This window comes from Vitis riparia, chromosome 1, assembly GCF_004353265.1.
Source record: "Vitis riparia cultivar Riparia Gloire de Montpellier isolate 1030 chromosome 1, EGFV_Vit.rip_1.0, whole genome shotgun sequence".
Taxonomy (NCBI): domain Eukaryota; kingdom Viridiplantae; phylum Streptophyta; class Magnoliopsida; order Vitales; family Vitaceae; genus Vitis; species Vitis riparia.
Window position 1 is genome coordinate 11143279 of NC_048431.1, and position 72089 is coordinate 11215367.

General features: G+C 32.6%; 4 protein-coding genes across 9 annotated transcripts; 2 read left to right on the forward strand and 2 right to left on the reverse strand.

Moving 5' to 3' along the window:
- The first annotated feature begins 3631 nt into the window (after positions 1-3631).
- On the forward strand, positions 3632-10848 carry LOC117911402 (hyaluronan mediated motility receptor). Of its 5 annotated transcripts, XM_034825792.1 has the most exons (15): positions 3632-3924; positions 4014-4058; positions 4149-4247; positions 4564-4674; positions 6043-6217; positions 6345-6401; positions 6721-6857; positions 6966-7025; positions 7115-7192; positions 7739-7812; positions 8489-8559; positions 9826-9905; positions 10032-10094; positions 10415-10490; positions 10592-10848. In XM_034825792.1, the coding sequence occupies exons 1-14, from the start codon at positions 3853-3855 to the stop codon at positions 10478-10480; spliced, it is 1188 nt and encodes a 395-aa protein (XP_034681683.1). In that variant the 5' UTR covers positions 3632-3852; the 3' UTR covers positions 10481-10490; positions 10592-10848. The 5 variants fall into 5 exon arrangements, 4 of the variants coding, with proteins under 4 accessions (XP_034681683.1, XP_034681675.1, XP_034681658.1 ...); XM_034825784.1 differs by having other exon boundaries at positions 4014-4247; positions 10571-10848; XM_034825767.1 differs by having other exon boundaries at positions 4014-4247.
- Positions 10849-18446: 7598 nt separating this feature from the next.
- LOC117917620 lies at positions 18447-26667 on the forward strand. 2 transcript variants are annotated; one of them, XM_034833947.1, is made up of 10 exons: positions 18447-19090; positions 20895-20978; positions 21089-21199; positions 21299-21583; positions 23379-23514; positions 23693-23855; positions 24044-24172; positions 24510-24704; positions 26226-26348; positions 26487-26667. In XM_034833947.1, exons 1-10 carry the CDS (start codon positions 18892-18894, stop codon positions 26592-26594), a joined length of 1533 nt encoding a protein of 510 aa, XP_034689838.1. In that variant the 5' UTR covers positions 18447-18891; the 3' UTR covers positions 26595-26667. The 2 variants fall into 2 exon arrangements, with proteins under 2 accessions (XP_034689838.1, XP_034689848.1); XM_034833957.1 differs by lacking the exon at positions 18447-19090 and adding an exon at positions 19105-19356.
- A 481-nt stretch (positions 26668-27148) lies between these two features.
- On the reverse strand, positions 27149-29394 carry LOC117917609 (probable leucine-rich repeat receptor-like protein kinase At1g35710). The gene has a single exon (XM_034833939.1). The coding sequence runs from the start codon at positions 29209-29211 to the stop codon at positions 27256-27258; it is 1956 nt and encodes a 651-aa protein (XP_034689830.1). The 5' UTR covers positions 29212-29394; the 3' UTR covers positions 27149-27255.
- A 15641-nt stretch (positions 29395-45035) lies between these two features.
- Positions 45036-46959, reverse strand: LOC117904554 (glycerol-3-phosphate acyltransferase RAM2-like). Its single transcript, XM_034817264.1, has 2 exons — positions 46348-46959; positions 45036-45935 (listed from the first exon to the last, which is right to left on the reverse strand). The coding sequence occupies exons 1-2, from the start codon at positions 46957-46959 to the stop codon at positions 45036-45038; spliced, it is 1512 nt and encodes a 503-aa protein (XP_034673155.1).
- Between the last annotated feature and the right edge of the window lie 25130 nt (positions 46960-72089).

Here is a 72089-nt window from a genome sequence, read left to right on the forward strand (position 1 = left end):
GGTATATATATTTGTTTTAAGTTTTTCGTTCATGTTTATACTTGTTTATGAATTTTGGTTGCTCTATTATTTATGTTGATTATGCTGTAATATTTTAAATTCTATTTTTAATAAAAATAAATTGTTCATTCTTTTTTTTAAATTGTCCAGAAAACTTATTATCAACAAAACTACCTAGAATTATTTTTTTCTTTTAATAACAAAAATAGAAAGAGTCCAAAAAAACAGTTTCATTAAATAAGAAAAAATGATCCAATTTTTTTTTCTTTTAATAAAAATAAGTTTAATAAATTTTCCTTTTAAATACAAAAACTCCAAAATTTTTATTCTAATAAAATGGTCCAAAACTTTTTTTTTATTTTTTTAATAAAAAAATCTAGAAAACTCCTTTTAAAGGTTCTAGAAAATTTGTTTTAAAAAAATCGAGAAAATCTATTTTAAAAAGTTACAGAAAATTTTTGTAACAAAGAAAAGGATTCCAAAAATTTTCTTTTAAAAAAAACCCATTAAAATTTGTTTTAATTTAAATGGTCCAAAAAATTGTTTTTAATAAAATAGTCTAGAAAATCAGTTTTTTTTTTAAAATAAATAAAAAATAAATGTCCAGAAAATTATTTCTGAAAAGTACAAAAAACTTTTTTTTTTTTGGAAAAGTCTAGAATTATTATTATTATTTTTTTAAGAAAAGAGGCTCAGAAAATAGTTTTACTTTTTTTTTCTGAAAAAATAATAAATAAATTAAAATCTCTTTTAACACGTTTGATTTTCTTTATAAATTATTGGATAAAGTTTGGAACTCTTTTTAATTAAATTGAAGTATATATAAATATTTTTAACATCATTTTCTTAATAAATTGGTTTTGAAATAATTTTGTATATAGAATTTGTTTAAAAAAAAATTGTAACTTGTAAAGTTACATTCCTTCAATAAGACTTTATATTGAACTTTTTCTTTAATAAATAAGTGAAATCCCTTTCTTTGTAAAATCACTTTTCATTTAATATATTTTTGTAAAATTATAAAAAATCTGAAGTTTACTTCTTTTGTAAATAAATTGAAAAATCTTTTTGTGAATAAATTTGTATTTTTTTTTATTTGTAAAAAACCATACAAATTTGAATTGAAATATTTTCTTGGAAATAAAATGGTAAAAATTCTTTTCTTTTTTTCTTCTAGAAAAGGTAAATCAAAATAGGTTATAAATTGAAATATTTTTTTAATAAACTCTTTTAAGTCTTCTCTCTCTCTTTTATCAAAATTTTATTATGACATTTGAAATAATAAACATTTTTTCTAATAAATCATTTTGTGCATTTATCTTATGTCATTTTTGTAATTTATTTTTTCACCTCATGACCTGTTATATGTTTACTTGTATCGTACTTTCTTGGTATTTATGATTGATTAATTAATTGTCATAATTCCATTAATTTATTTGATAAAGATCGTAGATATACAGACTTAGAGGAGTATTATGATTTATTACCATACCTTTCTAATTGACTCACAAATTTATTTTTGGTTTACAGACTTGATTCTTTTTTCAAATAAAGAGTCACATATGATTTCTTTTTTATTTTCTTTTCTTTTTAAAAATAAACAAAAATAAGTAACAATCCCAACTTTTTCAAAAATCAGTTTTTTATAATAAAAAAATCAAATTATACCATTGAGTGGGAATATACATGAAAAATGCAAGTCCAGGTTTTGTTACACAATTGACTAATGCTAAGCAATATACTTTAAACCACCAACTAAAAACATCTTTTCAATTGATAAAGAATTTTCATTCCCAATATTTTCCTCAGTGAACAATTATTTCCTTTTTATTGTCTCCAAAAGTGATAAATCCTCCTTTTTATTAAGAGTGACAAAGTTAGATTCGTTTTTAGTCACGTGCCTTGAGCATCCGTCATCCAAAAACCACTTTTCTTTTCTTAGAACCTAGACAAGTCAAGCCTACTTATCCTCCACAACCTAAACAATTTTTAGTTTAAGAGTAATAAAAGATGACTTTCTCAAAAGGCAAGTACTATTTGTGTAATCTTTTCTCCCACAAAATTGTAAATAGTAGATGAGCTTATGCTAGAAGCTTCTTTCATATAGTAACTTTTATTCTTAAAAAGCTTATAGCCTAGCTCCTTTTTGTCAAATATAAATTTTTGCATGCAAAAATCATCTCAAAGGTTTCTTGCCCACGAGAGAATTTTGAGTGGGAAGAGATCAACCACTTATTCTTCTTTTTCAAAATGTCATTTTCCTTTTTCAAAAGATATTTTTGTCTTATGATGATTTTCAATTTTTTTTAAGCTTATTGAGCTCATGTTCCAAACATAAAATCTTTTTGTTTAGACATACAATTTTCAAAGTTGTCTTCAAATACATATTGAAGATCATCATCATTATCATCACTAGTGGTAGAATTTCTCTCATCTTCATGATTCTCAATTGTCATGAAGCACATGCTTACTACTTCATTCTTCAATCAACTCCATCATGGGAAGTTTGGTAAGGTCAGTTGCCTCGTGTATTCTTGTGATTTTGACTTGCCATTTTTTAGAAAGGGACCTTAAGATTTTTATCACTCTCTTTGATTCCATATATATCTTTCCATGACTTGGAGTTCATTAATGATGTTAGTGAGTAAACACACAATAATTTCATCATCTTTCATTGAAAGTAACTCATAGTTATGCACAAAAATATTAATCTTAGATTTTTTTTAACTTGATTAATTCCCTCGTGATTGATTATCTAAAAGTCTCTCAATATCCTTAGTCGACTCACATGTAATTGACATATTTTATTATGTTTATTTCTATCTAAAAACCAATGAAGATAATAGATTGCCCTTGCATTTGGTTGAACATTTTTCTTGTCATGCCGATCCCATTGATCATTGGTTTTGGAAATGGATTGTAGGAGAACATGAGGACCATTTTGGATGAGATATCACAAATCATAATTAATAGATTTTAAAAACCATATCATTCTATTTTTCTAATAATTATCATCGGTTCTCCTAAAAAAGTTTCTTATATCACTACAAATGGATTTTTTAAATATATATATATATATATATATTATAATTAAAAAGTAAATATAAAAATATGATATTTTTTATTTTTATTTTTGCATTGAAATTGTCTTTTTAAAAAATGAATTCACTTTTTATGTTGAACTTATTTTTTCAAAAGACAAGTTTAATATAAAAAGTGATTTGTCTTTTGAAGATATGATTTGAGTAAAAAAATAAAACAAATGATGAAAAGTCGTATTTTTATATTTATTATTTAAATAACTATTTTTTTAATAACTTTTTATTTTTCTAAAATACTGTTTTTCCTTAGAAAAAAAAAATCCCTACAAGCATACCACTAACCTATTTTTTTTCACTCTAACTCATACGAATAACCACCATTTTATGGATTTCCTTTTTCAGAAAAGAAAAAAAACACATAATCCGAAAAAAAAAAAAAAAAAAAAGGAAAAAAAAAAAAAAAACCCGGTTCATGCTCTAGCTTGGATTATTCTTGAAGGGAAAAGTGCCCTAAGGTAATGAAGCCTTCTGCATTCAAATGATTTCAAAGAATAAAAACCTGCCAATATATTGGCGGGAACTTCCCATTCTGACGTGTAAGCGAATTAAAGGAGTGAAACTGATTCAATTTGAATTGAGAAAAAAGGAGTGGATCTAAATCAATTTCGAATTAGTCCTCAGAATGGATGTTTGAGACCGTACAGTTGTTTGGATTAATATGGTATCATTTTCCAATTCAAGATCATAGTTTCTAACATCATAGAATTGGAGATTCATTGGAATAGAAAATGTTGGCTTGATTTGGGGGAAAATGGAGTTGCTTAAATTTTCTAAATTCAAGATCCAGCTTCAAGCCCTAATAGCCGAAGTCCGACAACTCCGTGTAAAATTCTTGCCATCATTTGTCTCTCGATAAGCGTCATGTTTTTTTTTTTTGTATTCATCTGAAATCCTTGGTTTCTGGAATTTCAGGAGAGGGAACGCTCAACCAGAGAAGAGCTCCGTCTGTTAATACAGGTCTCACTTAATATGGTTTCGCATGTGCGGTGTTTTCTTTCATATTTTTTTCCCCTGGAAAATTGTTTGTTCGGTGGTGTTTTGATTCAGAAACAAAAGCAAAGCGAGGAGGAATTGGTTAGAAGGGTGCAGGATTTGCAGGCGGAGTTGGTTTCATCCAATGAACTGAGAGAAAAACTCGAAAGGAAGGTTCGTGAGTTTCTATGAATTGTGAACTGTAGAGTCATGTGTTTCGAGATTCACATTAGGGACTGCTGAAGCGTTTTTGCATATTTGTGGCATTTGTTTGGCTGCCGAGGAAATGTATGAGAAGAAACTTCCACTTAACTAATTTTTGTACTACTCTTGGGCTTAATTAAGCTGAGGTTCTCTCTTTCTGGATATCAAATGATGTAGAAGATATGGTTCAAAGTTTTAGCTTCTTTGATTTTCCTTGGGTTTCCCAGCAACTGAATTGGAAGTGGGTGGTGGTTAATTTGTTGCTTATGTAAGCTTGGTTTTACAGATGAGCTACCTTCAAAATGACAATGCCTTGCTTGAAAACAAGCAAAGGGAGTTAAATGGAACCATACAGAACCTACTCCAGTCGAGGGAAAATTTTGTTAGTGTTTATGAGGTCTGTATCTTTTGCTCTATATTAACAACTTTTATTATTATTATTATTATTTGTCTTCTTATTCCATTGAAACTGAATGTTACAAGTGAAAGTGTGGCATAGCCCAATCTGAAATTGGAATTGATTGGAGATTACTTCTCTCTCTCTCTCTCTCTCTCTCTTCAGAAAAGGAAATGAAAGTATATTAAAAAGAAAGAGGACAATTCACACGCTATAGTAAGTCCTTGCTTTGGCGTCATCTATTATAATACTTAAAAGATTAGAAGGTAAGTCAAAATAGGCGAAACGACGCTGTCCTGAGGGATTGCCATACATTTTAGACAATTAATCTGCAGCCAAATGACCCTCCATATCTAAAACAAAACTAAACCTTAAGAAAGAATTCTCGAAAAGAGGCAATTTCATGAGGTACCATGAACTCCAAGGCCAATGCATAATCTCATTTAAATAGCCTGTAGCAACCTGAGAATATGAACAATACTGTAACATGGTTGAAAATCTTGAGATGCCATTTTTAACTTTAATAAACCCCACCTAATAGCTCAGAGTTCTTGAACCCAAAATTAGTCAACTTCATTAGAGGTGATTTCTTATCTGAGAATAACTAATACACTGTTTGAAGATATTGACATGATGCAAGGTGGATTGTTCTCTTGGCAAAATGGTGAATAAGGAACGATCTTTAGGAGAAATCTCAATCCCATCTCTGGTAGTTTACAACAGCTTAACCATGTTAGTCTACCAAGTGCTTGTCAGACTTTCTTGATCAATTCTATATGGTTTCAAAGAGGCATTGGTCCAATGGAGTTTGATATGATTCAGACAAATTAATGAACATTTTTGTGTTCTTGGTTCCAATTGGGGATGTATGATTTGGTAATTTATGGATTCTCTATGGATCTGCTTGTCAAATTATGCAATCACTGGAAGGTATATAATATATGGCAAACAATGATAATAGAGAAGGTGTGGTGATGGATGGCTTTGATCTTCTGAACCATCCACTTCACTTCCTTGAGCTAATTCTTTAGGGTGAAATAAGTTTTTGTATTAAGAGTTGAATTCATATGTATATAATATTCATTGGAAGATTTTTGTCTCACACTGCTATTGGTGGAATTTCTTGAAGTTTGTGAAATTCATCATATCAGCAGCTACTATAAATTAGGCTAGGAATAAAGGGATTTGGTCCTTTTATATGTTACCAACTGAGAGCTAGGAAGTGTTGCCATATGTTGGTTTTCTGTTGTCATTTAGGATTTTCATGGTTCATCCAGGTTACTTATTCTTTCTCAGTATCAAAGCTGCAAATTCTGAAGATTTTATTATATCAAGAAGCGTAAATCAAAATGTCATATTGATGTGCAGGACTCCACTTGTGAAATGAAACGTTCAATTGAAACCAGAGATAGGAAGCTTGCTATCCTTTCTCAGAAGATAAATGCTCATATATTATTATTTGATTCAATAGAAAAGGAGGCTTCCAGTGTCAAGCAAGTGGTGAATAATGTGCAGCGCCTTGTGAGTGAAAAAGAAGAAGTAGGCATGTAGTTTTCTAAATGTTACCTATTCTGTTTCTATGCTCATGTGTGGCTTTGCAGCAGAAATTTCCTAGTTCCATTGTAATTACACTATGTTGATTTCTTCTTATATTTGCTTGTTATATTCAGTAGCAGGACTAAAAAGCAAAGTGGAAAAGGTTTCTGCATTTGAGAAAGTGTTTTTTGGTAATTTCAAATTCTCAATCACTTCTCTTGATTAGCTCTTCGTGATGAACCTTATGACCATAAATACATAATTCATAAATTATTTGGATTTTATATAAATGCTCATTGATCATCTTCAATGTCAGATAAAGGAGAGTTTGCAGAACATTTTCCATGTAATTTTGTGATTGGGAACACTAGAATTGCACCAAAGAAGTTCATTGTACATCAATTATTTGAACTCTTCAACACTCACTGCTGAACAACGTTATTGTTTGTTAACATAACATTTAATCCATTTATGTTTTCATACAACTAGAATTCACTTTATTCTATGCAGAAAAGATCAGTGATCTGCAAAATAAATTGAGAAACAATGAGGAGGAGCTCCAAAGAAAGGATAAAATCATTTCAGAGATCGAAGTAAAGCTGGAGGCAGCAAATGTTGGTAACAACTGGCAACAACATATAGAAGAGATATCCATATAAACATTGGGAAAATATCTGTATGCTCTAAGATCCCAAAGAACCCAACGCACTTTCAGCTAAAAGTATTTCTTATGAGTTTATCTTAACCAATCTCACCTCCAGAAGAGTCTGTCAGCCAAGGATGCAGTCATACAGAATCTGCTTTCTGAGAAACAGGTCTGAATTTAGGCGTTTAGTTTTTATTTGATTTCATATTGTCAGTTACTTTTGTCTCCAAAACTTCTCCTGAAATAATCGGTGGTCAGGCATTGCATTTTGAAGTGGGATGTTTAGGAATTGTCTTACAGAAGATTCAAGACGCTGTTACAAATATGAATGAGAAGGTGAGAAGGGGTTTGATTTTACCTCTGAATTTGTTAGTCTTGAAATACAGTCTTTCTTGAATGTTCTCCCTTGTGAAATTTTCCCACTTTTCAATGAGTGGCTATGATTGAGAAACAGCATACCTATTGTACGCAATAGGTGCCTAGGTGGGATCTAGAAATTTCTACATTTGGCATAATAATTTTGGAGCTTACCTTGGAAGAAAGAATTTACAATTTGATGACTAAAAATTTTATCTAATAGATGTTATATCATTCATGCCACTTTATTTATAACCAGGCTATACTATTTAGAAATTCCTCTCTTGACTCACTTGATTGTGTCAGTTATGATTGTTCAGGCTAGTTATATTTGGGGTATATATGTGATTTTAATGTGACCTCTTAATTCTTTTTCATTTTGAACCTTGTTATGCCTCTATCATCCTGTCTCTGTGTTCTTCCTGCGGACCTTGTTTTTGTTATCTTTATACTTGTACTAGTTTGCTTGTGCTTGTGATTGTCACTTGCTTTCTCTGTGCTAAATATTGTTGATCCTGATGGCAGGATAAAAGGGTATTCTCCTCAATACTGGAAGGACAGGAAGTATGTGCTATGGAAACAACAAAGGAATATAGCAGGTAGAATAAATAACTTCATCCTCTACATCCATATTCAGGTTGAATGCTTTTCAACTTTTAAATTAGGACTTTTTTTTTTTTTTTTCCCAAAGAAGCTTAAGGTCTAGAAGGTTTACAGTTGGAAGCCATTTTTTTACCTATTGAGCAGAGATGGCACAAGCTCTATGATTATGAGTCAACATTCTGTTCCATGCTTTTGGGTTTGCCAGAATAATACTATGCATAGCAGCCATCCATCCTGAAAAATTTTATTCCCTAGATGGTTACCATAATGTTCTATCTGAGGCACAGCCAAAGATGTGCAGCATGTGAAGGGTACTGGTAGTAATAGGTTCACAATGTCAGCCTGTCTTTATAGTCCACTCAGTGTGTGCACATACTTGTTTGCGTGAAGCATACATGCATCCCAGTCCTCACTTTCCTTGAAGATATGAATTTTAATAAAATGGAGAAATGGCTGATTTGGCTGAATGGTATTCCTTTCAAGGATCCCAAATGTTGTTAGTGCATTCCAATTCTCATTCTTCCCATCAGATTTTAATCCACTGAATGAAAAAACTTCTTTCCTGTTGGAGATCCCAAACATATGGGATAAGGGCTATAAGACTCCATAAATTCTTCTTCTTGCTTTGGTAAGTGTTTTTTATTTTTATTGTAATTGTTGCTGGCATACCAGAATTGACGAAGTGGTGCAAGGTAGTAGAGAAACCTCTCCACACAAGGCTTCAGAGGAAGATGTAAATACAGGTCTACTCTGCCTTTTTTAAAGTTTTCCCTTCTGGTGAGCTTAGTGATAGAGGAGTTGAGTATATTCACATGAATTTATGTCATTTTTTAATTAGAAGTCTGCCAAATACATGGAAACTCTGCAATCTGGAGAATTCTTAAACTAGTAAATTCAGCATGCGTATAAGATAGCCTAACCTTACTGATACTTTAATAGGAATACATGTTGCCACCAAGTCATGCCAATATACAAGCAGTTGGGACTAAGTGTAGCAATAAAAAATTGAAATAGTATGAAACAAGTTGGGTCTTGAACTGTTCAAATAGTATCCTTTTTCCTCCAATTTCTAATTTTTAATTTAAAAGAAGAAAGACTATCCAATGCTTATCTCTAGTTATTTTCAAAATCTGCAGCATATCAGAACCCAAAATAATTATTTTGGCTTTAGAAGTGGAGGAAAATATGTTTCCTATTACAAGAAGTACCAAATATAGACAAAGGTGTTCTGTAATATAAACTTGTTGAGGCAAAATCTCCCACTTGTGGCAAGGAGTGGCACTGGTTCAAAGTAGAGCTGTTGATCCAATGCATAGGTATGCTAGAGCCACATTTTAAACCGGCCAATCACCTTCCCAGATGCCATCACATAGCTGCCTTTTTTTGCCAATTCCTTGGTTGACTCTGCAAATGGCATTCCAACAAAAACATGAGAAAACTGTGAAACTAATATGTCGCCAGTGGAGAAGCCCCATCAATCAATTTTCATATCAGAAGTTTCCCATTTCTAGATCCTTGGCAAGGCAATGACTGTGCTTCAATTTGATTCTTACCAGTGCATGTTTTGTTTCTATATTGAACAAAGATGAAGTTTGCTGAATCCACTTCAGGGCATCCAAAGGGAGAGCCAGAGCCCATTTTTCTGACTACTTTTGTGGAGATGAAAAAATTTTGCTTCTTTGATTATGTCATTTTGAATGTCCCATGGTGATAGAATCTGAGGCCATTTTGTTTGGCATATTTGTTGAAGGTGAAAATTAATATATGATTGTATAAATCTGAATTTTCACTTAAAAAATCCTAGAACTGGATCCTAAACATGCAATAGAACAGTCATTCAAATGCCATGCAAAGCAAAGTAGTATAACTGTAAATGCAGTATTAAACACAAATGGATGACTAGATTCTTGTGGGACATCAGAATGTGTCCTCTTCCAGTATAATATATCAATAATTACTACAAGATTTATTAACAGATGTGAACTTTAAATTTTTTCTCCAAAATGTAGCTTCACCTGTATCTCAGAAGAATAATCCAGTAAGCAATGCCGTGCTGGAGAACAAGAATTTTGACTCCTGTGTGTCAGAGGCAAGTTGTTCTTTGTTCTCAGTTGAAAGTGTAGTAGTTTGAAATCCATTTGGTAATGCGCTGATAAAGATAAAAAAATAATTACTTCGTAATATCCTATGGTTGTCTGCTTGTTCTTCTCCACAGTCTGCTTGCTTGGAACCTCAGTTAGAAGCTAATATTCCATGCATCTCTGCAAATGGAGCAAAGGTATGTAAGCAGTTTGCAGCATTGCTACTTGGATATATTATGGCTTAAATCCATGTCACCACAAGTCTTGTAATTTTTAAGCTTGAAAACCTACAAGCTAGTAACCACACATGGCCTTGGGGTTTTTGTGCCAGAACAAAACAGTCTTTGTTCCTTTTTTGTTGTTATGATCAATGCAGTAATTAGGATTGCCAGGTATTTACTTTTTATTATAACAAATCGCTTAAAAGAAATCAAAATTTAATAAAATCATCAGTACACCTTGTTATGTCACACTTGACACCATTATATATTTTGTTGTAATGTGTATATGCATATAGGATAACAACACAGCATCAGTCTACCACTTGGATTCTGAGAGCTCAACAACCCAAGCAGAAACCTAGGAAGATCCCAGTTAAGTTGTTCTTAAAGTTTCAGCCTTTTATTCTTGAATGCTGGATCATGTGAACAATATTCTGATAGCTTACTAGAAGATATCCTTGTTCAAATTTCAGCAGGATGTCTGAAAGCCAATGCTTCTGTCTTTTCTAATAGAACAGTCGTTGTTGGACTGCTTATTGGGCCCCTATTTTTTAAGAGATTGCAGTTCAGTTGTCGGCTTTCTCAAAGATCAACGACATAGGTACAGGAAAGTTGTGTAATTGACATAGGCACGCATGCCCCACTTGTAGATGCCGTGCACGCTTTACAGATTTGAATGCCAAATGCATAATTTGAATGCAGGTTCGGGGAGGGGTTTCTGGAGCTCAAACCATTTCCTTTTCTTATTGTTTATCTTAACTTTTCCATGTTAATTTGTCATCCTACCCATCTTGAATGACTCAAACCGGGTCAAGGCTACCTTTCTCACACGGACATGGTCTAGCTTTTGCAGGCATGTTGGATAGTTGTGGGAAAGGTCAAGCAGATGATTATAAACCCGTGGTGAGTTTAGGGAGGAGAGGATCAAGTGGTTGAGATTTGATAATGGACTCAAAGTGCCGTTGAGAAACAACTAGTTAAAAGGTTTAGTAGAGGAACAAAGTGGCTTGGAAAAAGTCATCATAAGCAACAAAGTAAACCAACCAGTTGTTTTGCAGGCAAACTCATTTACTTGCATTGGATTTTTTTCGTTGCGTTCGGAGCCACAAAAACCGTCCTTTTAATGGAACCATGATAAAAAATAAAAAGCGATGTCCACAATTAGGTGGCTTAATATTGTATGGTATTAGTTGGCCATGTCTATACTCAAGACAGTTGTTTCTATCCCTTTCTGTTTTGATTTTGATTTTTAATCGTTAATCCTCACAAGTGGGCATCTTTTGGTTGCTTTGGGAGTATCCCCGGATTGCTCTTCGTACCTGCAAATTTGTCTGGACCTATTCAAAATTTAGCAAGATGTAGGAGATACCAGCTCTATGTGTATCTGGTGTTGGGGGGCAAAGAAGAAGCCAATTCCCGAACGGTTGGTGATCTACCCTAGAAATGCTGATTGTGTCCAATCTACATATGCCCAATTGTCCTATCACCTGTCTTATCAACCCAATTCAAATTCCACACTATTCTTTCTGGTACGTAGTTTCTGCCTTTTTTTTTTTTTTTTTTGGCTTACATTGATTTCATGAACATTAAGCAGATAACACATTATTTGGAAGTAATACCTAGGCTTTAGTTTGGTTGACATGATAAGATAGTATATTAATACATTATTATATCATACTCCGTTAGATTCAAAATGTATAAAAGATATAAATATGATTTTCAAGAAGATATAATATTCTTGAATATTAAATCAAGGTAGCACATCAATAAAATATATTATAATATTTTTATATTTAATTTATAAAATTAAAAAAGAAATAAATAAAATTAAACATATAATATTTTTTTAATATTTAAAATAAAAGAGTTATATTATATTTAAAATATTTAACATTTACAAATAAAAAAATTATATTATATTATTCAATATATAAAAATAATGTATATAGGTAATACATAAAATATATATTAACATTTATCCTATTTCATTCTCAATCCAACGTGGAATACGATGTATCATTCATTTTCTTATTCTATTTATGTTATATTTAGCTAATTACACATATTCTAAATTTAAAAAAATGATTGGATTCAATTCTATTAGGTTACTATTTGATTTGGTCCCAAGTACATTTAAAAATAAATAAAAAAGATAAAATACGAGTTGCAGTTTTGTTGAATTAAGTAGGAGGGAATTGTATATTGTAGGAGCAGAAACTATCATTCCAATACAAGAGACCTACCAAAACCCTTTGCGTACGGGTCACTCCAATAAATTTGGAAATAGTAAGGAGGTTGATAACCAAATCGATGAATTACATTAAACAGAGCAGGTAATTAGATGTAGTGCAGAAGAAGAAACGATGATTAATATTTTGTCCGATGGTCCCCCACGAGTCCATGGCCCATCATCCATAGAATGCTGGGGAATCCCATTATTTTTAAATATTTTGGTATGCCATAGAGTGATGGACTGCCAAAGGAATTAAAAGCAAGAAAAGAATCTCCTATAATAATAAGAATGTGTCCCCACTCCCTCTCTCCCCGTGGAACTAGGACCAAGTGGTGCCTCATTCTTATTCATTTCTAATCGCTGGCGCACATTGATTTCTGGACCCTGTTTTTATGTCCCAACTGCCCTTTTTCTCACTTTTTACTTTTTATTTTTTTTAAATAATAACAATCTTTTGTAATTTTTATAAGGTTTTAATGTAGTTTGCATCATTAATATGTCATTTTTATTCTTTTTTTTAAATAATATTAATAAATAAAATTAATTTTTTTATCTCACAACTAATATAAATGAACCTAAAATAAAATAAGATATAAAATAACTCGTATCTTATCCCATAAATAGAATCATGAGACGAGAAATATTATCTCGTCCGTTCATAACATTTGGCAAATTTTATAAATATATTTATGTTTTTATAAATTTTTGTATATTAACTAAAATATTTATAAAAATATGATTTTCCATTCTCAAAACTATTTTAAAAAAACATTAAAATCAAAATATATATTTTATATAATACCATCAACTAAAAACTACTTTATATGAATGACGGTGGAACCAGAAAATGACTCGAGGGAGGATAAATCTAATTATTAATTTTAGGGATATAAAAATGAATAAAATGTATATGCAGTTTGATGGTAACAAGAGATTTTTAACATATTCATTGAAGGCATCTTGCTGCCAACTTATAAAAAGGATAAAAAAAATTTATAAAAAAAAACACCCTCTTCTAGAAAAAATGAGAGTCAACAAAGGAATTTTCTCAAAAAATTTAATAGATATATAGCTTAATAGACAATAGACATGTGAAGATTATTTTATTTCATTGTGATTTATTGTAAAGTTAATTGCTGCAACGATTTATTGAATATAGTCCACAATAGTAGTCATGATGCATTTTATATCAATCATTATTTACAACTATACCCCTTATTATATTTGTTGAAATAATTACAATAATATCATTCATTATATCTATGATTATCTCACTTGTTATATTTATAATTATGTCACTCACTATTTTAAAAATAATATATATATATATATATATATATATATATATATATATATATATATATATATATATATATATTATTCATTTATCATTTAATAAATCTTACTAACTTTTCCTAATTCTTTAAAAAAAAATTAATAATCATCTCATAGCTTCCAAGATATTCCAATTTTAAAATACTAATTTATAATTTTAAATCAATTATTTCAATCAACTAAAATGAGAAAACATTAAAAGTCGGGATGTATTTTGTTATGACACTTTATTTGCCCTTGGTTATTGAAATATTTACAATGATGTCACTTATTATATTTATCTATACATATTATAATATTTACCATAATATCATTCATTATATTATTGGCTATGCCACTTAATATTTACAAAACAATAATATATATTATTGATTTGTTTTTAATATAAAATATTTTGTAATAAATGTCATTCAAGAATTCTCTCACAATTTTTTCCAACTCTTTAAATTTTTTACTAGTTTTAATTATCTCATAATTTTCAAGATAGTATAATTTAAAAATACTAGTTTAAAATTTTTAAAAATCAATTGCTTCAATCAATTAAAATTAGAAGATTTTTATTTTTATTTTTTAAAAAAACTTAAATGTCTTCATTAATTTACAAGTATGAATGATTAAAGTAGGTGTTATGTCGAAATTGACATCATAACTCTCAATTGTTAGTTGCAATCTTATTTAGAAAAAGAGTAGACACATTTGCATGATATGTTTTTTAAAGATTATACTTCATTGGTCGTGGTCAAACCATGATAATTATGATACTAAAAAAATAATTTTTCTCTATCACATATCTTCTTTTCAACCAACGATAAATTTCTATATATATAATTGTTATTTTCAACCAATAACATATTTATATGCATATAAATTGATATTTTAAAGTTTTTCTCTTTAAAGATAATTAATTCAAAGATCAAAATTTGTTTGACTGCATCAAATTTAAAATTCACAAAATTATAGTCACAAATTTAATCATAGGCTTTAACAATTTCTATATTAGAACTTTAAGGCTATGTTTGGTTCCCGTAAAATTTGAGGGAAAATGCGAGGGAAATAAAATATAAAGGAAAAGTAGAAGGAAAGAAAAAGTGAAGGAAAATAAAAAAATAGATTAAAAGTTGATAAATTAATTTTTTTGTTACTTCAAACTCATTTTATTTATTTTAACTCATCAATATAAAGATTAAATAATTTAAAAATACATAAGTTTTTAATTAGTTTTAATTATATTTGATTTTCTTTGATATTTTTCATAGGAGAACCAAACATGAGAAAATCATTTTTCTTAACATTTTTTTTTCTTTCCTTTGTACTTTCCGGAACCAAACATAACCTAAATGATTCAAAAGTCTATTGAATTATTGCTTATAAAAAAGACTCAATGTTACAACTTACCATCAGTGGGATGATGTTGTTGTCGGGCTAGGATGATGCTTTGGATTAAAGCCGGAGGGGAGCAATAGTCAACTAATGTTAGGGTAGAAGGTAAATTGATTTGTTCAAAACCGGCCGAGTCAACCGGTTCATTGGTTTGATCGTTGTTTTCGACGATTTTAGACTGATTCAGAAGTTGTCTAATTTAAAAGTACGAACTAAGTTGGGATGGTGACTAACGGACCAATCTGGTCCTTTTTTTCAAACCATGACTATACCTATGAGGTAATGTTTATTCTATATTTGACTTTTACTTACACTATTGATTTAGATAAAAAATTTGTGTCTAATTTATTCCTAGTTTTTTTTATATCCAACTAATTTTTTTAATATTTTTATCAAAATAAAATTATTTTAAAAAGAATGTAATATATTGTATATCTGTGATGTCCCACATCGGATAGGGGAGAATGTTCATGACGCTATATATGTAGAGATTTCTTTTAAACAAGTAGACACGTTTTAAAACTGTGAGGGTCCCCTTTGGGTTCAAAGCGGACAATATCTACATAGTTGGGTGTGAGCCATTACAAATGGTATTAGAGCTGATCTCTGACCCCGGTGTGGGGGTTTGTTTGGTTCCATAAGGGATGTTTGTCTATTTGACCCCACAATCTCATGGGACACAACGAGAACGTTGTGTCTGCATGGTCGGATAGGGGAGAATGTTTATCGCGCTATATATGTAGAGATTCTTCTTAACCAAGTAGACGACTTTTAAAGTCGTGAGGGCCCCCTTTGGGCCCAAAGCGATTACAATATCTATTTCTCATGGTATGATTAATAAATTCTTACATCAAAACTTTATTTTACATATAATTTATGTTACAACTAATGAATTCTTAATTATTAATGTTTATAAAATTTAAAGTATTAAAATTTAGAGAGTTTTGATATTATTTCTCTCTATTTAAAAAAAATTATTTTTAAAATAATTCTTACCAAATAATTAAAATTAATTTTATTACCTAATCCTGCATGTTCAAACCTTCCTTAGCATTAATAAAAGATGATATGCTTACTTGACTACTTCTATAGTTGAACATTGCTTACTATGCTACTTCTATTTCTATAGTTGAATATTTTAAAAATCTTCAATTTTTCAACTTATTTTTATTTTTATTTTTATTTTTATCTCTCCCTCATTTTTTTGGTTATGCGAGAGAAGAAAGAAAATAAAATAAAAAGGAAAGTACAAAAAATAGGTCTTTTTTTTTTAATCTATTAATTTTTTTTTATAAAAAATTTTAAACCTAGACTTATATGCTTAAAATAATAATAAAAAAAATCTATGTAAAAAACAAATTATTTTTCAAATAAAAACACGAAAATATTACATTTACAAATTTGAGATTATTCCATCTATTTTAACTAATTAATTTTTTTAAAAACATATTTTTCCCATGTATTCTACTTTATTTTGTAACATTTTTAGAGTTTGTTTTTTTTTAAGTAAAAATAGTTATAAAATTCATCTTTTTTTTTCTATATATTTATATTTCTTTAATATATGTTAATCATTAATTACTAATACTTAATCAATAATAAATTTATCAAAAGTAAGAATGGTTAGAAACAGATTAAGGTATAAGTTTAGATAAGTTTTTCAAAAAACAATTATTAAGAAACAATTTTTAAAAATAATTAAAAAAAACAGTTCTTTAATATTTGTTGGAACAAATATTTTTTAAAAATAATTTCTCTTTATAATATTTAATTTTAATTATTTTCATATTTATATTTGCAAAACAATCCCCATAACTCTATTTTCATAATAATTCTCAAAAATCTATTTTAAAAATAATTGATAGTTAAAAAACTGTTACTGAGGACGGTGACCGTAGTCGTTAAATTTTTTTTTTTTTTTTAAAAAAAAGTATTATTTCAATATAAAATTTTAATTAATTTTTCTAGTTGTTTGATAGAATATTATAATACAAAGTTCGTAAAAAGGACGACAGCAATAATTGCACCTGTGTTCCCCCCGTGTAGAATTGAATATGCATTGCAAGTTGCACCTACTTTGTTGGCGTAGTGCATTCAAAACCTTAATAAGACTCCAAAACTTTTAGGATGTATTTAATTACATAAATAAAAGAGTTAAGATATGAAGGGGAAGATGATACTAAACCCATGGTAAAAGTCCAGGGTGTTGACTGTTGAGTGGGTACCCCGAATCATGGCAGTTTGTCTTAAAGAAGAAGAGGAAGAAGAGGGCAGAGGGCAGAGGGGAGAGGGGAGTACATGTGGCTGCATTTAAGGGAGCGTGGGGTGAGGCCCAGAGGGTCCTAATCCCTTGCTTCTCGGGAGTTGGGGTGGTCTGTTAGCTGTACCCATCTCTAAACCATATTTGCATATTTTGGACTTTTCAATTTCTGAAAGAGCTGTACCCTTTGGACGTTTACCTCTCATTGCTCCATGGCCCCATTCCAAATTTATCTCAACCACAACATTGCCCAATTTTCTATCACTATATATATATATATATATATGAGTATATGCTTTGACATTTGCTCCCATTTCCTTGCCAACAATAACCACTTTGATCACAAAAATTCTTTCAAGAAAATCGTTTTCATGCGCAATTTTTATTATTATTATTACCATTTAGTGGGCGGTGATGTGATGTGACCCTCAATATTCCACCACATTATTCGTCAAAGCATAAGAAATTATGTTCAACTTCTCCAACGCGTTAAAATATCGCATGTGAAGAAGAAGCTAGCTTGAAATATGGTTTATATTCCTTGTGCTCTAAATTTCAAACATATATAATTACACATTTGGAAAAATGGGTTGGAAGGGAAATTTGTCTTCTTCCATTTGGCATTTCTCCCAAATGTAGGGTGTATGTAAAAGTTTTTGCATTAACTTGTATGCTTGTGATTCGTAATTGAGAAAGTGCATTGATACATCAAGGCCTATGTGGGGTATTCAATTTCTTCAACCTTTGGTAATTGGTACTGTACCCTCCTTAAAAGCTTGTGCTCCAGGGCTTTGCCTCAGGTTCGGTGAGTGAGGATGACTGGATGAGTCTTATCTCTTCATTACGATCGTCGTTTCCCACACAAAGATGGTAATGAGCGGATGTCCTTTTTAGGTGGTGTGACAGATTCTGTCTCACCAACTATTCCTATTACAAGTCACGCATCCATTATTATTCACAAATGGTGTACCAAATCTTCTTAGAAGGAAGAAAGTATCGGGCAAGGGCAATGTGGTGTGCTAGGAAATTGATTAGAGAAAATAAGAGTTGAAAGGAGGGGTGGGTTTGGGTAGGTGAATGGAGGAAAGGGTCATTGTCTTGAAAAGGGTGACCAAAATTTGGAAGAAGAGAGCCACTGTGTGAAATAGGAAAAAGGTTGAAACTCCAAGCAATCCTATTCCGCCAATGGCAACTCAACCCACATCGGCAATCGAAAACAATAATCGGAAATGAATTGAGGAAGCGGAAGGCAAATCATATAGAAATGTCAAATATTTAAGAGGAGATCTGGGACAGGCTCACCCCACACGTTGGGCAAACCAAACACAGCCACGTCTCTTCGTCCTGCCGCTTCGTGGGTCCCCAGCCCCACCAGATGCCTTACGCAGCCACCTGCCTTCCTAGTTGTTTTCATTTTTTCCTTTTTTGAGTTTTTAACCATCCTCTTCTGCTGAATTCTACTCGGCTTCGAATAATTCTCTCGCTCTATCTCTCTCTCTCGGGAATGGAATTTGGTGGAAGGTGAGAGTTGAGAGTTGAGAGGTGATCATTCTGGGGGAGGGATCATGGGTGCTTGTGTTTCGTCCCCCGAATCGTGCGTGGGAGGAAAGCTCAAGTGTCCAAAGAACAAGTTTCGGAAGAGGAGGAAAATCAAGAGACGTGCGGCGTCTCGCTTCGCCGATGTAACATCATTCGACAAGGCTGACAGGCCAAGTAGGCCTGGACCACCGCCGGATCGATCCTTCACCAACCCCACTTTCCGTGGTCTGTGTCTCTCTCTTCCTTTATATTTGTTTAAGTGTATATGTCCATGTTTTTGTGGTTTCCTTTTGCGTTTCATTTGCGGTTTGAATTGGAATTATGGATGGGGTCAACTGCTTCTCTGCCATTGTTGCCGAGCTCTAATATAGTTGTGTGAGAGAGGGTGGGGAGGGTCTTCTATGAACGCATATTCTTTTACAAAGGCATGTTTGTTGGATTTGGGTGGCGTGACTATAGGGGTATATCTCGACACTTGATCAATATGCCAGGTAAGTCATTCTGTTCATGCAAGGTTCTGGTGCGTATTTGGATAAAAATGATCGTGCTGATCGGCATTTAGTTTCAGGGTTGATACAAATTTCAGATCCTTTCCTTTAGTTTGAGTTCATTTGGCTTGAAAATTTCCTTGGAATTCAGGACTTCTTTTGGGTTGGGTTCCTTATTTATTCTTTTTGTGGGTCGTTGTATAAAAGAGAATCCAGTTATTATCAGCAATTCTAGGAGTTAGTTGTTCACAGTAGTGCGATGAAATTGATAAGTTTGGGCTAGATTCTTCATTTTCTGGAGGATAAGCCGATTGCTGATCTTTAACAGATAGAGTTGGTGGTTGGTCCATTTGTTTCTTGACAAGTTGATCAAACCATATTGAGGGATTGGAGAGTCCATCTTGAGAGGCTAGTCTATGAACTGAAAACAGAGTAGTATTCTTTGCAGACAATACCACCTGCTAGATATTTTCAGTGAAAATCGAAGTAATTTGAGTGGCCTGTCTTTATTTCTGGCTAAAGAGAAGCAGCATTGGATTTGGTGGTGGCACCCAGTCTTTCAGGCAACTATTAGATGGACCTGCAATACGTTCATAAAGCTTAGATCTGGATGGCTTGTTTAATTCCTGTACTAAGGTTTTTGCAAGAATGAATACTAGTAGGCAATTCAATTTCTATACATGCAATGTGGTGGTTTATGAAAGAAAACTGATGGATCTTTATCTCTTTGGGATGACATTGGGTAAATTACTTGAGGAGCAATTTTCAAAGGCATTAAGAGTGTACTTGGCTTTGTGATTAGCTGCTGAGGATTAAATTGAAATGCATAGAATCTTGGTAGATGCAAACTGGATGGCTCTGAAAGTACTCATTGGGACTCAATCTTGACCATAAAAATGCTTAGTTCTGCCTTTGGAAGAAGTCAAAATTCAAGTATTGTTACGAAATCCCAGTTCAGAGTGATGGTATGGCAATTGGGAGGTCTGCCCCTGTTGTGTAGGCTGTTGTTGCCTTCACATTAATAAGTATTTGTGCACTCTTATAGATCCCTCGAACATGATCTTGTTTGCATTAGAATCACTTGACATTTTTTCTAGTATTTGAAAATAATTACACAATGCTATTGTTTCAATTAATGTCGTGTATTTTTTTCTGTAAATAATTTCACCGTCACAAAAGGAATTCTATTGTATACTTACTTTGATTAATAAAGTACTTTTTACTAACCAGAGAATTATTAAAGTATTTCTAATGTCAATGGCCATTAGCTTGATATGCTTGCGTTTGCTTTATACTTCTTCAATCATTTGGAGGTTTTTGCTGAAAATGTTTAAAAATGAACAGTTCTCCTATGAGAAGGCGGGTGTGGGAAATGCAAAGCAGTTATTTTATTTTTTTCCTTCTGCGATTATTATTATTTTTAATTTTATTCTTCCTCCCCCATACACCATATGATTAAAATTTTTTATTTCATTTCAAACTGTCATTTGATCTTTTCTTCTAGTAATTACCTGATTTCTATTACAATGTGATGGCATCAGCGGGAAGTCTTGATGAAGCATGGTTTGATTCTATTCCAGTTTTTGAGTCTGACTGTGAAGAAGAGTTTGAAAGTGTTCAAGAAGGTACTATATTTTGGAGATTTTTAAATTCCATTATCTAGTTCCAATTTGCCACTCCCTTTCTAATTTAAGACACAGTGGATGTTGATTTTGGATGCATTCAATATCTGCAGAGGTTTTTTCTGTCAATGGCTTTGAAGGTGCTTCAGTATCAAGTGTTTCATCTCTCAGAGATAGTAGTCTTTGGGACTGTAATGTCAACGTCCAACATACCTCTGGCATGGGTGAGCTACATAGACCAGGGGATTTATCAACTAAAGGTTCTGCTTTTAATTCTGTGATTGAGGTTGCAAGAATTTCTAATAGTCAGGTCTTACATTCAGATGGTGTTGATTCTCAACTGAAACCTGATGGGCCTTCTAATGAGGCAAAGCAACCTGTGTTCCTTGATGAAATCTCCTTGACCGCGGATGAAAGTGGTGGCAGGGAGGAAGGAATGCTGGAAAATTGTGGCATTCTTCCAAACAATTGTTTGCCTTGTCTTGCTTCCACTACGTCCTCCGAGGAAAAGAGAGGATCACTAAGCTCCAGTCCTCCAAGTTCACGGAAAAAGGGTGCCTTAAAAATTTCCTTCAAATGGAGGGAGGGAAATGCTAATGCCTCTTTACGTAAGTAACTTGCTGTAATAATTTGAAATTTTATAATCAATTGGATACCAACATACTAGTAAATTCAGAGTTTACAAGAGTTTACATCATTACAACTGCATCTCCTGTGGTATTAGCATCATTTGTATCATAATTATCATCCTTATTATATTGTTCTTGTTAATTTTTCTCTCCCATCATATTTTTCTTTATTATTATTATTATTATTGTTATTGTTGTTATTATTATCAATAGTATTAACATTGTTAGTATTATTCTTATTATTATTTCCTTGTTTCACAAATTTCCTTGTTCCTGTGCTATGGCTTCTGTCCACCATCTCTATTTTACGCTCTAATGTGATTACTTTCAGAGGGTCTTCCCTGTGATTGATGGGCATGGTAGATATTATAAACCTTTTTTGATTAGCTCACAGAATGTTTAATTTTTTGATATGACTGGAATCTGTAAATTTATGTTACTAAATATCATGTAGATAATGTTTTGAAATGTTTTTTTTTTTTCATGTTGAATAGCTTTTACTCATGCTGAAATCAGATATGACGACCAGCTTTAATGACTTTTCTGTTAAGAGAAACAAATTAAAATTTATTTCTAAATGGATCTGTTCTACTCGAACTTATGGTCCATGGAAGTGCATATTTTTTTTTTTCAATTATTCATTATTTTTCAAGGTAACGGTTCTTCAAATGGAGTGTGCCTTCTGTTCATACAATAGTTTCTATTACAAGTTGGAGAAATCGGTTATATACAACTCAGGAACTGCAGGTTGAGTGTAAACATTATGTTTATATGTTATATTATTATCATTATGAAGTTGTGTCTGGCTTTCATCATCAGTCAGTAGATTTTCTGAGTTATGTATTTCTTTTTCCTTAAAGTTATACATCAATTATATTTTTATTTTTGCGGCATTTTCAATTATGGTGCCCTGTTTTTGTCATGTAACATATTGCAGCTGGTAATGTAATTATTTTTTTGTATAACTCACTTTGTTTATCATGTGCATTTGCATTTGTTTATCAGCTTAGAAAATGAATTAAATCTTTGCCCTTATGTTTGTGGTTTGGAAGAAATTATTTGAACTTGATCCCCTCATTTGATTTCCTTGAGTTCCAAGCACATTCCATGTCTTGGCTTGATGAGTTGATTCCTAGTTTCTAGGAGCATATGATTGTGCTATGTGTTAATAATATCTTAATTTTTCAGGGAATCAAAATTCAAATAAAGATGCTAGATGGGGTCTTATGGTGAGCATCAAAACTAATATGTATGGATGTTCATAACAACAGTACATCAATATAGGAGGTCAATCTAGTTTAACACATTAGATATTATGTGAAGGGGCATTTGTATATATATATATATATATATATATATATATATACCCTGCAAAAATGGCAGATATATGAAAATTTTGCTAACAGATGGTGCACTCTGTCTGACCACTTAGTAATATGTGGATATGCATTCTTTCACTGCCTGGTATTTTGTGAGATGGAGTTTATCTGGCCTTGGGGAATAGATGAGTTGGTGACTGAAGTATGGGGATTATTAAGGAACAAACTTGCAAATGATAGACATTTTACGCGGGCAAATATAAGTTAGACCCATATACCCTCTCTGTTTTGGTGGTTTGTGTTCATCAAAGATATTTTTATATATCAAATAGACTTCAAAGTGTAATGTTCGTTGCACTTGATCGAGGCATTGAGCATTGATGGTCCCTCAGACGATAGCATAAACCTCTGAAGGTTTAGTTACTTGAACTTTTCATTTTTCTCTTTTGTTTCAGTTTCTTCAAGGATGCTTCTGCAGAGGCCAATAGCAGGATCCCAAGTACCTTTTTGTCCGATAGAGAAGAAAATGCTTGACTCTTGGTCAAATATTGAGCCAAGCACTTTTAAAGTTAGAGGAGAGAACTATTTCAGGTCAGAGAACAATGATCAACTGGTTTATATATAAATATACATGTATTGATGTTATAGCATTTACCTTTCTGAAAGGTGCATAAATCCTGGAATTATGACTCTACAGATGTGGCTTATTTGTTACCCAGATGTTAGTCTGTTATAGCAGTTCAGTTGACAACCACCTTTTGTTTGTCAGGGATAAAAGGAAGGATTTTGCTCCAAATTATGCTGCATATTATCCATTTGGTGTTGATGTCTTTTTATGTCCTCAGAAAATTGGTCACATTGCTCGGTTTGTGGAACTCCCTACTGTTAATTCTTCTGGGAAATTCCCACCAATTCTAGTTGTAAATGTTCAGGTACTCCATCCTTTTATTTTCTATTGCTTTCATCATTGTTTCCTTCTGTTTTTCATGGTTATAAACATATTAATTTACTACACTGAATTGGGTCCTTTCATTTTTATTAATTGTGGTTGAAAAGCTAATTTGTTTGCCATTATTAATCAATTCATATTGATACTCATGTGTTTTTGTGGGTTCTACAGATTCCATTGTATCCTGCCACAATTTTTCAGAGTGAAACGGATGGAGAAGGAATGAGTGTTGTTTTGTATTTTAAACTTTCAGAAAGTTACTCTAAGGAACTTCCCTCCTGCTTTCAAGAAAATATTGGGGTAAGGTGGAACAATTGTAGTTTTCATTTGAATTCCTTCTGTTTCATATCTTTATAATCTGTTTGATTTCTTATATATCTAATGCTGGTTTGGCCACCATTCTAGTAACATCACAATAAGGAAGAGTTTGGTGATCTTTTACACTCGTGTTCTCATTTGATTGAATATGCTTATCTTTTCATTTGCTATGAGGTTGAGGCACATTTCATTGTTGTAAGGTGCTTTTTCATCTGTTATTATTTGCTCTCCTGCTTTATATGTTACAAGATATTTTCATATTTTCTGATTCACAACTATATTCCTGCTAGTTTAAAGCATTGGTCTTTTTTTGGAATAGAGGTTAATTGATGATGAGATGGAGAAAGTCAAAGGTTTTCCTGTAGATGCAATTGTACCCTTCCGAGAAAGGTTGAAGGTATTGGGCCGTGTGGTAAATGTGGAAGATCTTCATTTAAGTGGTGCAGAGCGGAAGCTTATGCAGGCATACAATGAAAAACCATTCCTTTCACGCCCTCAACATGAGTTCTATTCGGTAAGTTTTTTTCCAAGATTGTTTCAACATTTCGTACTGTACTTCTGCTTTGAAATAGATTTAATGCATGCCCTCAACATGAGTTCCATTCAGTTAGTTTTTATCCAAGACTGTTTCAATATAACTTACTGTATTTCTGCTCTGAAAGAGATTAAGATTGTGTTTGATAGTGATTTTTGGAAGTGTTTCTATCATTTCTAACACTTGAAATTTTTTATTTTTCAAGCATTAGAAATACTAAAAACGTTTCTTAGAATCACTACCAAACATACTTTAAATGATACTTGGAATGTTTAATAGTTGAACAGACTCATCTAGATTCAGGAATCACTGCTAAGTCTCCAAATGATTTATTGCTTTCACTTGCACAAAAACTTCTTTTTCGGCTGAAATGACTATGAATATTGAAAGTGAAATGTGCTTTATCTATATTTTACTTGTAATGTGAGACTCGCTATTTCTTTTGGACTTCTAGCCCTGGTGGCAAGTTAGCTACTGTAGCAACACATAACATTTCTGGTCTTGGATCCACTTTTACCTGTTGTAGCATGACTCTTTCATCTGCTAAACACTTCGGCTCATCTACTTATTTCTGCTAGGTAAAGAGTTTCACTCTGGATCATGGATGCATATATCAAGAGTGGTGCTTTAGCCTCAAAAGATTGGCATGCTGAACATGGTCTTGTATTTGTATGTTAGAAATACTGAAAGTCTTTCTCGCAGCTTGACTAGTATTTATATTACAACTTATATAGTTTTATTGACATATTTATGTTTTTCCAAGAATGAGGTTGTTGGGGAATCTAGAGAAGTAAGAATGGGAGGACTGGGAATATAACAAAAAATTGATCACTTTTGGAATACGCAAGAACGACATCTATGGTTGATATGTTAGAAAGTCTCTCAAATTCCTATTTATCACATATCCTTTTTAGTAAAGAATCTTATATAAAATATTTCATATATTGGTATTTCCTTATGAAATTAAGTTTCCTTACGGAATAAAGAGTGATGCTAGAAATATCTTATATAGATAGTTAAAGACATGAGAGGTAAAAGGTTATGAGATCAGTGGGCTAGATAAGACCTAGGAGTAGAAGATTTGATGCTTTTCCCCTAGGTTTGCTTGATGTCAAAGTTACCACATAGGCAGAGCTATGAGGAAGAGTGAGAGACACTTGGTGGAGGCTGGAACAAGAATGACGGTTCAGATTGGAAATATTTAGTGTGGGAAATCAGGATGTTTAAAGGCTTAGAGGTTTTACCCGGGAAGTAGCATTATACTGTGTGTAGCATAACCTTGACTCTTACGGAAAATGAAAATAGTGTTTGTTGATGTGTATCTGACATTTCATAGCTGATAAATTTAATCTGTTTTATGGTGCTACCTTCATTAATTGCTGCACTATTACTCACTTAATGTGAGCATGTTAAATTGAAAGTGGATTATATAAGATTGTCAATACTAGAAAACGGTTTCATTTTGTGTCTTTCTCACTCATTGTAATGAAATTTATGCAGGGAGAAAACTATTTTGAGATTGACTTGGATATGCACAGATTTAGTTACATCTCTAGGAAAGGATTTGAAGCATTCCAGGATAGATTAAAGATCTGTGTCTTAGATCTTGGTCTAACAATTCAGGTAAGCTTTTATTCCTTACTACAAACAAGTTCATTGTTATTTTGTCATTCTTTTTTCTTCTTTCCCATCTCTTCCCTCTCCCCCCTTTCTAGCTTTTTAAAGTCCATTTTTGTGAAATCTTATTTCAATGTAAAACAGGGGAACAAAGTCGAGGAGTTGCCAGAGCAGATTCTATGTTGTATCCGGTTAAATGGAATTGAGCACATAAATTACCACCAACTGGGGTTGGGTCAAGAACCCCTTTGAATCTACATATTCTCAAACAATGTAAGGCTTAAAGTTTGATAAATTGAATAAAAATTCTAATTTCCATGGCAGCCATTGTTGCCTCTTGTTTATAGTTCCTGGGTCTCTCCTCATCTCTGACAATTAGAGGTGAGAGGTGTGAGTCTGCTCCCATTCAAGCACAACCAAAAATACACATTTAATGGAATATACAAGTTTTGGAAAAAAGTATACTGTTACATGCTTTCCAGTCATCAATTTTCTCAGGAAAGGATGGTTGATATTGTAGCCTCAATCTTTTGCTTCTCCTAGTTAATGATTGAATATTGTTCACCATTCTGTCTGGAGGCATGTTCTAATTCATGAAGATGAAACATTTGGAGTACCATTATGATTTTCCAAGTGATGGATTTGGGAACAAAATGGTGCAGGCATGACTTCCATTATTTGGCCAGCATACTTGGCCATGTTCTTGTGGAGCGGGGGAGATCTCTTTTCTTTCTTCATCTGTTTGTTTTGTTGGGTCACTTATTTATTTCATTAACAACTCGCTTCAACCAGATATGGGAGAAAACTTGGTTGTAAAAGATATTGAGAGAGACATTCATTGTTATTTTTCCAAATGAATATGATTAAAATCACGAATTTAACTCAGGGGGCAAGAGAAAAGAACATTCAATGCTCAAGGCTTACAAGGAGCAAGGGGCCTACCGCATAAAGCTCTGTTTCCAGAATAGGAGCTCCTTGGGAAGTCATCCAGGGGCTTACCATTAGGAATTTGTCCCACCAGAAGGTTATCTGACAGATCCAACTCTTTCAGCTTTCCCAACATCAAATACCCATCTGGTATCTTCCCTGTAAACCGGTTTTTCTCCAGCTTCAGCCTCTCCAATGATTTCACATTCCCCAGAGACTCTGGCAAGTTGAAACCCAATTCATTGTGGCTCAAATCCAAACTTCGCATCAGTTCCAATCTTCCTATGGAAGTTGGCAATCTACCTTTGAGAAAGTTATGAGATAAATTGAGAAACTCAATCCCATGTTGTTCTCCTGCACCGATCTGCTCAATTCCACTTGAGAAACTGTTATGAGAAAGATCGACGTACCTCAGTGATCCACCAGGTAAAATGCTTCCCATCTTGAACACCTCAATTATGGAGCCTGTTAGCTTGTTAGAGTGGAGATCAAGTACACCCAACTCATGCAACCTTGTGATTGAATCAGGAATCTCTGAAACTAGTGCATTCTTGGAGAGATTTAACAAGTAGAGCTGACTCAGGCCACCAAGCCATGATGGGATGCTTCCTGTAAGATGGTTGGCTGATAAGTCCAGCTCCTGTATTGGTTTTCTCTGCAAAAATTCTGGAATTTCACCTTGGAGTCCACATCCTGCCATGTAAATCTGGGAAATTGATGGTAATTCTGCCATCCACTTGGGGATGGAGGAGAAGTTTAAAGGGTTGAATGACAAAGTGAGGGTTTGAAGATTCTGGAGGGAAGACATCTCATGAGGCAACCCTCGAATCAAATTGTTTGAAAGGTTTAAGTTGATAAGCTGAGAGAGTCGACTGAATGCTATTGGTATTAGTCCTGATAACCGGTTGCCACTGAGGTACAACTCCCTCAAATCTGAGAGATTACCCAAACTGGAAGGTATTGGCCCATTGAGCTTGTTATTTTCTAGGTATAATCTCTGTAGGGAGACCAGATATCCCAAAGCTGGGGGTATCCTTCCAGTCAGATGGTTGTGATGGAGGGCTAGAAAGCGGAGGAAGGGCATTTGGCCAGAGCAGGAGGGGAATGGGATCTCTCCCTCAAGGGAGTTGTTACTCAAGTCAATATCTTGAACAGTAGTGATATTAGTTAATGAAACTGGAATTTTCCCGCTTAAGAGATTCTCCGAAAGATCAAGCTGTTCCAGGACCTGCAGTTCACCAATTTTGGCTGGTATATGACCGTTCAAATAGTTGTGATGAAGATCTAAAACAACCAAAATTGTCAAGTTTACAAGAGAATCAGGTATTGCACCAGAAAATTGGTTTGAATCCAATAGAAGTCTATTGAGATTGTTCAGATTCCCAAGGCTCAAAGGGAGAGACCCAGAGAAGCGATTCTCACTTAGTATGATTTCCTCAAGTTTGGACAACTTACCAATGCTTTCTGGAATTGGGCCACTCAGCTTGTTGCGAAGGAGATAGAGTTTTCGGAGGTTTGGGAGGTGAAAACCAATTGAAGTTGGAATGTTTCCAGTAATGAAACTGAGTTCACTGAGATCAATTACTTGAAGAGAGGTGAGAAGTGTTATCTTTGGAGATAGTGAGCCTTTCATCTGAGTTTGGAGGATAGAAACATCTGTGGAGATGAACCCTGGGAGGAGGAGTTGTGTCACCCTCCCAGTTGTATTATCACAGGAAATGCCCTCCCATTTGCAGCAACTGCGGCCAACCCACCTCTCCAACCGACCTGAAGTATCAATCCGAATTCCAGCCTTGAAACTGATTAGACCCATCAGGTCATCAGGATGGCACGATTCACCTGTACTTTTCTTGCTTTCTCCCATCGATATGAGAGTGAACGCTACAATCATCCATAGTAGCCGACACCCCATTTTGTTCACACAGATGAATGAGGCTCTCATGTTGCTGTGATTTCAGCAGAGGAAGCAGGACAAAATGAGTTGGGTGTGTTGGTTGCAGCCTTGAATATCAATTCAAGGAGGACCAAAAGCACAATAAGAAATAGAACTTTAGGGTCGGTCAAATATCTCAATTTTCGCTTTCTTTTTTTGGCTTCTTTTTTCCTTTACAGTTTGTAGTGCCAAAAAGCACATGTGTGTCCGAATCATGATGTTCCTTGGTTACGAGTAAAGGAGTCAGGGAGATGAAAGACCCGCACATTTGATTATTTTGAGAAAATGTCTGAGAACTCTTCCCCCAATAGACTCAACATGATCAACATATTCCTCAGCTTCTTTTGTACTGTTCAAAAGATCCAAAACAGCTCCCTGTGAAGCTGCAATTGTATATGCAGCAGTTTCAAGCCAAGTTTCCTGTAAGTGCGCCTCAAAATCAGTCCACTGACAGCACTCTAGCTCCTTAAATCCACAAGGCAAGTAGATGGGGCCTCAGTGGTGATGGTCAAAGGGTTATCTTGCTTCCCGGATCATGCCTTCATTGTCTTTCCCTCATAGGAAAAGTTGTGCAATTTCCATGTTCTTAGATTAACGGTCCTGTTAATCTACTTTAAAAGACTACTTTGTCTTCCTGCCGTTTGTTTATTCACTCCGAGGACTAATCTCTATTTCATATGTTTGGAATTTCAAGGAGGATCTTACAGCCAACAGCATTGTTTAAGACTTTTTCAGGGCACAGTTTTTGTCACACCAATTAAAATGAGATTCAGCTATTAACGGTGCACTTTACAACAAATCTGAAGCTACTACAAGAGATAATATATATATATATATATAGAGAGAGAGAGAGAGAGAGAGAGAGAGAGAGAGCTGAAGCTACTCTTTCAAATTTCATCCCAGTTACCAATGCATAATAAATAGAAGTTCTCGACGTATTTGATTAAAGAAAAAAATAATCAGCACTACATGAAAAAATTGCATGTTGAGCTAGTAATTCGTACAATTGATATAATTAGTGCCAGATAAAAGGAAGAGCATGTTGTCTGTGTGATGAATGAATCAATATGAAGCTAAAAATGGATGTGATCGAAAAATATGGGAGCCCTCCCTCAGTTTTGGATATCTAACAGTTCTAACAAGGTTCTCGTGGTACAATTTGGTTGAGATGATTTAATCTCCATATGGAAATTGTTCTTGAGAACAGTTTTTTCATTTATTAAACATTTTTGGTGAACTTTTCACAAAAAACAGTTACAAAAATGTGTTATAAAAACATGTTTTTTGAGAACAAAATTTAGGTGTTTTTATTTGTTTTTTTGTATAATGTTTTGAACATTAATTAAAATATTCAGAATTTTTAAAAGCTTTTTCATTGTACATAAGTGCAAGATACTTTCATAAAAAATAAGTTAAAAAAACCATTTTTCATATTTGAGTTTCCAAAAAGAATTTTGCTTCCTAAAATAATTGATAACCATTTTTTAGGAGTTTTTCTTAAAACCTTTTTTTTGAGAACTGTTTTTGAAAATGTTCCAAACAAGCTCTTAATTTTTGTAAATAAATATCTAGATTATGATATTAAAATAAAGGGAGGTAGAATGATATATTCTTCGATAATGCCCAAGATTTTGAAAATAACATAAATTCATGTTGAAATTAGTGTTGTGCCAATGAGGAGAACTTAGTCGTGTAACAAATTTTCTTTAGTAAATGGCCAAAGAAATTTAGGTTTTTTCATTTTATATTCTTTCCTATCTTGCCATTGAAAAGGAACTTAAATTTCCTTCTTTCTACTCTTTATGTTTTTGATATTTTTAATTAGATAGTATTTATTTGAAGAACTAATGAAATAGTAACTTCTTTGAGTGTAATGGAGACTTTTTAGCACTGTAATTACTCTTTTGAATATAGTGAATTGGTTTCCTCTTTCCTTGTGGAAGTCAACACTTTGTTGAATCACATTAAGTTAAATCTTGTGTTGTCATGATTGCTTTTATGTTTATTTATTTTTCTTTTCTTATTGTTCACTTGCTTTATTATAAGATACAATAAGGGGGTGTTTGGTACGTCGGAATAGGGAATAAAAATAATATTTTGTTTCATTTCCTATTTCTTAGTGGAATTGAATGAATTTGATGATTCCATTTTCTAGCATTTGGATGAATTTAGGAATGCAAGATTGAAATGATTATTTATTTCCATTCCAATGTTTGATAATAATAGGAATGAAAATGAAAAAGAAATAAATTTACAATAATATCCTTAAATATAATTTAAAATATTTTTTTTATTTTTACTTTTATTTTTAAAAAATAAAATTTGAGAGGTTTTTTGTTATTAAATAATAAGACTAAAAAAATATATATATACTCAATAAATAAAAAATTAACCATAAAAAATCGTATAACCCTAATGCACAAATATTCAATTATTATTTTTATTAAAAATTTGAATAATTTGACATGCTTAAGTAGTTATAAAATTATATTTTTCAAAAAAAATTATTTATTATAATATTTAAATTCTCAAAGCTAGCAAATGTTTTTCTTATTTTCAAAAGAGGAAATAAAAGAATTCATATAATTTAAAACAAAAGTTTTGTTTTTGTTTGTTTTTTTTCTTTTTTTCTTTTTCCTAACCATTAAAAATTTTCAATATTGTAAACACGTGAAATCGAAAAATCTTTTTCCAACCATTTCAATTTTTCTCTCTAGTTTCCATTAATACAAGATAAAGAAACATCAAAGATTCCAAACATAAATTAATAAAAAAAAAATTAATCGATTTATAGAGAAGAAGAAACACATATAAAGAAGTAGAAGAAGAAAGAGAAAATAAGGTAAACCTGATCGAAGATGTAGAAGGGAGTTTTCAGAACCTAGTTGCAGCAAACAATGACGAATCCTAGATCCATCAATCAAAATGAACATCCAAAACCTTATAAATTAGAAATTGATTTTTTTTTTTTAAATATCGTGGAAGGTTTAATTGATTCAATTTGGAAGAATCACTTGTTGCAGAGAATTGGATGATGAGTGGGTCTCTAGCTTTGCAAAGAAGATAAGAAGTGGATGATGAATGGATCTCTACATTTACAAAGAAGATAAACATCGGGTTTTAAGAACAAGATAAGAGGGTAAAATAGTAATTTAGGTTATTTTATATTATCAAATAGGTTTAATGAATCAGAATACCACATACTTTTAATGAATGCAAAACCGACTCATAAGTTGGATTTGATTTCTGCCGGAATAATTTTTTATTTCATTTCCGCCTTCTTAACATTTATCCAAACATAGGAAAAAGGGAGAAAAGGAATGAGATGTCTATTCCCACTCCCTATTCCCGTGTACCAAACACCCCCTAAGTGATATCAGAACCAAAACAATTAATGTTTGGGACTAAGTATCAGATAAACAAATTTTTTAGGAATAACTTTTTCTATGAAAATGGTAAACGAAAGATCTACTAATTCAACAAGGAGTTCACAAAGTACTACAAGGTAAGTCAAAGAAAGCTAAATATATAACAAATAAAATATTTGAGGAATGGGTGAGAAAGTTGTTAGTATGATTTGTCTAAATCATTTTGATGAGGTAATACATACTATAAATTTGATTGATGAAACAACAACCAAAGATATTTCAAGTAGCTTGAAGTAGTTGTATATGATGAAAAACTTGTTAGATAATTGATATATGAAGAAAGAGTTGTATGGTACATGTATGTAAAAAAACTCAAATAAATTACAACACTTGAATATTTTGAATTGCTTGACTTCACAACTATTGCAATTTAGGGTAATGATTAAAGATAAGAATAATAATTTTGTTGTTGACATCACTTTCTTCATCATATGATAATATTATAACCACCCTATTGTATGAGAAAAAGAATGGTGTTTGATAAGGTTACTAGAGCTTTTTTGTCATATGATAAAAACTTTGGGTGAAAAACAACAAGAAATTAAATAGTTTGGTAGCAAATTTAAAAGACAAAAGGGGGTTAGGTTGTCTAGAGGAAGTTCATTGAATGTATATATAATTATAGGGTACGATCATGTCATCAAGATAAATTTTGAAGAAGGCTTGAAAGAAAGAATAAAAAAGAGCCTATAAATGTAACCCGTGTTATTGAAGTTAAAGATGAATCTAATGAATTAAAAGTACATTTGTTCATAATTTCTTCAGACGGAAATCTTCTTTAAAATGTTTAGATTATAAATTCCGCTTGCTCCTATTATTAGATTCGAAATGTTTGATGAAGTGGTTTGAACCCTCATAGGTGTTATATGCATTCTTGAATTGAAGAGCAATTTGATTTCCTTTACTACATTAGATGCCGTGAGATGTAGTTATACAACTAGAAATGAAAAGTTGAAAGTACCCAAAGGAGCATTGGTGGTTCTGAAAGATGAAAATATTATAAATTTATATAATTTGGTGGAAAACTCTATTCTAAGTAGGGTTGCACTCTCCACAATATGAGAGTTAGATTCAGATGATACAAAGTTATCACATAGTCTTCTTGGACATTTGGGTGAATGGAGGATAGTGGAATTATATAAAAAAAAATTTATTAAAAATATGAAGTCATGTAAATTAGACTTATGTGAATTCCTCATGTTTGAGAAACAACATAATTTTAGTTTCAAGTTAGAATCACACTGAGTTTAGGTAATCTTGATCATATTCATTCTAATGTTTAGAGTCTTGTTTCAATTCCTTTTATTAGTGGTATATATTATTTTATTTGTTTCATTGATGATCATTCAAGAAAATTATTGAAGTATAAATTTGAGCTCTTTACTATACTTAAGCAATGGAAAAAAGAAATTAAAAACTAGAGAAGAAGGAAGACACAATATTTTAAATAAGATGTTATAGGAATACTTTTGGTATCGCTTGATATTTTACATGTAAAGGTACTCCATAACAGTATGAGGTGATTAAAAGGATGAACAAAACACTATTGAAACTTGCTACATGTATGATGTTTAAAGTCAAGTTACCTATTGAGGCTTGTAAACACAACTTTTTATATAATAAAATTGATTTTCTTGCTTTTCAATTAATTTCAAGATTTTGGAAGAATGGTAGTTTGGACCACTTCCATCATATTTTCCGCGTAAGTTAGCGTTAAAGGGAACCATCTTACCCTTGTAATGGCTAGGAGATTCCTACATTGAATTCTTCGAGTAGCAATCTCGGAAGAGTGCTAGTCCTTACCATTTTCTCAATCATAATTAGAGTAGATATTTCCTTATAAATTTTAACTTTCATTATGTTTGTAGTAGCAATAAATGGTTTGTTGTTAGCTTTTACAAGTTTTACCTTATCATTGTTCCTAAAGATTAAGAATTAGTGTAGAGAAAAGGGAAGACAAAAGCTGACTTGTACTTAATTTCTTCCCAACAGTAGGTTGTAGCTTAAACTATTGTCCACAACAAAAATGCCATATATGGTAAAAGTTTGTCTTCCAATAGTGGGGTTAAATGGAATCATTATCAATGTCTAAACCTTGCATCCACAATTTTTTCAACATAAAATAGGTTGGAATAAGGACTTACCCCCTTTTTATAGCTTCTCTAATGTAGATAAAGACAAAGAAATTGATTACAAGTCCATTGTTGATCAACACCCAACTCACTGACTATCCTTTTAGGTATGTTGTGATGTGTAGTGGCTTTTGGTTCTCAATCAATATTTTTTTGTTAGTTTTTCAAATACATAGCATTATGGCTTTCCACAATCTTCTTCATTTCCCTGCATGATTGTACTAATATTAGACTTGTCCACCATGCTAACTCTTTCTTCCATAACATGGTTGGTAATGTGAATTCCATGTTATACTTAGTTGACCTTAGGATTATGCCAAAATTTGCATGATTTTGCTTATGTTTCTCAAAGCTAACTAGGTGAACTACACTTTTTAGTTGTTCCTTTTGCTTAATCTCTATTTCTTCTATTTTTCTCGAAGCTTTTTCTCATTGGTTTTTTTTTTTTTTTATAGATTTTTTTTCTTAGGTTCTAACTTACCACATATTGATTTGGTAACACTTGTTTGTTGGAACATGAGATGGTTTAAAAATCATTCCATGTGATTGATTATCTTTATGGGTGTGTTAGAATAGATTTTCAAGGAGAGCCACCAAAAAATCCATTTTGTGACTACTATGTGGACTTTGGGTGGCACTTATTAAAAGAAGGAAGAAGTAAGAAGCTCCTGAGATTTCCTCTCTAATGGTTAAGTCAATCACTTCCTTTAATTTTCTTAAGAATTCCTAAAAAGGAAAAACATCCCTTGCCTTTGTTACATGGTGCATATATAGTAGGCACCAACGACAACCTAACATTTGACATCACTCGATAGTTAGCTTTCAACTATAAGTTGCTTTAGCTACTTGTATGGGTTTAACATGGACTACTTACTCTTTTTTAATTAGGGAGTATGACATGGAGAAAGAGGTGGCTAACATTCTCTATAAGGGCTGTGTAGGGAATTAAACCGAATTCCCAACCCGTGAGAAACAAAAATAGAGAAAAACACACGGCAAAGAAAAACAATCACATGCACAAGACAATATTTACGTGGTTCAACAATTTGCCTATGTCCACAGAGTTGCAGGGATATCATTATTATCAGGGAAGAATACAGAGTACAACCCCAGCGGCTACAATATTTTCTCTCTATATATAACACGACAACCATACCACACTAAAAAACCCTAATTACAAAAGGTGGTTCCACAATGGGCTAAATGGGCCCAACAGGCCTCAGTAAATCTCCCATTAAAAAGCCATGCAATATTATTCGGGTCGAGTTGTCAAATCGGATAAAACAAAACTAGGCTCCACAAAGCCCAACAAATCTCCCACTTGGAGACTAGTCCAATCACCAACATCAAACTGCTATCCTCCAAGAAACAATCCCTCATCTGCAACTCATCCTCTTGCCCTCAAGCTAGAAGACCAATTGAAGCTGCGCACAACTTCAACTTCTCAATAGTGACACTCTTAGTCAACATGTCTGCCGGGTTCTTAGATCCACAAATTTTCTCAAGTATTACTAGTTTATCTTCAACAAGAAAACGAATAAAGTGGTATTTTGTTTGTATATGTTTCGATTTTGAATGAAAAACCGAATTTTTGGCAAGAAAAATTGCACTCTGACTGTCACTGTGTAGAATGCCCATCTTCTGCTTCTTACCTAATTCATCTAAGAAACCATGTAGCCAAATCATCTCCTTTCCAGCTTCCAAATCCTTCATTGCAAACTGTTTGGACAATTGCTTCTTCAGATTATTAATTTCCTCAATGCCAGACCCTACAATAAGCATATCACCCACATACAACAATAATATGATGTAAGAATTGTAAAAAAACTTAACATAGCAACAGTGATAAGCTTCACATCTCTTGAACCCAATTCTACGCATAAAACTGTCAAACTTCTTGTACCACTATCTAGGAGCTTGTTTAAGGCCATACAAGCTATTTCTCAATTTGCATACTAGATTCTCTTGTCCTTAAACAATGAGCCTTTCTAGCTAAATCATGTAAATGTCTTCCTCCAAGTCACCATGAAGGAATGCTGTCTTCACATCTAACTGCTCAAGATGTAAGTTTTCTGCAGCCACCATTCCCAGTACAAGTTTGATTGTTGATATCTTCACAATTGGAGAAAATATCTCTGTGTAGTCAATGCCCTCCTTCTGCTGGAACCCTTTAACAACTAATTTGGCCTTGTAACGTTTGCTACCATCATGCTCATTCTTTATTATGTATACCCATTTGTTGTGCAAAGCCTTCTTTCCTATTGGCAATTCAGTCAGTTCCCATGTTTGATTCCCCAACAAGGAATCTATCTCATCCTTCATGACTAACTCCTACTTGCTTGAATTCTCATCTTGCAAGGCTTCATCATAACACTCTGGCTCACCACCATCAGTCAACAGGAGATAATTTAAAATAGGTGAATAACACTGCGGAGGTCTAATGTTCCTAGAAGATCTGCGAACTTCAGCTACAGGTGTACTCAGATCTACCTGTGAATTTATATTTTCTTTATTTTCTTCACCCCCTTTTTGGACAGTACTTTCAGTCAATTCATCTAAGTTGACAAACTCAGATTTCTTTTGATCTATCTTTGTAACATGTGACACTACAGTTGACCTGTCCTTGTACATAACCTGTTCATTAAATATTACATTTCTACTTCTGATGATTTTCCTGTTTTGTTTATCCCAAAACCTATAGCCAAATTTCTCATCACCATAGCCAATGAAAAAACATATTTTTGACTTTGCATCAAGTTTACTACGAGCATCAGAATCAATATGAACATAAGAAACACAACCAAAAACTTTTAAATGTGAAAACTTCACCTCTTTACCGCTCCAAACCTCCTTAGGAAGTCTGAACTCCATGGGAACTAATGGTCCTCGGTTTATCAGGTAAGCTGCAGTGCTAACAGCATGAGCCCAAAAAGTTTTTGGTAGTCCAACATGCAACCTCATACTTCTAGCACGCTCATTGAGAGTTCTGTTCATGCGCTCAGCCACACCATTCTGTTGTGGTGTCCTAGGAATAGTCTTCTCCATCATAATTCCTTGTACAACACAATACTCACTGAACCCTCCATCTATGTACTCTCCTCCATTATTTGACCTCAAACATTTTACTTTCAAACCTGTTTCTGTCTCAACCATGGCCTTCCACTTCTTAAAAGTTTCAAATACATCAGATTTATTTTTCAGAAAATAAACTCACACCTATCTACTTGAGTCATCAATAAAAGTGATGTAGTACCTTGAACCACCAAGGGATGCAACCGGAGAAGGCCCCCATAAATCAGTGTGTACTAGTTCCAATTTTTCAGCCTTTGGTGTCCTGCCAGTTTTCAAAAAGCTCACATTTTTTTGCTTTCTTAAGATGCAACTTTCACACATGTCAAAATCAATGGACTTCAATTCTGGTAGTTTTCCTTTTGACAACAGCATCTTCATCCCTTTCTCACTCATGTGACCAAGTCTACGGTGCCATAGACTTGTATCAGTACTTGCATTAGCAACTGCAATTGTGTCTCTTGGACATGAGGTCATATACAGAGTACCGGTCTTTTTTCCACGAGCCAATACCCTAGCTCCCTTTGTAACCTTCCAAGTACCACCAACAAATAGTATTGCATGTCCTTCATCATCAAGTTGTCTAACAGAAATCAAATTCCTCCTTAGGTTAGGAATATGTCGAACCTTCTCCAGTAACCAAACAGACCCATTGGGCAACGATATCCGGACGTCTCCCAGACCCACAACATCCAAGGCTGAACCATCATCCAAATACACCTTACCAAAATCATCTGCAACATAATTTTGTATGATTTCTCGGTGTGGAGTGGTATGAAACGAAGCTCTTGAATCCAAAACCCAATCATTAAGTGGACTGTCTACTGCAAGAAGTAATGCATCTTGTACCTCTTCTATTACAACATTAGCATAATCATCTTCATTTTTTTTCTTAGGGCTTTTGCATTGCCTTTTAAAGTGACCTGTTTTCCCACAGTTCCAGCATTGTACTTGTTGGCTTGATCTAGATTTGCTTCTGTTCCAATTAGAATTTCTGGATTTTGATCTACCTTGGTTTGAATTTCTGTCATTACCTTTGTCTTTTGTCTCAAGGTTTAGGGCAGAACCAGATCCTGAGGTTTCACCTGCATCTTTTTGGCGAATCTCCTCAACCAGAAATAAATCTCGTATATCATTATACTTGAACTTTTCCTTTCCCGTAGAATTGCTTACTGCCATCCTCATTGCCTCCCAACTGTTTGGCAAAGAAGCCAAGACGATCAGAGCACGAATCTCATCATCAAAATCAATTTCTACAAACGATAATTGATTTGTGATTGTATTAAATTCATTCAGATGTTGTGTTACTGATGCATTTTTTGCCATTTTCAAATTGAATAATTTCTTCATAAGATGCACCTTATTGTTTGTGGATGGCTTTTCATACATACTAGACAAAGCCTTCATCAGATCTGCTGTGGTCTTCTCTTTTACAACATTGTGTGCAACAGACCTAGACAGAGTTAACCTAATAACTCCTAGAACCTGTCTGTCAAGAAGCGCCCATTCCTCAGCTTTCATACTCTCAGGTTTTGTCCCCAAAAGAGGCAGATGCAATTTCCTCCCATAGAGATAATCTTCAATTTGCATCCTCCAATACGCAAAGTCTGTGCCATCAAACTTTTATATTCCAGATGCCTTTCCTGCTTCCTCTGCCATTGCTTTCACTCAAACCTAACCCTAGGCTCTGATACCAGTTGTAGGGAATTAAACCGAATTCCCAACATGTGAGAAACAAAAATAGAGAAAAACACACGCTAAAGAAAAACAATCATATGCACAAGACAATATTTACGTGGTTCGACAATTTGCCTACGTTCACGGAGTTGTAGGGATATCACTATTATCAGGGAAGAATATAGAGTACAACCCCAACGGTTACAATATTTTCTCTCTATATATAACACGACAACCACACCACACTAAAAAAACTCTAATTACAAAAGGTGGTTCCACAATGGGCTAAATGAGGCCAACATGCCTCAGTAAATCTCCCATTAAAAAGCCATGCAATATTATTCGGGTCGGGTCATCAAATCGGATCAAACAAACTAGGCTCCACAAAGCCCAACAGGGTGGATCTATAAGGAATGGACACTCTATGCGACAACACATTACAAGAGAATAGTTATCACTTGAGATAACATGGAATTGTTAGTCTCATTATAGGTTGTTGTTTTTCAAACTTACATTTTGGGGAACATTTGCTTGAATAAGATGCTTAGCCCATCCATTCATTACTTGGGGCAATTGTAGAAGTTTGGAGCACCCTTAACAACTTTTGTATTTTAATTTGTCCCGAGCCTAGGAGAGTGGGAAAAACCTACCTTTAAGACCTTTCAAATTTTAAATGGAGTATGGGTGTAGGTCAAATGGCATCACGGGGAGATACTATCGGATATTTTCTTGAAAAACACACTTAATGTTTATTTAGTCACTTCCGATAGCAACAATGATGATGCTTTTTATTTTCCTAAGGTAACTATTTAGTTCGGTATTTGACCCTTTTTTTTTCACCTTTTCTATCTTTCCTACCAATTCTATTGCATCCGCAATATTAATGAGTTCTTGTTTTCCATTAAAGACATAACTAAGACCCCTTTCTTGGAGTTCAACTCACTTTATTAAGGTCACTGCTTCTTTTTTATTTTTGTATGATCTTTCTTTCTATTTTCCCTCTCTTGTTAAGGCTATTTCTCTTCTCCAAGTAATATCGATAGTGATGGTTGTCACATGGTCTTGTGGCATTGGTAGGTGCCCTAGTAGTAGTGACTTTATTTATTTATTTTTTCGCTATTGATCATGAACTTTTATCTATCCTAAGGTTGGGGTTCCCTTTAGGCACTATAGGTGCTATCACTAAGTCCTTAGACTTATAACCTAGCGTAGTTTTTGACTTGGGGTCATTAATATACCTCAATGAACTTTTGGCCTCATAGTGTGTCTAACTTAAGCAAAAAGACCGATGTGACACAAGATGACCTACTCACAACCTTCAGCATAACGCTTGGTGGATTTGCCAACTTATTACCATTTGGGTAGGGACTCCAACTGTGCTAGAGGTGATGAATCTGATAACTTGATTTGTAATATTCTAGAGTTTTGGGTTCTCCGGCTAAATGGAGAAGGGGAGCGGATCTTCCATGAGCAAGGGCATGTGTAATGACCTAAATGTTACTTAAAGTCTAATATTGGTTTTCTTAGTCTATTGATGAAGATTAATAACCTAATTAGTGAATTAATTAGTTACTAAATTAAGAAACATGATTAATTGGATAATTAACATACTAAACTAGTTGAAAAGTAGTTTAATGATGGTTAACAATAGTGGAATTTTTTTTGCAACACCAAGTTGGTAACTTAGTCGACTGCTTGTTGAATTTTGTGTTGTTGAAAATTCAGCTAACTTTTTCTATTTTACGTAATTACAATAGAAGCCATTTGTTATCTCAATATTTATCTAAAAAGGAGTTAGAATGGGTGCTATAATCTTGTGATTAGTAGAACAGTTAGAGTGGTTTAGAATTAGACATTTAGTAGTAGCTTAATAGAGTCAACCAACTACTTGTTTCAACTTATACTTTTAATATGTAAACTTAAATGTGTAAGAAAAAAGTACAACAAAAAATTTTCTTTGAAAACTAGAATCACAGATAAAGGGAAGTCAAGGGAAAATTTGGAAGTTAAAGATTAATAAGTTATTGAATAGGTAGAAAAGTACCTATTTTTTGAAAACTTTATTTTATGATGATTCTATGAATTAAAACTATTAAATAATAATCTTGAATTATATATGAATTGTAAAAACAGTTGATATGTTGAAATTGCTTATTCATGAGAAAATTTTGATCTAATGTTATGATTGAATAAGATTGATATTATTGAATTGCTAGGAAGTGTTAGCTCATGGCTGATATTTTCTTTTTGTTGCGATATACTCTATTTGTTGAGATTAACTAGAGTTTGCAGCATAAGCAACATGGAGTGTTGAAGTCACCAGAAACTCATATTTAAGGCACCATGAGGAGCAACCTCATAAGAAATCATAGTGGGAATGATCCTTAGGTGAGAGTTCTTAAAGGAAGAATGGTAAATCACCCTAGGATGAAAGACTAAAAACATCCTCAAGGAGATCTAAACATGTGTTCCTAAGTGAAAGTCTGTGAAATATAAGGTATTTACAGTTGTGGACAAAGGAATGCTAGTTAGAAAGGTATATGAAAGTCTCAAGGAAAATATATAGTAAGTTGAAAATGATTTGGAGGAAATATATTTATATTTTGGTGAAAATTCACATCTTTGAATGAATTCTGATGTAGTGCTATTAAAGAGTATTGAATACATATTTTATAAATATTTTAATTATAAATAAACTCTTATTCATTGAGCTATGACACACTTTATTTTAAAAAAAATTGATTTTCTTGATTAAGTTGGAGGTGTAAAGGAAATGAAGAACACTTGAATAGTTATGCAAAACTAGAAGACTTTTGTTGGTTGTGTTAAGTGTGGTTTCTTTATGTATTTTAAGTGTCCTTTGGTATTAGGTTGTTGTAAATGAAAGGAATAAAGGGTTGTAATCATAACTTCATAAAAGTAATTACTCTTTATAGGAGCTAGGTGAAGGTTCATCATTTTGGAGATATATAAATTTGATTTTGATTATGGAAATCTAGATCTTTAGTTGTAAATAAGTTTTTAAAGTTTAAAATTATTCAATAAAAGTTTGAAGTTAATTTTTTGAAGTTCTAAGTATAGAAAAAAATAAAGAAATTATGAAAAAATAGGGAAGTTTTAGGGTTTGGCAGAGGTATTGGGTGTATCAAGTTGAGTTGTGCTAGTAAAGGTATGCCATTCTTCCTAAGGAGCATAAGATTCTTTTAAGCATAATGTACACAACTTAAGTGGTATGCAACTTAGTGGCACACCTCTCAACTTGTATACCTATTAGCTTAGTTACTTAAGTTCAACCACTTTTACCTCAACACCTCAACATAGTTATACACTCAACATTATATTTAATTAAATGTCCTCATTTATTATTTTATCATTTATATCTCCATTTACTTTAAGTTTATAATGTAAATAACATAATACCCTTAGTTAAATTCAATAAAATGCTTAAGAAGCTAATTCTGAGTAAATCAAAATCTGATTTTTCAATTTCAATTATAAATTGATAGTTTTTAAAGAATTTTCTTTGAAAAAAGTTCGCTTAAGTAAAATTATCAAAGATAAAATACCAAAACATTATTTTCAATATCACTAATGTGAAAAAAAAAAAATCCACAACTTTTTATTTTAATTTTTTTAAAGTGACCTATTTTCCATACTTAGTGAAATTTCTGCACCGTTAAGATAACATACATGATATACCTAAAAACTCTCCATCCATTGAACCATGTTATCTATATTTTTTAACAAAAAGAAATCTTAAATTAAAATAAAGTTTAATATTATTTTTATTAAAAAATGCAATGGTAAATAACTAAGTTTTTGAAAAAAAAAACTTTGTTACTTGTATAATATAACTAGAATTTCTAAATTAAAAAAATAAATTATTAGCATATTGTATTATAAATATTATATCATTATTCATTAATTCACATTTGTTATTCTAAAATCATGATTTAACTTTTTAATATTATAATTCAACCATAGTTTTAGAATTTGGGGTGTGACAACATGACCTCTTGTGATAATGATTCTTGGTTAGGCAAGAGTTATGTTGCTTGTTCGACAAACAATCTCTCTTTAGATGACTTTGACATCAAATTTGCGATATGAAACACAGTGGGTGTTTGCTTCCCATAGGACTCTTTTGAAGCTCTATCCATAGCTGGCTCTCTAGTTAAAACCATGTACTTCGTCAAAGAGCAATTTAATGTTGATTTTAGATTTTCTCTTCCTTCATTGGTGAGACGATTCCTCCATTACTCTAAAATGTTTATAGTGCACGCTCATCTTTACTAGATTCAAAATTTTTAATAGGGTATAGTGTTATAAACTAGCTATATAAACTAGATCTTACCTTATTAGGGATTTTGTTCATCTATATGATAAAGTTGAATTGATGGGATAAGTTCTTGTTATTAGCTCACAACCACTAACTCTAATTTGTCATCAACCTCCTAAATTGTTGCAAGAGTTAGGCGAAAGACAATTTTATCTTGATCATTTTATGGGAGTAGTCAGATGGAGAGCTCTAGGCTGAATTCTTTCTAAACTACACACTTAATGTTTTGAGTGCCCACGCTTGATCACTTTTTTTTATTATTTTTGACTATCTCTACAAAATACTAACTGAGTGTTCCCTAGGCAAGAAAAGACGAAGGAAGCTAGTCAAGTGAGTCAATAAGGGTGCATTCAACAAAGTTAGCTGACCATACACTTTTGATTTCGACTAGAAGCGACATACCCTTTTATTGATGAAATGCAACTTAGGTTAGGTTCTTGCTAACCCAACCCTTTTCGTCTCCTAAAACCTACCTAAGGTTTCTATCACATAGATGTTTGACGAGTCTCATCTCATGGTCAACTAGTAATAAAAATTATATCTTAATAAAAATTAAATAAAATTAATTTTAAAATGGTTAACTTTAATATAAAAAAATCAATGTCTAAGGAAGTTGTTTGTTGAAGTAATATTGTTAATAAAAATTAAGTATTCATGAAAAATTGGTATGATAAAGTTGAATTGACCGACTTTTTGTAGTTTATATCTCTAGGTATGCAAATTTTTTAATTGCCTCCACATTAGACACGGGGAATCTCGTGTAAATACCATATAATAAGGTTTGATCATATTCATAATGATTCTGTAAATATTCCATCCCATATATATATATATACACACATACACACGAACGTGTCCAAATGAATTTGTAATTTCAATGCTCGTTGGATTGGATTTGAATCATTCTATCATATTTCTAGATAAGTTTGATCATTTGTTTAATATTTTATCTCTCAAATCAGTAATGCTCGATCAAATTAACAATCATAGCATTACAATCTAGAAATTATTTTCAATCAATAAACACAACTTTGGTAAGGACAAGGTGACTTTTTCATCAAGGCAAGAGTGCCCCATTAATTAAAACCTTTTGAGGTAAAGCTATATATTTTGTAGGTTTTTGTTTTGTTTTGTTTTATTTATTTATTTTTTTTGAAAAGGATCAAACTAAGAGAGAGCATTAGGCTATCAGCATCCCATGACTTTGTCGGGATATAGCAGAGGTTTTTTGGGCACGGTCCCATCATTTCCAGCGAGTGCTCGGTACTTATCTTTCCTGGTAAAGCTAGTGCATTCATAGGAAAGAGTGGCAGCAATCACCCTCTGCATGTAGTTGGCCACCTCATGGCTAGATTTCCCCGAACTGCAAGTAAGTTCCAGGGGCAGCTTGTTCAAGAACGTTACCTCATACGCTGGGCTTGGATTCATGAAGAAGAAAAATGGGTCCATCCCTTTCCACCCTCTTGCTGTTGTTCCATGGAACATGCTCATGCGGTTCATCATAGCCACTGGAACAAGCTGGTCAGTCAGTTCAGCAAACAATGCTGAGAACCTGAGAAGGAAAGGCTCACGGCAAGTGGTTCCTTCCGGGCAAATAGCTAGGTCACCTTCTTCAAGCAGTTTCTTTATCATAGCTGCGTCTGTGACTCGATCTCGGCTTAGGCGAATGGTTTTGATAGGGGAGATTAACTCGGAGAGGCGGGAGACGGAGTACGTGACTGCAGGAATGGGACGGCCGAGCGCTGCGGAGAGGAATATTGGGTCAAGGAGGGTTCGGTGGGAGCAGATGAATAGCACGCCTGACTGGCCTATTGACTTTTTGGCAACAGGAGGTGGGGAACCCTTGACGGAGACTCGGACACCCAGTGCCCAGAAAGCGTGGTAGACAATGCGCATGGGGAGGAGTGAGCCAGCGGCGATTCGCAAGCATGCGAGTGGGAAGCCTATGGGGATCCAGAGAAGGGTGAGGAGTGCCGTGAGAGGAGTTGGCTTTTGGACGAGGCGGCTGTCGTGGAAGATGATGGGCTTGGGAAGCTTGTCACTTGTTACCGCCTTAACCTCTGGTTTGGCTGCCACAATATAGCCCTCCTGCGTTTTCAATGTTGTTTGTTAGCAAGTCACAAAATTTTTGTCCAGCTAACTGTATTTTCAATGTATAGTTCATTTCAACAAAGCCTTCTTTCTAATAATTTGGAGCTCCTCGTAGTGATCTTACAGTTTGTCATATATGATCGATGTAAATTAAAACTTTGAATTCGTATCAAGTACAACTTTAGTCATGTCAAAACTTGTAGCGCAAACTTAGAGCATGCAAGTGCAGTCCATGATCATGAATCTTGAGAAGATATAGTGAGTTGCAGTTTTAGGTCTTATCGAACTTTATTTACGTACTAGGAGGTTAGGTTCGATAGTAACTTAATATAGTAGAATTTGACATTATATGATATGTAACCGTACTATTTTGTTGCCAGTGGAAATAGGAATTATTAATGTTGCAAACCTTGCATGAAGCCATGAAGGGAAAATCAGTGTGACGATCACCCAGCCCAATCTCAGGCTGGGTCTCTCCAAAAGTCTTGTTGAGAGCATATGCCTTGTTCTTGCCCACAAGTACACCTGGATCACAAACAAACCCAGTTGCCCTACCCTTATAAGTGGCTATCTCAGTCCCCAAAACTAAATCAGCTCCCAAAAAATCTTTCAGAAATGCCTCAACCATTATCCTGGGGTTTGCGGTAAGAACACAACGCTTTCCACATGATGAGAACACCCGCCATGACTCGGGATGGAGATCGCTCAAATAAAATTTGGGCAGCACTGCACGAGCAACTGACTCAATGTCTGACACCTTCATCCCGGCGAAGGTTACAAAGATGAGAATCTGGATTCCTGCAGACTCCGACACAAAATAGTAAAGAAGTCCAGCGAGTGGTGAAGCCAAGAGCAGGAAGAGCAGCCTTAGAACACCTCCCCCCTCAAAAGCCACCAAAGCAAAGTAAGGAAAGGAGCTCCTGCCAATAAGCAAGGTTCCATCCATGTCCGCAACCACAGTGTGCTTTTCTCGGCCAATGGATTGACACTGGTCCACAGTTGGAAAGGTAGTTACAGCCATGGGGAATCAGATTAAACCCAACCAAGTGGCTCAATCTTTTGAGGGAGAGGAAGACCTCAAGTGGGAGAGAAGCTATTGTGATTTGGTGCCTTCCTGTTGGACTATATATAGGGAGATAATAACAGAAAGACAAAAAATGGAAGCGCAAAAAGGTGAGGGTGTCAAGGAGTATAGGAAGTAAAGACTTCCAAAAGAGCATCGAAAGCCAGATAAAACCGAGGCCCTGGTGATTCTTGTTTCTGAAGGAACAGAATATTACAATTAAATTAATAGGGGTATGCTCTATTTATTGTCTTAGTTATATCCGCTCTTTTCTTGTTATGTAATTGCATGCCCTTTTTTTGAAGCCTGTAGTAATGAGACATGGAATATCGGACGTTGTTTTCTATTATCCCCCGACTTCAACTTTATATGTCTTAATTTAAGTCCTACAATAATAAGTCTATCACTTTATGGCAATTGAAAGTTGTTTTCTATCCCTCCACCGGCTTCAGCTGCATGCCCGGTACACTCGTACTAACCTTTTGTCTTTTCAAATTCAAATCTACCTTCAAACGTCAAAGAAATTAATGTGGCCTTGCCCCGTACACTCGTATTACTACCCTTTTGTCTTTTCAAATTCAAATCTACCTTCAAACATCAAAGAAATTAGTATGGCCTTTTTTCATTCAAGTGCTTCAGCTGATCGGTGCTGGAAATTTTGTTGCTCATTAATGCATATTTCTTTCCGGAGTAAATGCACCTAAACCTATATAGAGTTTTGCATATTACCCTTTTAGGTTTAAAATCGAAGAAATTGCTCTCTAAACTTTTCAAAGACCAGCACATGCATTTTTTGTTGGATGTTGCTAGTTTGATTGGATGGAAATGCCATGTGAACTTAATAAGCAAGGGTAAGAATGTCATTTAAAATATCCAAAGCCCTAAAACCTCTCATCTTCGTTCTTCTTCCTTCCCCCAACCCTAAAATCCAATTATTGCAAAATCTTCATAGTTTCAATTCTTCCTTCCCCCAACCCTAAAATCCAATTATTGCAAAATCTTCATAGTTTCAATTTTCTATTATCACATCATCCAATTTTCCTCTATTGCATTCTCTCTTTCATTAATGATAGTTGCAATTCTCAGTCCTCAAGATTCTATCAAAGATCATCACCCTCTTGGAAACCTAATTTTTTCCTCTATGGAATGACACCAAGACCCTAACCCTAACCCTAACCTCAATCGCTCTCCTCACAAAAAATGAAGCACCAGAAGGTTTCTGATTGAAGTTTTGATTTGGAGATGGATTGCGAAAACGAAAAAGCGTAGTTTTGATTTGAATTGAAATTTTGTTACTTTGATTTGATACTTCTCCTTATATATATATATATTATGGGGGAATATGAATTTTGATGTGTAGGTTAGACTTTAGTTTACAAATAATCGTAGATGTGCTTCCTATGTAGGAAGTTTTCCCCTATGTTTGGTTCTCGAGAATGTAGGAGAGATTAAAAAAAAAAGTCTAGGAAAGAAGCATTTTTTTTCCTAAATTGAGTGTTTTTTAATTCCATCTAGTGTTGGGAAAGAAATGAAAAAGAGAGAAAAAAAATATTATTAGCATTGTCACTCCACTATTTTTTCTATGCAACCAAAGCTCATTTTGTGTATTTATTTTTTATTTGTAGTTGTTGAGCACATATTCAGGATTGGCGATTAACAAAATTAGAGAGAGAATCCAATTGAGGAAATCTGGATGATATGATGTGTAGAAAACTAAAACCGAATTTTCAAGCTTGGGGATTTAGGGTTATCTGAGCAAGAAAAACGAAGATGAAGAAGGAAATGTTTTAGGACTTGGATATTTCAAATGACAATTTTACTGTTGTTTATTAAGTCATGTGCACAACACATGACATTTTCGTCTAATCAAACTAACATCGTCCAATAAAAAAGGCATAGTGCTGGCTTTTAAGAAGCTTAAAGGACAATTTGTTCAATTTTAAACCTAAGGGAGCAATGTGCAAAACACACGATAAGTTGAAGGGGTAAAGTGTATTAAACTATTCTTTCAATGTTTTCACAATTGGCTCAAAAATTAGAAAAGTTAGTTCATGATTGAGTGATAGTTAAACCGTGATCAAACCGATGACATTATAAATATGTATTTTATATATTATTAAAATAAAAAATAATTATAAAAAAATTAGAAAATTTATAAATAATTAAAAATTTAAACACATTTATCATTTTATCATCATTAATATTGATAACTCTTTAAATTATTATAAACATAACACAAAGATTTATTTTATTATTAGTAATTTTAATTTTATCAATATGTAACTTTTAATTATTAAGATAAAATAAGTTTTTATTATTTAAATTTGTTTGGATTTCAATAGCTTTATATTTTATTATATTCAAATTATTAGTTTTTATTTATTTATATTATTTTGATATTTACTATAGTTAAATCATAAATATTTATATATGAAGATGCTTAAAGATCTTCATGAATAACAAAAAATTCTTCTTTTTTTCTTTTCTAAATGCAAAGTGAGTTTTTCCAAGAAAGAGGACCCTCCTTCTCTTTATTGCCTATGGTATCTTTTATAGGCATTCTTCCCATGTAGATGTAGGTTAATCTTGCGAAGGGGTAAGCTTTTTTATAGGCTGTTACAAGCTTTGTTGACTTTTGGACACATGAGGACAACAATAGTTGAGTTTGTCTTTTTAGGTGCAGGTTGGTCAGTCAAGTCAACCTGTGAAGAGGTCATCCCCCTTTTTATGGTTCTTATTTTAGGGGTGAGGTGAATTTGTGTACCCTTAGGTTTTGAGGTAGACCATTCTCCTAGTGGTCTGATTTTTTGTAGCTCCAACATACATTTTAAATTTTGGCTTCTCTATTTGTTTTCTATACCAAAGATCTAGGTTTAAATTGCATTTCCCATGTCCAAAATGTAGGAAGCCAAGGTACCCTTTTCACATGTATGGTACAATTGGTGGCTTAGGTGAAATCCCAAAACTAAAGTATTCGAAATACAACTGATGACTTTGGTGAAAGCCCAAAACTTGGGCTCAATTGAATTGGGCTAAAAGTGAAGTTTTGGAAGGAAGGGAATTCTTAGGCCAATTTGAATAATAGGCAACCTAAACAAGTTTCTCGAAGATCAACACAACTCAACTCATTTTTGGCATAATAACATGAGTCAAATCATATTAGGTTCTAGTCGAAACTTAATATTGGTTCTTTTAATAGCCTTGATCATTTTTTTTGCATATTGTATTACTTCCTCAATGCATTTTGGTTTACTTATAAAAAAAAACACAATTATTATTTTCATTGGAAAACAAAGGAACAAATTGCAAGAGTTAGGGTACCAAATATTTTCGGAAAGTAAATTGAGCTTAGGAAGTTTTTAAATATTAGAATTTGATTTGGTATTTAAAAGTCCATTAGAATAGTTTTAGTTTGAGTTATTGATTTAGTTTCTATATTCAAGTAATTAAGTTGTTAAAAATCTCTATTTGTTAGGTATGAGTATCAATGAACAAGATGTTGCATAATAGTTGAAAATGAGTGATAAAAGATACAATTAATTTCTCCTAATTTTTCTTATCTCTCTTTATTTGATCGTATGTATACATTAGACCCATTACTCCAATCAATTGATATTAAAGTCATTAAAAAAAAAATTATAATTGGGATGTATTTGCTTCAAGTCCATCAATTCAATAAAAACAATTATGAAAATTGAAGTATCAAGATGGAAGTTTTACTTAGCTTATAATATGGATAAGAGGTTATAGAGAAAAACTACATGGAACTTCAAGAAGAAACCACGCCATCCCAAAATTAAAAAGGATTATTTTTTAAAAGATATAAGGAAGAAAGATAGAAATTTCTTGTTTTTATCTACCGGATAATAAATGAAGATACCTTTGAGAAGATTTCAAGAATAATCACCATTAATGAAGCATGAGAGATATTATAAAGCATTTATAATATAAGAAAAGTTTATCTTCAAACTCTTAGAGGAGAATTTGAATATTAGAGTATAAAATAATCAAAATTAGTCTCTAATTACTTTTTAAAATTTGATTATGAATGATAATATGTAATTTAAAATTTAAAAACATTGATATTTAGATTTAAAGTTCAATTATATTGTTGCAGTCATTGAAAAGCCTAAAGATTTAAATTTTATGACCATTGATCAATATATTGGATCTTGTGAGCTTATGAAGAGATTAAAAAAGAAGAAACATGAAAAATTAGAACAAGTTATTCAAACAAAACTTACCTTAAATGAAAATGAAGAAAATCTTGGTAGTAAAAGAAGCTAAAATAATCATAAATGTGGTGGTAGACATGGTTGTAGCTAAGGAAATGGAGGAAAGGGTGATTTTAATTTATCAAACAATGATGTATTCCTAGATAATGTAGAAGAGGATATAATTATAGCAAAATAAAAGGGAAATGAATGATAGATTTTAAATTCAATGTTATAATAGTAAAAAAATTATCATTAGATATATGAATTAATGTAGAAGCATTACTAATTCATTATGGAAAGGAAACATAATTATGTTGAAAAGAAAAAGTTCAAAAAGAACCTACTTTATTGTCGGTATATAAAGGAAAAAGGGGGGAAAAACATGGTCTCTTGACACCAAAGCAAGGAACCATATGTGATTTAAAATATGATTGTGGAGCTTGATAGATCAAAATTAAAGTAGTCATATTACTTTTGGAATGTATAAAAAAATATTGCAGTGTAAAATCTTGCTTGATTTCTCTATAAGAAAAATGAAGGCATCATTTAATCATTTCAAATGTCTACTATGTGTCTAACGTAAAAAATAATTATTAAGTTTGGGTCAACTCTTAAAAAATGAATATGATGTTCACATGAATATCAACGTCTTTTAATTGATTAGAGATTAAGATGCCAATTTGATTGCAAATGTTCCCATGAAAAGAAATAGTGTTATTATTGAAAATTCAAAATGATGTTATAAAATGTCGAAAATTTTGTGTCAATTATCCCTTTTGGATTTGAAATTTAAGATTGTTATATCTTAATTTTATAGGATTGAAATTGTTGAGTAAGAAAAAAAAATGATGAAAGGATTTTTCTTTGTGAATCACTTTGATAAATTATGTGAAGGATTCTTGGAAAAGTTTTTTAAAGCAAAGAAACTTCTAAAACTTATTCATGCAAATGTGTGTAACTTAACTCATCCCAAACTCTTTTAACATGAACAAATATTTTTTACTCTTTATTGATAATATTAGTATCAAAACTTGTGTTTCTTTTAAAAATATGAAGTATTTAGTGCTTTTAAGAAATTTAAAACACTTGGAAAAGAAAACGGTTATAATATAAAAAAGGTAAGATCCAATAGAGGTGAATTCACATAAAAAGAATTTGAAAAATATTGTAAAAATAATGAGATTCATCAATTTTTAATGATTCTATATTCTTCACAATAAAGAAAAGTAATTGAAAACGAAATTATTTTAGAGTTGGAAGACTTTGTTGCTTGGCTTATACAAAGTCATATATTCTTTTTAGAGTTGGACTTATTAGTCATTATATGAAGCACCGATGGTGACTAACATAAAGACCACCAAAAGAATTATGGTTTATAAGACCTACCTTCTAATTTTAAACTTATTGGATATATTGATAGTGATTAGGGCAAAGACTTAGATGATTGAAAGAGTATCATCCACTTTTTGTTTTTTATAGGAGATATTTTATTCGCTTGGACTTCAAAGAAGCAACCTATTATGACGCTTTCAACTACAGAAGTGGAATTTGTTTTAATCATTTTATGTGTTTTATTTGTAATTTGATTCTAAAGCTCATTGAAGAAGTTTAATTTATCATGAAAAAAACTAACAAGCATCTATGAGGATATAAAGTAGATTTATGATTACATTGTAGAAAAACTTAAACTTCTATTATTGAAGCAAGCACATCAATTAAGATATCATATTATTAGAGAATGCATTATAAAAAGGAAAAAGGAATTGAAATTTGTTTTTCATGATCAAATTATTAATATTTTTATAAAAACTCTCAAATTTGTAGATGTTACAAAGCTAAGGATGCTATACTTGGAGTTACAAAAAAAAAAAAATAGAAAAAAAAAATTGAAAGGGGCATGTTGGATAGTAAACTTGAATTTGGAAAATTTCCAGAATTTAATATTTGACTTGATTTCTAAAAGTCAATTAGAACATTGTTAGTTAAAGTAGTTGATTTAATTTGCATATTTAAGTAGTTGACTCCTAGAAGTTTTCTATATTTTTCATTATTAGGAATCTTTATTAATTAGATATGAATATCTAGAAATATGAGTTTGTCTAATAGTTGAATAAGAGTGATAGAAGGCACAATGAATTTCTTTTAATTTTCTTCTATTGGTTATTTCTCTTTGTTTAATTGTGAGTATTTTAACACTATTACTTCAATGGTCACATGAGATTACATAGAATTAAGTTTCAAAATGAATTATTAGCAATTAGCTAGGTTAGGTTAAAGGTCTTCTTAGACCTCTAAGTTTGTAAGAATTATATTAAGTATTACTTGTTTGATTACACAAAAAAAAAAAAAAAAAAAGAAACTCCATTGCCATTTTTTGTATAGTTTTAGCGACCCTTAAGGTGGCAAACACATGGAGGATGAAGGTGAAATATTTGAAATGAACTTTATTATGTTTATGATTGCATGATATGATCAAATATAATTTAAACTATATTTTCAAATCAATTGAAAAGATATTCAAGGTCTAAGACTTACAATGAGAAATAGGCCTACCAGAAAAATCTTCATATCTAGAGTACAAACTTTTAAGAAAATCACTTGGAGGTTCATTATTAGGAATTTCCCTTCTAGAAGATTGTCCAACAAATCCAACTATATTAGATTTCCTAACTTGAAAAAAAATGTATATTATTTCTCCAGTGAGCTAGTTTGTCTATAGCTTTAGTTTCTCTAATTAAATCAGCTTCCTTAGAGACTTTGGTATATCCTAATCTCCCTATGGAAGTTGGTACTCTACATGTGAAAGACTTGTGAGATAAATTGAGAAACTCAACGCCAAGTTGTGCTCTTATATCAATTTACTAAATTCCACTAAAGAATATATTGTTAGAAAGATCAATACATGCATCTCATTACTACATAGGATGTGCTTCTCACCTTTAAGATCTAATTAATGGGGTTTGTTAGCTTATCAAAGTGAAGATCAAGGCATATCAAACTATGCAAGTTTATAAATGTATCAGGGAAAGCTAACCTAGTGTTTGAAACCATGATGGGATGCTTCCCAAAGGGTGGGTAACTAATAGGTCTAATTCTTGTATTGCTTTTGTTTAGAAGAATTATAGAATTTCGCCTTGAATCCCATATTCCATCATACCCTAAAGTTTGAGGTTTTTTTTCTCTCTCTCTCTAAGTAGTCCATAGTGACAGATTTTGGAGTATGATAAATTAGTATCAAAGCAACTCACCAATCAAGCATTTAGTTACTAGGTTTGTAGCAATTATCAAAATCATTCAATACTTGTCAAATGATCAAATTCATAAGTATACATAAAACATTACCTCACCAGCAATCAAGTATCAAGTGCACTTTAAGGACCAAAGCATTAATACCATCAAGTAATTAAATTGTCAAATACATTGTACACAATTAAATCATTAAAAACACATCCAAAATCACAATTCAAATATACATAATCGCACGTTTAACCAAGAGCACACATTCCATTTGGACATAAAATCATTTACTTTGATACCAAATTATCACACTCTAACTTGAGAGTATTTGTGATGTTAAAACGGTCAAATGATAAAGTGAGATAACAAAGATTTGAAAGTGAATATTTAAGTAGTTAAGTTGAAAGAGACGAAGGCTCTAGAGGAAAGGTTTAGGTAGTCAAAATAAAGGACTTTCATATTATTATATATGAACTATCTTATTATGAGATTTTCTTTTAACACTAGTACTTATGCAATTAGCTTCTTATATGAAATATTCTTATGTGATTAGAAAAAATATAGGAATAAACTTTGACTAAAAGAGACTTAATATAGGAAGAAACTTCAACCAAAAGAGATTGTTTTTTTTTTTTTTTTTTTTTTGTGGTGTAACTAGGACTTTGGGATTTGAGAGTTGGAGGATTGTAATTTCTTGGAACAATAGTAGAAGTTCTTCTTCTTATACATTGGTAGATGTATGCTTTAGAATGAACAAATCATTGTGTGTTTAATGTATTTTCTATTTTCATTCTTTTATTATTATTTTTTTTTGTTATTGTTCTTTGTTGTGTATTTCACAATGAACTAATGTCAGACCTAAGGTTATTAGACTTGGAATAGTTACAATGTTTGAGACTTTTGATAGAAAAAATGGTTTTAGCTTATGGCATGCCTTATTGGTTCAACAAAGATTTTGCAAAGCATTGAAAGATAGAGAAGCTTTGTCAACAATTTTGCATGAAAAGAAGGAAGAACTTATAAAGAAAGTGCACAGTGCTATTTGTTGTACTTGGGTAATAAGGTACTTATTAATGTTGTAAAAAAGGATTTGCATCTTGGGCTCTCTATTTTTACATTTTTATTGTGGTGGGAGGAGTTTTCTTTTATTTTTTTCATATTTTTCTATGCCTTTAGGTTAATATTTTCTTGCTTTGGAACCATGAAAACTGAAGATTAGTATGATGGGCCTATCAGGAACATGCTATAGTTAGTGGTACCACTTTAAGTGAATGTTTTTCCTAATATCTGTAGGTTTTTCCTATCATTATGTTCTTTTGGATGTTGTAAAAACAAACCAAAAAGGATAATAAGTTACATGCCTTGAAGACAAACTAAAAAATCAAATTGCTACAAAACACTAAAACCCCAAAATTGATACTAGAGATTGGACATCGAGATTTATGTGTTGCCTTACCACATTGGTTGTATTACATTCTTCCTAATAGTATATACACACTAAAAGAGGGCTACCTTTTGTGCCACTAAAGTTTCTCTAGACACCATAAAATTTGCCTTTTTTCGTATAATAAAGAAGCCCTTGACCATATAATAGAGATTTCCATCACTTTCACTAAAAACTCAAAGTAATTTGTGTACAAAGTAGAAGTCAACAAGAGGTATATGCTCAAGCTCTTTCCTATCATTGCTTGTACAATTGATAATAAATATTCTATAAAATTCGAATCAATTGTTCAAAATATAATTACTTCTTAATAGCAAATGCATTTTTTTTTTGCTATGCTTAGAATTTGTAGTAATTACATTTATTGGTAAAAAAGTTTCATGTTCCTAGTAAGGATAGATTTTCCCCATCATTAGCTCATCATCTACATCTACTGTCGAGCCACCTTGATATTCAACACTGGGATAATAACAATCACTTACCTCTACCAAGTTTTCTTGAAATTCATTATCTATAGCTTCAAATGCTACAAATTCCTTTATACTTGAAGAAAGGCCTAATGGTTTTGGTTCATTCTAACTCTCTCTCATTTTTCTTTTTTCTTTTTTAATGCAATTTAAAGAAGTCCTACTTAATTGGTTTCCTTGAACAAAGGACAACACCAAACAACTCGTTCAATTGCTCACAATAAAATTCAAACTCAAACACAAAGAGATTCCTTGTGACAATGTCTTGAACATACCCCTTGATAGAGCATCATTCTTATTTGTTAATTTTAACCTCTTAAATTAATACCACCTACCTTCTCTCATGAAAGCATATAAGGCAAATGAGTAGTTTGGAAAAGATGTTTTTCTACCCATATTGTATTCACAACTAAGTCATAGAGTAGTTTGGAAAATATTTTTTTCTACCCTTATTGCATTCACAACTAAGTCATATATATCATGTGTTAAATATCTCCAAGAAATCCACAACATGCTTGAGCTAATGACCTGAAATATCTTTGTTGAGTTGGTCAGAATCCATGGTATTCTAATGCATTGAAGCTTTCCATAATATGCTAGTTTCCTTAGGATATAGTCCATGAAGATGCCTTGTATTCAATAAGTCAAAACTTATATGCCTATAATCTAATACATATTCAATCTAGAAAATAACAAAGTTGTGTTTAGTTGGAATTTAAAAAAGACACACCAAAATACAAGAACAACTTAATAAACAATTAATAAAAGGTAGAGAAGGTTTGAATTTGTGGCATCTAGCCAATTTGAATTTATGAAATAAGTTTAAGAAGGGATGTATGAAGAAGTTACAAGAAAATTTCTTTTATATTTTTTAATTATATATGCATAACAAATAATATTTTCATTTATTTCATAGCTTTACAAATATATTCAAATGTTTGAAAATTTTTCAAAATTATATTTGAAAAGTTATTCTTAGAGAAAATTGGCCATAGAATCATCCATCATTAATGAAAGATATTGATGAGAATCAACAAGCATTCAAGGATCCATTGCATGTTCTAGTTGGGCCTATTACTAAAGCAAGATCTAAGAAGATCAAAGAAGCACTTAATGGGCTAATTCAAGAGATTTGGGTTGATTCTAACGCAAGACATTCCAAGTTTGGCCCAAAGGAAGATGGAGGTGTAATAAATTTAATCCAAGCTCTTAAGAGCTAATCTAGCTTGATTGGGCGTGATTTATGGCATGGATTAATGAGTGATTGACTTTCCAGCTTCATATCAGTTATTTCATATTCTAGAGCTTCTAAATTCAGGCCAAATCTACCTTAATTTTAGGCTTTTATTATTTAGAATGTTTTTTTTTTAGCTATTTACCTATTTTGGATCTACTAATTTCAGACCAAATCAACTTTCATTTAGAGTTTTAATATTTAGTACCTTTTTTAGTTTAGGGTTTTAATATTTAGTAAGTTTTTTTCATGACATATAAATAGCACGCACTCATTGTAATATGAGAATTTTTATTGAATAAAAAATCAGAAAATGTGAGGCTTTACTCTTCTTTTGGTTCTTCAAGAACTGTGAACTTATCAGGGATTCTTCCTTGTGACATTCAAACTTAATACCTCTGGTTCGTGATTCCATTGTAATCATTGGGTCAAGGTCTGTTACTTATACTTTTGGTTCGCGTTTCACTTATAAACGTTGGGTCAGGGTTCTATCAAAAATCTGTATTTTAGCTTTCTTAGGCAATTATTCCAATACTGTTTGTTGGGTCTCAAAGCGTGTCGATTGAGGTTCGCATCAAATATATGATCCATGAATCTACCTTTTGAATAAAGATCCTGTTGTGACAGCGGAAGCTTTCATGCAAACAAGGTTAATTCAAGAACACAAAGATAAAACAATCACACATACGAAATATGAGATTTTAACATGGTTCAACCAATCATGCCTACGTCCACGGATGGGAGAGAATTATTCCACTATACAATATAGAATATTATAGAGAAGACACTAGTAGAAAAAATGCAATTTATGGCGCTTGATTCCTTGGCGTCTCTAAAAAGTGTCAAGGAATTGGGTCAACCTTGGCGTTTGTAGAATATTTATAAACCTAGGTGCTTCTAAACCATATATATTGGATTCAATGACACTTTTTAAGTTGATGCTTTTGGAAGTGTCATGGTTGAAAATGGAAGGTAACATTGGCACTTTTATAAGTGTCATTGAAATGGAGTTCAGACATTGGCACTTATATTAAGCGTCATTGAATTTACTAGTATATATTTCTTTCTTTTTCCTCATCTTAACACAGTACACTCTCATCCCAACCCTTGGAGCCCTAAGCCACGACAATCACCCACATCTTCAACCACCACCAACACTAATCGATGAGAAAATGTTACAAACATGTTGAAGGTACTCTCATTTCATTTCTTTTTGGTTTGTTTGGTTACCCAGAAAATGAGAGAAAAAAACATAAATTAGGTTTAAATTTTTTGAATTTAAATCTTGAAATTTTTTGAATCCAAAATCTTGAATTGGTTGATTGGATTGTTTCAGTTATATATAACTTACTGATTTTTATGTTTGATTGAGAAAATCGTGAGAGGAATTTGAAAAACGCAAAGGCCCTACTATCCTAAACCCTAACTCTTTAAACAATCCATTATTGAGGCTTTCTCCATTGTAAGAAACCTCAGGGTGCACTTGTTTTATCCATTATCAACTTCTAGAATTGATTGCGTGGGGATGCCTAAAGGCATCCATTCCTCTTCGCAACACCTAATCAACTTAGAATATGAGTATAATTTTTTTCTCTGGGTTATGAACTTGAATATCTTTGTTGGATTTCCAACCATCGCTTTATTGATTTCTCTCCAAACTTCGTTGATGATTTATTGAAGGTTGATGTATTTTGTTATTATTGTTAATAGCAGTTGGCTTCCAAATCATTGAACATGCTCCAACCATAACGTTCGAAGCTTTTTCGTATCAGCTTGATGAAGATATGATCATTACTGGATTTGAGAATGGGCGCATTAGGTGAGAAGTGTTGGAAAGGGGGAGGTTCTCCACATTTTTTACTTTATCTGATCACAAGTTTCATTTCTTATATTAGTCTGATAGACATATTACAGAAGAGAGTAATCCAACCAATTATAGAGCATTCAAAATATTTGTTTGAACGTCTTGGTATGTTTTGTCTGCTTTTCTTTGGAGTAAACTGTTAACCAAACTTTCATAAACTTTATGCGGAAATAATTATTTTTGAAAAACAATTTTTGATACATAAAAAAAAAATGGAAGTATTAAAATAATGATCATATTCTTACCTTGATCCATGAAGTGAGATTGAGTCACCTTGTGAATTGTATTGTCAAGGTCTTCAACTCACTACTCTCATATAGTGGATGGGTCACTTGTGTGGTGTATGTTGTTAAAAATAAACAACAAGAAAGAAAAAGACATAAGAATGAGAGTGTGACTTGGGACCTCAATTTATAATAAGTTATACATCTCTTAGTCTTCCTATCAAAGACTATATGGGAGTTATACTCATTATTTACACCCATTATGTACAAATTAATGGGTAATGGTAGGTTATGAACTTGAATGCATCTATATAATTGCATAGGTTATACTTTTCCATTTTTCTCCATTACTCAAACATAATGTATAAAATAAATTTCATAATGATGGGGTTACAAAAGTTGTAACACCACATTCATATGAGTTAAATTTTCTAACTCCCCATTTGTAATTTGAGTCTTCCATACATAAGACTCTTGGATGCCCAATCAATTGATTCACCTACCTATCAATTGATACCCTTAAATAATATTCATATAAATATAAATATATATGTGATTACTACTTAAAACATGTTATTTTGTAGCTTGTAATTAGCTCTTTTAAACACCCTTGAGTAGTAATTATTACCTTTTAACTCAATTGGCATGTTAAGGACCCTTGCAATCGTTTCTAATCAAATTGTGTTAAGTTTTGGTGTTTTTGATAGCTTTTTGCTTACCAAAGCAATTTAAGAATGAGGGAGAGCTGTATATAGTTCATGGAAAAGCTTTTGGAAGCTCAAATTCATGAAGAAACCAAGCTTTGGAGCCTCATAGTCCTTTTCCAAAGTCGTTCAAAGTATGCAAGGAAAAAGCAATGGAGAGAGGAAAACGGAGTAAGCAAAATAGAGGACAGCAGCTGCAGTCTTCCTTTGCACTTTTGGAGCACTTCCCGAAGTCCATTTTCTACATACTATATACCATTTCAAAGCTCAGGAAGTCAAGAATCCAACTCTTCAAACCGTGTATGATTTGGAGCTGAAATGAGGAAGATATGGCCTTCGGAAGACAACTGCATCAAGTTGAGGGACAATTTCGCACCTTGCGAAATTGGAACTCCAACGTGCGAAATTTAAAGTGGATGGCAGCTGAGTAGTCACGGTGAAGCCCAGCATTCGAAGTTGATTTTTCAACTTGTGAACTTGGATCTCAACATGCGAAAGTGGATTCTAAGTTGCGAAATCAACTTGCGAAATTTTCGCAAATCACCATGCAACGTGCGAAACTGGGATATTTGTGCCGACTCTTTTTCTTCTGATATTTTTGTGTCTAAATTTCCATTTTGTCCTTGTATTCAACCACTGATGTAATTCCTTAGCTAGGAAGTATCCAAGGAAGGGTAAATTACCTTCCTATATAACTCTCTTGTAAACACTAAAAAGGGGACTCTCGGGGAGCTTTTTCCAAGAGACCAACTTATGTATATTTTACACTTAGTGAAATACAGAGATCTCTTTTGCTTTCTTTTTCTCTCTGCTATTTTCTTTTTCTTGGAAGCCAAACAACCTCTGAAGATGTTTTTCCAGAGGATGAGAGGCTAAACTTTTGGTTTCTTGGAGTGAAGGAAGCTAGGTGAAAAGTCCAGATGCAAAGGTGGAAAACTCTTGTGCATTAAATACAGGTAGTTGGAGTTCATTAATGGTTTTTAAATCTAAAGTTTTGCTTTAAATCCCTTAGAATCACTTTGAATGGCCAATACATGGTAAGCTTTAGGTCTCTGTGGATACTTATTGCTAGATCCACATTAGACCATTAGTTATCATGTACGAGCCATTGGAAATTGGCTCAAGGTGAAGACCCTTAGTGTCTAAAGCCATTAATGGAACTTGACTACCACTTCTATTGACTTTTTATGGATTAAATCTTCATTGTTAAACCTATACCGGTTCGAGAAACAACCATCATTTATGTTGTTGACCCTAATGCGAGAAGAAAAATCCAGAATTTCCCACTTTGCATCCTGAACTTGATCCTAACAACCTCTAGTTCTGGGAGACTTTCTTTCTTTCATTTCTACCTAGTTCTATATTAGTGTAGTTCCAAACACCACTTTCAAAACAAATTTTATTTTCTTTTAAACTTTAAGTTTTTGATAAAGGAAATCATCAGACTCAATTTCTAATCTAGAGTCTATCACTGGTAGAGTGAAAACCCATCTCTGAGTTCGACCCTAGAGCTGCTATACTATAGTAGCTTTGCTACGCCAGTATAAGGTCATAGGATTTATAAATATTTTTTATTAAAACCACTAACTGGGCATGAATTAATATGGCCACACATTATAGGAAAAAAGCTAACAATCTCCCACTTAGCCTACATAATTATATTTGTAATAGATTAAAACATAATATGGCCATAACAATTTCTCAAAATAGGCATCCTTTACTTTAAGATTATGTTTCATGGAACCACTAACACCAAATCATTGAAATGATTGGATCACACAACGATCCATTATTCTTTAAGGATTATAGTACTAGCACCTCCATTAACACGAATCAATGACTTTTATGACATTAGCAACATTAAGGTGATAATGCTAATTCATTCACATAATAGTCTCATCAACTTTTAAGCATCTAGATTGTGCACAAAAAGGATGTATAAAAGTAACATAATAATCATCAATATATCATAATCAAGAACTTTATTCTCATTATAATGTGATCACATACATTACACTCTCAATTAATCTAAAATTGAAAAACTTGCCACCAAGCCCATGTGCGCAACATAATCCATAAAAAGCTTAGGTGGAAAACCTTTTGTCAATGGATCTGCTAACATGAGTGTATTTTGAATATGTTCAATAGAGACAACTCCATTTTGAACTTTCACCCTTACAACCAAATACTTGATATCAATGTGCTTTGATCCTCCTGTAGTTTTATTATTTTTAGAGAATCGGACAGTAACACTATTATCACAATATATTCTCAATGGTCTCATTATCGAATCAATAACATGAAGCCCTGAGACAAAGTTTCTCAACCATATTGCATGACATGTGGCTTCATAACATGCTACATATTCTGCCTCCATATTAGAAGAAGCTATCAATGATTGCTTATGACTCTTCCATGAAATAGGTCCATTTGATAACATAAAAATATATCCCCAGATGTAGACTTTCTGGTATCCTTACAGCCAACATAATCGAAATCAGAATAACCAATAATCTCTAGATTATATGTTCTTCTGTATGTAAGCATGTAGTCCTTAGTCCCTTGCAAATAACGCAATACTTTCTTAACTGCTTTCCAATGATCAATACCTGGATTACTTTGGTATCGACCAAGCATGCTTACCACATAAGCGATGTCTGGTCGAGTGCATACTTGAGCATACATGATACTCCCTACTGCAGAAGCATAAGAAATTTTGTCCATTTGTTTCTTTTCAAGATCATTTTTGGGACATTGAAGTTCACAAAATATGTCTCCTTTCACAACAGGAGCAACACTACTAGAACAATTTTGCATGTTGAATATTTTAAGAACTTTTTCAATATAGTTCTTTTGGGATAATCCTAATAATCCACATGATCTATCTTGATGAATTTCAATTCCTGTCACATAGGATGCTTCACCAAGATATTTCATATCAAAATTCTTGGATAAAAATTGTTTGGTCTCCAAAATCATTCCCATATTGTTGCTAGCAAGCAACATATCATCAACATACAATACAATAATACAAATTTTGCTCCCACTGATCTTAAGGTATATACATTGATCCACTAGATTCTCTTTGAAACCAAAAGTGATGAGAATTTCATGGAACTTAAGATACCATTGTCTAGAAGCCCGCTTTAGACCATATATGGACTTTTTAAGTTTACATACCATATGTGCCTTGCCTTTATCCTGAAAACCCTCAGGTTGATCAATATAAACCTCTTCATGCAAGTTACCATTCAAAAAGACAGTTTTAACATCCATTTGATGTAACTCTGAGTCAAAATGAGCTACTAAAGTCATGACTATTTTTAAGGAATCTTTCTTGGAAACAGGAGAAAATGTTTCTTTATAGTCAATTCCTTCTTTTTGAGTGTATCCTTTTGCAACTAACCTGGCCTTGTATCTTTTGACATTGCCCTTAGAATCATGTTTGGTTTTAAAAATCCATTTGCAACCAATAGTTTTAATTCCTTTAGGTAATTCTACAAGATCCCAAACTTCATTATCTTTCATAGGATAAAGCCATAGAGTTGAATTTTCACTATTGATGGTTTGATCATAAGAAGTAGGATCACTTTCCAAGCCAACATCATAATCACACTCATTAAGATAAACTTCATAGTCATTTGATATAACAGGTCTTTTCTCTCTTTGTGATCTATGTAAAGATACTTCTGTAGTTGGGACATTCTTATTTTCATTACAAGAAACCTCTTGAGTCACACCATATTCCATCATTGGTGTTGATGCTTCATTAGAGGTTAACTTTTTAAGCTCAGTTCTCCCACTAAAATATTCATTTTCCAAAAACACAACATGTCTAGTTTCAACAATTTTAGGGCCCTGACCTTGACAATAAAATTTAAAACCTTTTGATCTTTCAGGATAGCCAATGAAATTACAACTTATGGTTATAGAATCCAATTTCTTTATTTGTGGGTTAAAAATTTTAGATTCAGCTGGACATCCCTATACATGTAAATAATTCAAAGTCGGTTTCCTACCCATCCATAACTCATAAGGAGTTTTGGGTACAACCTTACTAGGAACACGATTGAGAATGTGAACAACAGTTTTCAATGCTTCACCCCACAAAAATTCAGGCAAGGTTGAGTTACTCATCATACTTCTCACCATATCAATTAGAGTACAATTTCATCGCTCTGCTACACCATTTTGCTATGGTGTTCCAGGCATTGTGTAGTTTGCAATGATACCATGCTCTCTTAAAAATAAGGCAAAAACACTAAGATGTTGACTTGATTCGGTGAACTTACCATAATATTCACCACCTCTATAAGATCTTACACTTTTAATTCGCCGATTGAGTTGATTTTCAACCTCAGCTTTATAAATCTTAAAAACATCTAATGCTTAAGATTTTTCATGAATAAGATACACATAAGAATACCTTGAAAAGTCATCAATAAAACTAATAAAGTACTTATGTCCGTTGATAGTTGGAATTGAATAAGGTCCCCAAATGTCAGAATGAATACATTCTAACAATGCAGTAGCCCTTAAGGCACCCTTTTTCTTAACCTTAGTATATTTCCCCTTTATGCATTCAACACAACTAGTAAAATCAGAAAAATCAAGTGAAGTCAAGATTTCATCTTTAATAAGATGTTCCATCATTTCTCTTGAAATGTGACCCAATCGCTTATGCCACAATATGGATGAATTTTCATTCACTTGATTTCGTTTTTTATGGAATTCATGCACATGATAAGATAAAAGAGACTGTGAATGTTTGCAATCTAAATTCAATGAATAAAGATTACTACGTAAAGTGCCAGAGCCAACCAAACAAGAATTATAGAACAAGGAAACTCCTTTATTTCCAAACTTCAATTCATAACCATAAGAATCAAGTCTTGGAACTGAAATTAGGTTTCTAGTAAAAACAGGAACATAAACTGTATCTACTAAATCCATAATGAAACCAGTATCCAAAATTAAACAAAGAGTGCCAATAGCCTCAATTTCCATTTCTGTTCCATTTCCCAAAGTAATGGTTCACTCTCCTTTACTTAGTCTCTTGCTTGTAAGGTATCCCTACAATGAATTTGTTATGTGAATGCTTGCACCAGTGTCAATTCACCAAGAGTTTGGTGGTATATCAACTAAATAAGATTCATAATACACTAAGCATTGAGTTTTACCTTTCTTTTCCAACCAAGCCTTAAAGCCTAAAGCCAAAACAATCTCTTCTTTTGTGACCTTTCTTGTGGCAAAAATGACATTGTATCTTGATTACTACTCAAAAAGTGCTATTTGATAGCCTCTAATTAATCCTTTTAAACACTTTTGAGTAGTAGTTAGTGCCTTTTAACCCAATTAGCATGTTAAGGCCCCTTTCAATCAATTCTAATCAAAATGTGTAAGTTTTGGTGTTTTTGTTAGAATTTTGATCACCAAAGCATTAGGAGATTGAGGAGAGTTATATGGAATCCTTGGCAAGCAATGGGAAGCTTAGAGGAATGAAGAATCGAAGCCTTGAAGCACTTTTTCCATAAGCAAAGTCTGGAATGCAAAGGGGAAGCAAAGAGAAATCAGCCATGGAGCATTCTTGATGACAGTCATTGCAGCTACTTTTGGAGCACTTCCTGATGTCCAATTCATGCATACAATAGGTCATTTGAAAGCTTAGGAAGTCAACAATCCAATGCCTCAAACCGTATGCAATTTGGATTTGAAATGAGGAAGTTACAGCCTTTGGAAGACAACTGCTCCAAGCTGAAGGAAGACTTCAGAAAAGTGCTGTGAAATCAGCCCTTTGTTGCAAGATATTTCGCAACACTTTTGCACAGTGCTATGGAACTCCCCTGAAGCTTCACACCGCGATGGAAGCCAAACACCACAAGATGGAAGTCCACTTTGCAAAGGTGTTGAATCAGCAGGATGCTATGAAGAAATTTCGCAGCTCTTCTTGTGCACCTGCGAAATTTCGCAGACCTCACTTTTCACCTGCGAAGTGGTCCTAAGTGCTTCCCGATATTTGTAACCGACACTTGGAGATATTTTTCATTAGATTTTTGTTGCTTAAATGCCCAAATTCTCCTTGTAAGTCACCAATGATAGGATTCCTTAGTTTCTAAGTTAGGAATTTGGCTAAAATATCAATGTAATAGTTGATTATGTGATTTTGGTATAAAGGGAGCCCGAGGAGCCTGTTTTGAGGGTGTGAGGGTGATGAACCTTTTGTAAAGTTTCAAAGAAAGAAATACACAGAGCTTTAGCTCTTTTCTACCTTACCTTCTCTCTTTGATTGTGTTTTTACTTATTTTACCAAGTTATGCACTCTCTGAGGAGCTTTCCCCAGAGAATGAGTAGCTAAACTTTTTAGTTCCTTGGAGTTAAGGTTGCCGGGAAAGGTTCCAAGTGCAAGAATCAGAAGCTTTGTGGTTTCAGCTATGAATGAAGAGTAAGTGTGTCCCGTGAATGGTTTCTAATGTTTTTAGTTAACTTAAAACACCTTGGAGTCACCTGGGCCAACACTTGGTAAGGCAAGTGATCTCTAACCATGGAGATTCACTAGTTTACCCCTTGCGAGCCTCTGGTAGGTGACTTGAAGGTAGGATTTTCTAGAATAGCCAACACTTGGTAAGCTTTTGGACTCTTAGGAGACATCCATTAGTTACCTCTTGCGAGCTTTTGACGGGTAATCCAAGGTTAAAGATCACCTTGAATGGTAAAGGCTAGTGAGAGGCTCAAACCATTGCAAGTTACATCAGTGAGAGAATTAAAGCTGAAATCCAATTGAGGGATGCATTTATGCAGCACCTGTTAGAGAATTGACTTTATGTTAATTCTCTAATGTGAGGAATTGAACCAAGTGACCGGAGCTATGCTTTTGCATGAGGAACCTCCCCTGTATACCTGAATCTCCAAGGAATGCTTTTCTTCTTAAGTTATTTTCATCACTTGTTGTGTTGTTAATCTAAGTCCAAACCTTTTTCAACCAAAGTTTGTGTTTTATTTCTTAAGCTAACCTTGAAATGGAACATCACCAATTCACTTTGAATTGGTATCATTTTCAACTTGAGTACCCTTCCCAGTGGAACGATCCTAGAGCCACTATGCTATAGTAGCTTTGTATTTGCTACCCTAGTTCATGGTGTTATAGGTTAAAAATTTTGTTGATTACACCTGCCATCAAGGAGCACCAGCTGGACATACATCAGCTGAGACACCAATTAGGCATGAATCATATCTTATTTTCATCCTTTTGCCCATTGTGAGATACATCATTACCTTGCTTATTTTTCTTACCTTTACCTTTCTTGAAGGATTTTTAATTTGGACCAATGGTGAGGTGAGCCATATCGGGTTTTTCCACTTTAAGCCTCTCTTCTTCTTGAACACACATGGCAATTAGTTCACTCATTTTCCACTTATCCTTCTGAGTATTATAATTAATTTTGAAAGGACCAAATTGTGAAGGAAGGGAAGTCATTATGAAGTGAATAAGAAAACCTTCAGAAATTGCCATGTCCATTCCTTTCAATTGAGAAGTCATGTCACTCATCTTCATGATGTGCTCACGTACACCACTATGACCATCATATTTCATTGTTATCATTTTGATCATAAGAGTACTTGCCAAGGACTTGGAAGTTCCTAAGAATTGTTTTTCAACTGATTTAATATAGGTCATTGCATTATCTGAATCCAGGATTGCTCAACGAATTGCAAGAGTGATTGAACCTTTCATAATCATTAGACTCATGTGATTAGAGCGCTCCCACTTTTCATATAAAGCCTTTTGTTCATTAGTACTTTCAAAAGTAGGCTTTGTGGGTGTAGGCTCTCTTAAGGCATAGTCCAAATCCATGCAACCAAGAAAAATTCCAATTTGTTCATTCCATTTTTTAAAATTTGCCCCACTTAATTGTTCAATACCAGACAAATAGCCTGTAATAGTAGTAAGATTCATTGCTGCAAAATAAAATTTAATTCAAAATGAAAATTATTTTATATCATGACAATATTTAACACCACACTTTACAATAATCTAACTACAACAAAAATTAAGTTAGATTTCACATTAATCATAAACATAAGAGATCATATCATAGTTCTTTCGTTGGACCGAACTACAATCATATAATTCAAAAGTACATTATTATAATCCCTCCGTTGGTTTGAATTATAATAATTCATAAATCATATAGATATGACATAATTATTAAAATAAAAGTATTGAAACGTAAAAAAGTTTAATATCATTGGGTAAAAACTTCATCAACCTTTTATTATTAAACTCTTGTCATATAATCAAATATGGTGATAATCCTCCATTGGGTTGATCAACACTTGTTTCATAAGTTGAACAACACACACACACACACACACACATATGTATATATAAATATGATCATCTTCAAACAAACAAGTAAATAAACATGCATACTAGAAAATTTATTTCTTGAGATTTTCATAATCACACATTTAAATTACTAATCATATTTTTTGCAACTTTCATAAAATCATGCAATAAATATGATTGAAATCATGAAAAATTGAAAATGTGTGTTACTACATCATTCATATGCATCACATCATATATATTTTAGTTGTCCATAAGATTAAACAATAATAAAAAATTGGAAAAATATGTTTTATGATCCAAAATTGGTTGGCTCTAATACCAATTGTTAACCAAACTTTCATAAACTTTATGCGAAAATAATTATTTTTGAAAAACAATTTTGGATACATAAAACAAAATAAATGGAAGTACTAAAATAATGATCATATTCTTACCTTAATCCATGAAGTGAGATTGAGTCACCTTGTGAATTGTATTGTCAAGGTCTTCAACTCACTACTCTCATATAATGGATGGGTCACTTGTGTGGTGTATATTGTTAAAAATAAACAACAAGAAAGAAAAAGACATAAGAATGAGAGTGTGACTTGGGACCTCAATTTATAATAAGTTGTACATCTCTTAGTCTTCCTATCAAAGACTATATGAGAGTTATACTCATTATTTACACCCATTATGTACAAATTAATGGGTAATGGTGGGTTATGAACTTGAATGCATCTATATAATTGCATAGGTTACACTTTTCCATTTTCCTCCATTACTCAAACATAATGTACAAAATAAATTTCATAATGATGGGGTTACAAAAGTTGTAACACCACATTCATATGAGTTAAATTTTCTAACTCCCCATTTGTAATTTGAGTCTTCCATACATAAGATTCTTGGATACCCAATCAATTGATTCACCTACCTATCAATTGATACCCTTAAATAATATTCATATAAATATAAATATATATGACCACACATTATAGGAAAAAAGCTAACATAAGCATCTATGCTTGTGAGAGTTGTGTTTACACTCATTTGAGGTGTTTAGATGATTAACATGATTTTTTCTAACTTGTAAATTTGTTTGCTCTTGTACATTTTTCTTTTGATAGAAAGTATCTTGCCAGTATATGGCATGATCGGATGTTGAAGGTACGAAACTCTCTGTAATAAATCCATGCAACATTGTTTGTTTGATAGGGAATACTTGGTAAAATTGCAAGTAGATAATTTGTGGTATTGGATTGTATTGTATAAAATGGCCATGGAGATTCTTCAACAAAATTTAAAACCATTTAATCAGATAGTCTCTTGATTGAAAAAAACTTCTTTTAGATAATCAGGTAGTTTCTATAAAACCTCTTCATTAGATGGTTTGTTTTTAAAACTATTTTAATCAGGCAGCTTCTTGAGATTTCCCAGGCAGCTTGGTGAGATGATTTGTGTCAACGAGTGATGAACCTCAATTTGTAGCACTCATGACCTAGAGATATCCTATTCAATTCCTTGTATCAATTAATCAAAGGTTAGATTCAGGATGTTGGATTGTGGCTTTAGGTGGTTCAGGGTTGGGGTTGAGCTAGATGTGGGTCTTGAACCTTCATGCTCAATTTGGATGATGGAAAATGAGAAGAAATGTTAGAAGGAATCCATATTGCCTTGTTTGGTTTACCCCATGGATTGTGGAAACAATAATAGAAAATAAAATATGATGAAAATTATTATTATTAAAATTTTCATTGTTCATAAAGGAGAGAAAAATAAACAAATTTGGGAAGAGATGTGAGAAAAAAGTTATTAAGTTTTAAACCTATCTTTTAATTTTTCCTCCATTTATTATTTCATCCCAGTTTTTCCCTCTTGTTTTCTTTCCTTTGTATTTTTTTTTCAAATTTTCTAAGATCTAAATGGAGCTTTAATGTTCTAGTCTATGTATAAAAAGCATAAGTTCAAGAGATTTTGCTTGTCATTTATACCATGTATTTCTTTCTAATTTTTTTATTTTGCATTTTGATGTTCAAATTACATTATGTTATATCATGATTAGATATTGCATTTGACCTTAAGTATTCCCTCTCTCATTTCCTCTCCAAATCTTTTTGTTTTGCTTGATTTCTATCCCTTAAGTTTGTCTAAATTCATAGTATTTCATGTTTTGGTTTCTAGGGTTTGTTCATTTCCTCATTTTTATGATGCCTGTTAATTATTATCTAATTGATTTTCTTTTTTTGGGTTTTGCCTAATTCTATTATTTCATTTTTTTTGTTATGATATTATGATCATAGTGTGCTAAGGTTATGGGGATTTTTTCAATGTTGAATGGCTTTTATTTTTTTAAGACTGTTATTCTCTCTGTGGGTTTGGTCAAATTGAATTCCTTGACTAAGACTCTTTGATTGATTTAGCTATTGAAGAAGAAGAAGTTTTCATATAAATATTTGTCTCTCCCAATTTATGTAGTGGGGTTAATGTCATGTTTTTTCAAGACCATGCAATCTTAAGTTGAGAAATATGTCAATGACACAAATTATCTTAAAGTATTCATAAAGAGGTAAAAATTGGGATAAGAGGTGTAAAGGATTTTGATCAATAGAATAGGCATGAATTTGAATTTGCGCTAGCTTTGATTGTTTTTTTTATAGTGAAAAAGACTTGTAAATTTTTTTCCCTTTAAGATTCTTGGCTACCAAATTAAAAATTATTGAATTTGCATTTACCAAACTTGGTATTAGATAAGAATTACATAACAAAGTTTTCTCTTTTGCTGAAATAATTATTTTGCAAACTATGGAATTCCATATCTATGACTAAACTGATTGTACTCTTAGAGTGATCAGTTGGAAAGATGATGGTGATTAGTTCCTCGTTACCTATTTCTTGCAACTTAGCTTAAATATATTCTTTCACTCTTTCTAGTGTGATTCTGTATTCTGATTGTCTTCTAAGCCTCTAATACACCAACTCATAATATTTTCCACATTTTGCATTATCTTTTATTTGATAATTCAGCTCATGTTTATCCTTTTCGTTTCTTTCCCTTTGTCATCCTCTAATTATTCCTTATTGTCTTCGGCCACTTGAATTCTTGATATAAATCTTTGGGAGCTTTTTTTGCATTATGATAGTTAAAAAAATACTTTAGATAAAATGTGTAATTCCACTTATTTACCTAAAAACTAGATGTTGATGCATGTATACATTATTATTTATTTATTAATAAATATAATTAATTTTATTTATTTTTCATTGTCAGGATTGCAAGGTTTTGTCATATGTTGACAAGGTTTGTGGGTTTGTAAAATATAGTCTAGATTATGTGTTAAGAACAAGAAACCAATTATACAAATTTT

Bases quoted from the DNA above. Each gene is read 5' to 3' on its own strand.
- LOC117911402 (XM_034825784.1), top strand. From the start codon at position 3,853: ATGGAGTTGCTTAAATTTTCTAAATTCAAGATCCAGCTTCAAGCCCTA. The intron at 6,402-6,720 runs GTAATTTCAAAT...TATTCTATGCAG, and splicing joins ATTTGAGAAAGTGTTTTTTG to AAAAGATCAGTGATCTGCAA. The intron at 10,095-10,414 runs GTATGTAAGCAG...ATATGCATATAG, and splicing joins TCTCTGCAAATGGAGCAAAG to GATAACAACACAGCATCAGT.
- LOC117917620 (XM_034833947.1), top strand. From the start codon at position 18,892: ATGGGTGCTTGTGTTTCGTCCCCCGAATCGTGCGTGGGAGGAAAGCTC. The intron at 19,091-20,894 runs GTCTGTGTCTCT...TGATGGCATCAG, and splicing joins CACCAACCCCACTTTCCGTG to CGGGAAGTCTTGATGAAGCA. The intron at 24,173-24,509 runs GTAAGGTGGAAC...TTTTTGGAATAG, and splicing joins GCTTTCAAGAAAATATTGGG to AGGTTAATTGATGATGAGAT.
- LOC117917609 (XM_034833939.1), bottom strand. From the start codon at position 29,211: ATGAGAGCCTCATTCATCTGTGTGAACAAAATGGGGTGTCGGCTACTA.
- LOC117904554 (XM_034817264.1), bottom strand. From the start codon at position 46,959: ATGGCTGTAACTACCTTTCCAACTGTGGACCAGTGTCAATCCATTGGC. The intron at 45,936-46,347 runs GTTTGCAACATT...TTGAAAACGCAG, and splicing joins CCTTCATGGCTTCATGCAAG to GAGGGCTATATTGTGGCAGC.